Source organism: Populus trichocarpa, chromosome 1, assembly GCF_000002775.5.
Source record: "Populus trichocarpa isolate Nisqually-1 chromosome 1, P.trichocarpa_v4.1, whole genome shotgun sequence".
In the NCBI taxonomy this organism is placed as follows: Eukaryota; Viridiplantae; Streptophyta; class Magnoliopsida; order Malpighiales; family Salicaceae; genus Populus; species Populus trichocarpa.
The window spans coordinates 17,128,881-17,200,969 of NC_037285.2; the positions used below are offsets into that span (position 1 = coordinate 17,128,881).

General features: G+C 33.6%; 2 protein-coding genes, 1 long non-coding RNA gene and 1 pseudogene across 6 annotated transcripts; 2 read left to right on the forward strand and 2 right to left on the reverse strand.

Annotated features, from left to right (window-relative positions):
- Positions 1 to 12,916: 12,916 nt before the first annotated feature.
- Positions 12,917 to 14,048, reverse strand: LOC112326517 (uncharacterized). The gene is made up of 2 exons (XR_002980170.2): positions 13,903 to 14,048; positions 12,917 to 13,145 (listed from the first exon to the last, which is right to left on the reverse strand). It is a non-coding gene; the product is annotated as an uncharacterized LOC112326517 (long non-coding RNA).
- Positions 14,049 to 33,477: 19,429 nt separating this feature from the next.
- LOC7470579 (NADP-dependent malic enzyme) lies at positions 33,478 to 39,784 on the forward strand. The gene is made up of 20 exons (XM_002298205.4): positions 33,478 to 33,740; positions 34,131 to 34,426; positions 35,031 to 35,151; positions 35,258 to 35,332; positions 35,631 to 35,782; positions 35,889 to 35,994; positions 36,090 to 36,155; positions 36,577 to 36,672; positions 36,788 to 36,859; positions 36,952 to 37,035; positions 37,109 to 37,207; positions 37,406 to 37,453; positions 37,576 to 37,629; positions 37,738 to 37,836; positions 37,943 to 38,032; positions 38,111 to 38,188; positions 38,352 to 38,426; positions 38,519 to 38,609; positions 39,153 to 39,281; positions 39,386 to 39,784. Exons 1-20 carry the CDS (start codon positions 33,711 to 33,713, stop codon positions 39,472 to 39,474), a joined length of 1,950 nt encoding a protein of 649 aa, XP_002298241.2. The 5' UTR covers positions 33,478 to 33,710; the 3' UTR covers positions 39,475 to 39,784.
- Positions 39,785 to 43,078: 3,294 nt separating this feature from the next.
- On the forward strand, positions 43,079 to 47,716 carry LOC7470580 (transcription factor MYBS3). 4 transcript variants are annotated; one of them, XM_024593753.2, is made up of 4 exons: positions 43,079 to 43,514; positions 45,632 to 45,840; positions 46,343 to 46,961; positions 47,267 to 47,716. In XM_024593753.2, exons 1-3 carry the CDS (start codon positions 43,193 to 43,195, stop codon positions 46,925 to 46,927), a joined length of 1,116 nt encoding a protein of 371 aa, XP_024449521.1. In that variant the 5' UTR covers positions 43,079 to 43,192; the 3' UTR covers positions 46,928 to 46,961; positions 47,267 to 47,716. The 4 variants fall into 4 exon arrangements, with proteins under 4 accessions (XP_024449521.1, XP_024449522.1, XP_024449523.1 ...); XM_024593754.2 differs by having other exon boundaries at positions 46,343 to 46,903; XM_024593755.2 differs by having other exon boundaries at positions 46,343 to 46,892.
- Positions 47,717 to 53,887: 6,171 nt separating this feature from the next.
- On the reverse strand, positions 53,888 to 54,019 carry LOC127904937 (small nucleolar RNA Z247; annotated as a pseudogene).
- Between the last annotated feature and the right edge of the window lie 18,070 nt (positions 54,020 to 72,089).

The following is a 72,089-nucleotide window of genomic DNA, read 5'->3' on the forward strand; positions in this document are numbered from 1 at the left end:
TATGACCAAAACAGTAATGAAATGTCAAAACTGACAGATTTGAATTTATCTTTTTGTAATGTTTGAATGTCCACCTACAAGCCTTTCTTAAACATGAATTAAATTAATCAAGCCTTGTACTTTATTATATTTCACTACTGTTTTGGTTATAACTAGAGCTATAAAAAGAAGTTAGGAAAACTACGGAGAAAAAGGCAAATTAGCTAGTGTAGAATATTTCTCCTTTAATCTCTTTTTTATAATGTTTTTTGAAACCAAAATTAATACAGAATTAAAATAACCAAAATTACTAAAATTAATTATCTTATAAACTAAAATAATGTGACAATTCAATCAAACTGACAATAAAATAATTCTTTATAGGTAACCAAACCTAGGCTTAGGATCTGAGATACCAACTGGAGCCCCTGTTATTTTATATATACCTCGTTATGTTTTAGTTTTTCAGTTTCCCTAAAAAAATGTGGACAAACTAACGTACTCTCCAATTATAGGAGTTGAGATCATTTCATATTCTATATTCTCAAGAATATGATAAAATATGATTGTGAAATTTTGATAATTGAATGCAAATCAACGGTTGAATTTTATTTGAAAATCTAATACTTTTCTAATAACTAATTTGTGTAACGAATTATTGTTTATATATGAATTCAAATCTTAATAATAGATTAAATTCAATACTAAAGATATTACAAACATGATCTATCATATTGTTACGAATATTATAAAATAAAATAAAAATAGCCTAATATATTTCCCTAAAATCTACAAATAGACAATAGTTGGATTTATATCAACGAGGATAGGGCTTCAACTTTGAATCGCAGATCACCTACTATAAGTAAATTCTGAATAATTAAAGATGATATGTCATTTTAGATAAATTTGGACCATTGATCTTTATACCATTGATTTTGAAATCAATAGTTAGGATTTCATTTCACAAATTGATGGATTGTTAGAATTCTTTTAACTAAAAAAAACCTAAAAGTCTTCAATGTTTTACTGTAACCCTGGATACATTATATTGTTTATTAGAATAATATAATAATATTTTTTATCTTCTCATTAAAATTGACAGAACTTATAATTGGAAGTAAAATCATTTTTTTCAAGATATCTATTGGACATTATAAAATTGATTAGGAATAAATTAGTCTATACATATTTGTTTTTCATAGTAAATGACTTTGTTACCCTTAAAGTCAAAAAAATATATAACTTTAGTTCAAGAGCTTTTTTGTCTTTTCACTATTATTTACACAGTAAAATTATGATAATACCCTTAAAAGCAAAAAACCATTAAACTTGGGGAGCTTTTTCATATTTTTTTAACAGTGAAGTACAAAATTGCCCTTATAATAATATACTCATGATTTCAAGGGTATTTTTTTGCTCTTCCTTCTAGTTTGTTTATTTATTTTTGTGTTAACCTAGGGATTATTTGGCAAATTTAAAAGGTTAAATATTATGAAAAAAAGTTGTGGGACCATCTGTTACCAAAATTAGCCGTATGTGATGGTGTTTGAAGCAGCGTGTTACCCTTTTTATATTGGTATAGTGCATGTGCACAACAAAAATTAGGTTGGGCTCTAGTAAATTTTTTTTTTCTTTTAATCTATCTTTTCTCTTTCCTAACCTAGAAATTGATGCTAGCCATTCCAAAAATTGATTGTGTCCTCCAGTTTCTATATCTATCAATTTTAACTCTTATTTTTTTTATTGCTATTTCTTTTGCTTTTAATGTTTTTTTAAATTTTATTTTATTTTTAATTTCAACCCTAAGCATTTTATTTTATTTTATTTTATTTGTTTATCCAATTTGCTCCTCATTTCTTTATTACTTTTGTTTTAGTGTTTTACCCTTGTTTTGATTTTTTTTTCTTTCAATTTCATCCCTCATCATTTTATTTCATTTATTTTTTATCAAATTTTAGTCATCATTCTTTTTATTGCATTTTTCTTATCCTTTTCTTGATTTATTTTTTTGTCCATTTTATTTTATTTTATGTTTTATCCAATTTTGATCCTCAATCTTTTAATTGCTATTTTTTTTATCATTTTCTTGATTTTTTTATTCAGCCCCTAATTATTTTCTTTCATTTAATTTCTATACTAAATTTAGTCCTCATTGTTTTAATTACTATTTGTTTTGTTTTTTTTTTAATTTTTATGATTGGAAATCACACTTCGTGATTTTTTCATGTCTTCCTTTCTATAAGGTAATCCTGGTCTTATGACCTAGATCATTGGTATAGAATATTAGCCTATTTTAAATTCAGTCTTTTTTAGGTCTTTTTATTAAAAACTGATTTATTTTTTTCAATTTCGTCATTCAATATTGGGTTATTAGACCTTGAGCTTCGCAATTTGTTCCAATTTTATTTTTTGTGAGTTTATCTTGATCTCATGTCATGGATGGTGGGTGGGTTAACCCAAATTGACTTGATTTTTTTTTCAACATTTTTTTTTATGAAATTGATTTCCTTTCTGGTTTCATCATTTGGTATTAAATTATCGATCGTTGAGCCTTGTAATTTTTCTCATTTTCGTTATGTTGGGTTATCTCGAATGTAGGTTACTCAAGTTAACTTGGGTTTTTTTCCAGTGTTTTTTTACTTAATTTAGGTTTTTTTTTGCCAGGTTTTTTGTTTCAAAATCTAAATTTTTTATCTCGATCTATAATGGTGTTATGGGCTAATCATGTTAACTCATGTTTACTCGAGGCTTTTTCTTCGACGTTGTTTTTTTTTTAAATTGATTTTTTCTTCAGTTTTATTCTTTGACATTAGGTTTTTAGACCTTAAGCTTTGTGATTTTTTTTCTGTAGAGTTATCTCAATCTTGTATCCTGAATCGCATATTAATCAAGTTAATCCTGGTTAGCTCGAGATATTATTCTCTGGACATTTTTTTTATGTTAGAAAAAATTTAATCCGATCCATGATATAGTGCAAGCCACCTGTCTACTATTCAACTAAAACTAATAATTATTTTGTTATTGGTGATTAGATTCCTTTTTAAGTTTTTATTAATAATTGGAATTTGTTTAATACAATAGATTATGTTATCGAGGAGAGCCAAAGCCATTAATCATGCTCTTAAGAATCCAATTTACATAAAATTAAAGGGGACTAAAATGCTGTGATTTGTGCGGTGTCTTATAAGAATACTAAGAATGAATTTAGAGGGGGCTGGAAAAAAAATTTCCTTGCAGGGGCTGGGATCCTTGCCAGCCTCCCCTGTCTCCGCCCCTGCCTATAATAGTATGATGAAATGCTCTATAACTAAAATATACCGTACAAATTGAAAAAACAAAATACCAACTAGGTTTAGGTTGTCGGTTGAACTTGGCTTGTAAGATGATTTACTCTTCTTCTTTTTTCCGCCAAAAAAAATAAAAAAGACAATGTACTTGCAACAGCCCATTTCACACTGGATTAGGCTTGGGCTTGGGCTTTATCAAGGTGAATAGAGAAATCAAGTCCACAAGTGAAGACGGTGCCATCATTTAGCATTGGAGTGGGGACCATTGAAAAGTGGGCACAGCTAAGCTAACAGCCGAGTTGGCAGCAAGCGCAGCAGTAATCTGCTCCGTCATTGAAACACAACAAACCAAAGTAAAAGATATGATAATGTCATGTCCATTCGGTCAAAACCGTGTCCTAGCGTCCCCAACACGTGTCAGAGAATCATCATCTCCACGAGGTAGATTTTCTTGTGGTTGGCAAACCCCTTCCACCATCGACTCTCCCTCCCTCCCTCCTATGCATAAATATTTATAATAAACAAATACTTGTAACTTTCTTTCACGTCAAGGTGACCACTTTTGCACGATTGAACTAAACGTGTGCTGCTGATAGAGTTGTTCAGAATATAAAAGATGATCTATGGCATTCAACAACAAATTTACAGACATTTTTTTTTATTTGTTTAGATAGTTTCTAGACCAACTTGCACGCACCTCAACTAATCCTTACAAGTTCTAAAGTTAATGACTAGATAAACCTCCAGTGACTATTAATATTAATAATCAAAGGATTCGAACCTAAAATCACAGGAAAAGTAAATTCTTTAATCTCAAATTTTTACTACTAGACCACATAGTTAAATTTACATGCATTTAATAGAGAGAGAAAGTGTTATAAAAATAATTGTTACCATCAAAACTCAATACTTTCTAGGTACAAACACCGATTAGATGATAATTAATGATGAAGAAACAAGTGAACAAGAACATTTTATGATCTATTTGTATCATTATATTTTTTTTTTAAAGATGTTGACAATAAATTTTAAGAAATAGAAAATAAAGAATTAATTAAAACTAGCTAACTATAATACTTTTTTCTTCTTTAATAAATATAGTATGAGAAACTCCTTTTATTTTTCATTAGTCTTTGCTTATAGGCAAGTCAGTAATATATCCCCATATTTCTAATTGTATATATTATGTTCTTCTATAATATATATATATATATATATATATATATATATTATTTTGGTGGAGTAGAGTTGCAGAAATCATAAACTTCAAAAAAAAAAGAAAAAAAGGCAGACTGAGGTCAGCAGTCCACCTGTGGGGTAAGGGTCAAATGAGACAACCACTATATGGCATATATTAATTTTTTTTAGTTTAACGTGGGTGTCCGGACCATCTTGCACGTACCTCGACTAATATCCAATCCACACAACTGGTCCAATTATTTTCATGTAGACAACTTGGGTCCGATAATGGCAATCAGAAAAATATCAAGGTCCAGCCTTTTCTTGGTAACGAGGTCCGATTCAGATCAATTCTTAAAAATATATATATATAAATTTAATATGTTTATTTATTGCATTATCTTTTCTTTCCTACCAAAATGACATAAAGGAGCTAATTGTCTTTACGTATTCACAAATTTATTTGATATTAATCTTTTTTCTTTCTACTAAAGTATTATTCGAATATAAATTAAATCTCAAAATTTTTTATTTTAATATTTTTATCTCAAACACAGCATCACTCCTTGATTATGTTCTATTCACACGTAGTTGTTAAGTACTGTACATAATCGAAGCACGAAAATAAGTCTCAATCTGCCTTAATTAAAAGACAATTTCAAATCTAAATCCATCTATAATAAGTTTCTGAACATTCTCCTTCTAAGACTATATTTGTTTTTATGTTTTAAAAATATTTTTAAAAAGATTTAAATTTTTTTTATATTTTTCTTTACTTCAAATTAATACTTTTTAATATTTTTAAATTATTTTGATGCACTGATGTCAAAAATAAATTTTAAAAAATAAAAAAAATTTATTTTAATATATTTTAGAGAAAAAAGCACTTTAAAAAGCAACATATTTCCAAACACATTCTAATATAAGTAGGTGAATTAGCGTGAGATTTATTATGACTTCACACTGAAGTTGTTCTTCAAAACAAATTGAAGATTATTTTAGTTTTTCATTGGAAGCACTTAATAATAATGTTCAAGTTAAACAGAAATCTATTAATTGTTACCTCTTCTAACATTAATTTCATCTGAATAATTAATATAACTAAAGGATTTAAAACGATGCAGTATTATGTTAGAGCATCCACATCTATTGTATACTAGCCAACCTCAATATCCCTCCCTTGGCTATAATAGCTACTGGGTATTATTTTTTGCAGAGCATTGTTGCTCCTCAAATGGCTCGTTATTCTATACCAAGGCACAGTAATTGTAGCCCTCTTCAAATCATTAGCAATTGACCGGTTCTTCTTCTTCTTCTTCTTCTTCTTCTTCTTCTTAATAATTAGCAGAGTATTGTGTTGGTTGCTTAACGATGATGGGAGGAGCTTTTGGTTAGAGGACGAAGACTTATGGTGGTTGGGGATGACTGGATGGCAAAGTGTGATGGGTTTTGACTTTGGATTATGTGTTTATTAAAGGGAGAAGGAAGGAGATGGTAGTGGCTGTTAGGTTTGCTTTATGTTTTGCTTTTTGACTGTTAAACATTTTTTTGCTCGTCAAACAATCTTTCACTGTTTTATTAAACGACTATATTTTGTACCATTTAATCCAGATCCTTTTATATATATATATATATATATATATATATATATATATATATATATATATATATATATATATAAAAAGGTATTTTGTTATTGAAATTTACACTTCCATTGATCTCTTTCAATTTTATTATTTATAAAATCTCTCTTTCAACCATATTTGTTCCACTTAAATTTCTTTTTCAACCATATTTGTTCCACTTAAATTTCTTTTTCATAGAATATCAAAGTGATGGCTATTTCACTAATCTAATGCATGAAGAGACTGATTAAGATACATTTTTTTTCTTATAAGAAGACTATGATCTACTCTCAATATACTCCAATTAATCTATTATGCCATCTTAAGATCCATTTAGAAATCCGCATACCGTTGAAAAGATAAAATAATCAAATAACTTTAGAAATATATAGTGTCGCAGAGGGCATCTCAACAAATTAAAGAAGAAAATGAAAAATAGAAGTCACCAAAAGATTATTGAGAAAAAGGTTGGCTATGCCTAATGAAGTCGTCAAAAGATTATCAAGTAAAGGGTTAGTTATACCAAAGAAAAGATGAAAATCACCTTAAAACATCCTTTCTAAGGTAAAAACTACTTTATGTTTGTTTTCATGATAAAAGTACACATGTGCTTTTTTATCTAAACTAATTCATTATTGAAGGTAATAAACTATTAAAACCTAGGATAATGATTAAGAATCTAAGCTTAGTTATAAGACTCAATTATCACCTTTGAAATACAAGCATTGAACCCGCGAGGCTGGTGAATATTGAGTTAGGTTTTGGCTCATATAGTCTGGTTAGTTTTAAAATGAGCTTAAAGGCCTCCACTCATACTCAATGAGCATTGATGGAGTCACGTTAACCAAACTCTAAACTATTCACTATGATATGAAGGAATGTACCCCTAGAGCTGGAAAAATTCCTAACATGCATATTAATACACTCATATTAATCTTCATCAAAACATCATTCATGCATAAAAATGGGTAGATAGCGTCTTACAGAAGAGAAATTTTAATTGACTAGGGTTTTGTGTTTTTTTTTTTTCATTTTTTTTACTCTTTCTTTAATTGGGTAAATTAGCTAAAAGGGTTAATCAATGAATTCTTCTCTTTTTTTATCCTCGATTTATATTATTACATTTAATTAGGAAAGAAAATAAAATTTAATTGAAGATTTTTTTCATTTTTTTCTTTAATGAAAATATTATTTTAAATGTAGAGAACTTCTCCTTTTCCATATCTATTGATTCTTACTGTCGCACCCGACATCGCGGCGGCCCTAAAAATAATTCTAGATTATGGAAAAAGAACAGATTTCTAGCATCTGGTTCTTTTAGGGGAAAATGTCTTGTCTAAGGAGTCGCCACCTAGTATTACGGTCATTAGAAACCCTAACTGGTCATCAGAGATTCTACGGCTCGGGATTGGTTACGTAAAAGGGAAGATATTATCACCCCTTAAACATTCTGCCTGAGGCAGACTGCATTGTTGGTTTTGTCTTAAATTGCTAAACATTTATTCGATTATGCTATGATGATCTGTTTATAATATTCCTGACTCTGGCGCTAGTGAATATTTGAGCTCGAATAATTCCAACTCTGGCGTTGGTAAAAATTCGTAGCTACGAAAAATTACATCAATATTTTTTATTCCATACTCTAGCGCCAGTGAATAAATAAATAAAAATAAATTGATTTTTACGCATGCACATATTTTTTATTTTTCTAGCTAAATAAAATAAAATGCACTGAATAAAAATAATGTAAATTTAAACCGGTATTTTTATTCCTGACTCTGGCGTCAGTGAATAAACCAATAAATTTATATTATTTTTATTTATGCATACACATTTTTTTCTTTTTTTTCCTTTTTTATTTTTTTATTTTTTATTTTTTATTATTTATGTTTTTTAGGGCTGGGCCTAGCTCAGCCCATGTGGGGGCTGGGCTGGACCCAGCCAGCCCGGCCCGGCCCGGTCACTGGCCCAAGCCAGTGACCCGGCTGGGCAACATAAAGCACGCGTGAATTAAATCACGCGTGCATGTGCAGGTAAAGGGAGTGAATTAAAATGAAAAGTGGGGGAAGTGAAGCTTACTTACCTGGTTCTGAAAAAAATCGAAAGCAGTAGCAACGATGGTGCTGGTCACGGTGGCCTTCCTCTGCTTAGGTTCTTCCCTTCTACTTTCCTTTGCTGCCTTGCCCACCGCCTTTTCTGCTTTTTTTTTCTGCGTTCTTCTGTTTTCTCAGTTCTTGAGATGAAGGAATTAAAAAGATGACGATGTCGGTTCTCTCGGGTGATTCTTCCTTTTCTGCTTGTTTTTTTCTTTGTTTTCTTGCTCTGTTTTATTCTGTGTTATGCTTGAATTCTGGGACTAAACCAAAGCTAGGTTTAGTCCTCTGTTTCCTTCCTTTGGTGTTCGTTTTCTCCCCCCTGAGTCTGCTTCATTTCCTCTGTTATGTCTCTGTGCGTTTGGTGTGTTGAGCCTGTGCTCTGGGGAGAGGGGAAATTGGAATCCCCTAAGCTGGAGTTCCGAAGGAGGGCCAGCAATCTCTCCGGCCTGTTTCAGCGTTTCTTCCTTTTTTATTTCTGCTTGTTTATTTCTGGTCCCCCTCTATTCGTGGCTCTCTTTTTTTCCTTTCGTTTTTGTGATTCCCCCCCTCTCTTTTCCTTCTCTCTACTGTCTTTTTTCTCTATCACTCTCTCCAACCAACCCCCTGTTTTTTCGGTGCTCCATCGTTTATATAGAGTTCGGCGGGTGGTAACGGGCGGCAGGCTGAGGGTCGACCACCATTAAGGTGCCCATTACTGAAAACAACGGACGACGATTACTGCTGCAACGTTCGGCGTCCTCCATTACTGCAGAAACGGTCACTGGCTTAAAGGAGAAGAAGATGAACAGCATCCTCAAAACGACGCCGTTTGGAGATAATCAATGGCCATTTTCACTTTGACCCATGAAGTTTCGAAACTTTTATAATTAAACCCCTGGTTTAAACAGTAATCTTCCCTGCATTTCGGCGCCTTTTACAAGTTAGTCCTTGGACTTTAATTTGCTGCAATCGTATCCCCAATTAACCCCAAACTTTGCTATTTCTTCAATTAAGTCCCTGATTTCATTAATTTAATTAAATCCAAAGTCCAATTAAGTCTAAAACTTATCAATTCTCCAATTAAGCCCCTGATTGGATTAATTAAATTAATTCCAAGCTTAATTAAGTCTCAAAACTTATCAATTCTCCAATTAAACCCTTGATTGGATGAATTAAATTAATTTCAAGCTTAATTAAGTCTAAAAATTTATCAATTCTCCAATTAAACCCTTAATTAGATTAATTAAATTAATTTTCAAGCTTAATTAGATTAATTTCAAAGTTTAATTAAACCCCAAAACTTTCAATCATTTTGCCCTTAACCCAAATTTTAATTCATTCTTCATTTATTTGATTTTACTTGTTCTTCCATCATTATTATTATTATTTTTCCATCATCATTTTTTTTTATTTTTTTCCAGTAAATAAAATAATAATAATAATTAAAATAGGTCAAAAATTGGGTTATGACACTTACCATATTTTATTATTTTCCCCTTTATGAGAATCCTAAACATTTATTGGTTTTATTAGTAAGTCAAGTTTTTCATCATTAGGTCGGGCTAAATCTCTTTATTTTCTTCTCTAATTGCAGTCAAATATATTCATTAAGTTCAAAATCTCCTCATTTCCTTCTTAATCAAAATCAAATATTATCATTAAGTTTAATTTTTTTTTATTTTCTTCCTTTATTATATTATTCGATTCTCTAAAATCTGATCGTATTTTTCTTGCTTTCCTTTTTCACTGCCCAATTCCTTTTTTTCTATTTTATTTTATATTTTTACGCTAAAAAATCAGTGGGTCAAAATTGAATTATGATAGTTAACCTCTCTTTACAATATTACTTACGGTACAAAAACATTGAAATATTTATTATCCTTAGATTTTGTATAGTAAGTTTGTAAAGAAAAGAAAAATAACATTGGGGAAAAAGGTTTTTTTTAGAAAACAAAACAAACAATATAAATAAACAGTCTCATCAAGAGATGACTACCTTAATAATTAAATGAATAAAATAAGTCTTATAGAAAGGTGACTGCCCTCAAAATAAATCAAACAAATAAATAGACTCATCGAGAGTAGACTGCTCTCAAACAAAAAAGAACAAAACAAATCTCATCGAGAGGTGACTATTCTCAAAATGAAATCAAAGAATGGTTAACTAAGCTGAGCTTCATTTATTGCCTAAAGGCTCAAGCTGTGTAATAAAAAGACAATCAAACATGTTGATCACGTGGTTAAAACCCATGTGACCCGAAGAGTCAAAAGACCAAGAGAACTCATCTCATAAATTACAAACATCATTCGTCAAGTAATAAAGAGATGGCAAGAAAGGGGGCTTATATTTCCAACCAGGTAAGGATGCATACATATCATTTAATCCTAAATCATTGCATAATGTTTTTGCAAAGATTTTCCAAGAAAAATCCTTAAGAAAGAGTCTAGGACTCCAGCAAAATAGGACCCAACAAGGTTTGAGCCTAGCAAGGCTCTAGTAATTAAAAACCCAACAAGTTTTAACAAAGAAAGAGTCCAGCAAGAATCCAGCAAGGCTCTAGAAATTAAAACCTAACAATGTTTAATAAACAAAGAGTCTAGCAAAACTCCAACAAATTAGGACTCGACAAAGTTCTAAGCCTAGCAAGGCTCCAGTTAATTAAAAACCCAGCAATGTTTAACAAAGAAGAGTCGAGCAAAACTCTAGCAAATTAGGACCCAGCAAGGCTCTAATTGATTAAAAACCCAGCAAGCTTTTGATAAATAAAGAGTCCAACAAGACTCCTGTAAATTTGAACCTGACAAGGTTTTGAGCCCGACAAAGCTCTAGTAATTGAAAACCCAACAAGGTTTTGACAAAGAAAGAATCTGGCAAGACTGGCAAATTAGGACTTAATAAGGTTTTGAGCTCAACAAGGCTCCAGTTGATTATAAAACTCAACAAGGTTTTAAAAAAGATTCTAGGAAGACTTCTACAAATTAGGACCCGACAAGATTTTGAGCCCAACAAGGCTCCATTTCTTTTCTTCACTGCTAACCAACAGAGTTGTTAGACGTTCCACCTCCGTCACCATGAGACCCTGCCACCAAAACTAATACCGAAACCATTACAATCTCCTCTCATTGATAGCCACGGACTCATTATCCTCTCACTATCATCACTGTGAGTTTCTCATGACCACCAACTTATACTCAACAATTCCCCTCCATCAACCAACCTTTCCCTCTCTCAATCGTTAATCGACTTCCTCGCCAGCAGCACCTAACAACGTTGAAGGATGAAACTGAAAAAATATAAGTTTAGAAAAAGAAAACAAAATTAAACAAACTCGAGCAAGTCTCCTAAACCTGAGTTAATATCTCAAATTCACAACCCGTGAAATCCTAGATATAAATAAGCTCACTTCCCAACCAATTAAATCTTGAAGGATGAAATTGAAAAACCATTCAAATTTTATAAATTATTTCAAATAAAATAAATAGTAGCAAAAATAAAAATGATCAAATCTGAAGGAAAAATAAATTGAATGGATACTTTAAAATTTTAAATGATCAGCGTGGAAATTAAGGAGGAAAGATAAAAAAAAAGAAAAAAAAAAGGACTTTAACGTCAAATCAGAGCCTCGTTGGCCACACATGTCGCCTCATCGTGGAGGAGACGCCAAGAGGATTCAAACTCTGTTGTGGAAGATGATTTTTTGTTACCGAATGGCATTGCACGTGTCACATGAAGAGCGCGAATATAAGGCCACCCACGTGCAAACACATGCAACACGGATGTCTAACAATTTTTTAATAATATTTATATTTTTAAATTACCAAATAGCCTTTAAGTGACATGATTATTACAAAAAAAGAAAAAAAACACATAATGAAAAGATAAAAAAAAAAAACCCTTGGATGTCAACTTAATTATTTTTTAAGCGTAATTAAATAAATTACCGTGCTTAAAAAATTAAAAAGACAAAAAATACCCCTTAATTAAGTCATTTTACTTTGCAAAAAATATGATAAGACCGATTTGTCCAAATATATTTAAAAATGACCACTAGGTTAAGTGAAAAAGACCAAATTACCCATGATAACAAGGTTGTTGAGTTTTGTTAGAGGGGCAAAATAGAACATGATTGGCAGTGTGGTAGCGATTGCTTTTCAAATAACTTTTTATGCAGAAATGCATGCTAATGATGTTTTTTTATTTTTTAAAAATCATTTTTGATATCAGCACATCAATACGATCCAAAACATACAAACCATATTAAATTTTAGAAAAAAAATTGAATTTTTTAGGAACGCGGTTTGCACCGTGTTCCCAAACGGTTAGATAGTCATTTCACTGTTCCAATCCACAATGAAATGTGTTTTAGCGCATAATAATAAGCTAATGGCTTTTAGGTTTTTTTTTAATATATATGATATATTTTTTTAGATAGCTTATTAAAATAGCTTTCTAACTCTTTTAACTAAAATCTACCTAAGAAACATAAATTAAGAAGAGGGGGAGCTGTTATGTGATAGGAAAAAAATTACTTTTTTTATTTTCAGTTTTATGCTCTTTTTCCTATTTTTCTTTTTCTGTGAAAAAAAAAAGATCTTCATTTTTTAAAGCTTCAGAATATTTTTTTTTTCAACTCGTAAAACTGGAAAATATATAAGAAAGTCTATTTTTCCTATTCTTTAAAGCTTCAGTTTGATGCTCTTTTTCCTATTTTTCCTTTTTTCTTTCTTTCTAGCTCCCTAATGCTTAGCACCATCGATCTGCGTCCTGTGCTGAAAATACTTTACCTTCTGATCCATTAATCATGTTTCTCTTCAAATAATCAAGAATAGAAGAAGACATCGTTAATTTGTAATGGAAAAGGTATCCAAGTAAACATTAACAAGTTGGCCTCCATCATACTGACAAATGAATCATTCAATCATTTAGCAACTTCTTCATCCTCGAAGGACTCCACCTCCATAGCTTGACACCTTACATACATCCATGGCATTCATCACTAAACAACCAAGAATTATTACATATCAGTAAAAAAGACGTCTTGAATGGATTGTGCTCAGCTACGAGACAATAAATTAGTTTGTGCATGAGAAGACGAAGACGAAGACATAGTTTTAGCCATGCCTTAACACCTTGTGCGTGTGAAAATTAACAACCAACAAAGACAGAGCAACAAGGAGAGTGGTTTGTTGCTCATTTTAGTGATGATGATGATTTACTAGTTGCAGTAAAAGAGTGATGGATCAGAAGAGAAGAAGAGAGTCGAAAAAGTTTAAGCATAAAAGAGATGAAGAATGAGAGTTGGGGAAAAGAAGAGAGTAATAACTTCTCTGTTTATGGAGATCGTCATGTATTTTGCATTAGATCGTATATATAATTGGATTTTAAATTTTAATTTTGCAAAAGTTAAAATAATTTTTATTTATTTATTTTATATATAAAAATTCATCTCACAATAATTTTAGTCAAATATATATATTTTTTAAATCTATTTTTTAAAAACCACACCTATAAATATTTTTTTGAAATCTAATTTTTAAAAATACAAAAGCTTCCACAATACTAAATACACATTTATTAAGGGAGAAAATTTGAAAAACATCTCTTACATGTTTTCTAACTTCAAGCTCTGTAGTAGGAAAATGAAAAAACCTGTTTTGTTTTCCAAATTATAAAAACATCGCATTTGAACAAAAACCTACTTTTTTTGTTTTTTTTGTTCCTCAAGAAAAATGGAGTGGATGTGTGATGCTTACAAGCTAAGTGGAGGTTTTTCTTTTCTTCTTTTTTTCCCGGCTGCTCCCGTCTTCTCCTTCCCTCCCTCCCTCCTCCAAAAACAGCGGCCTTTTAAAGCCTGAGTTGTCAGATATGAAAGCGACATAGCAACGCCCTCCCGCTAACAAGATCCATAACTATGGATGGACACATGCAACTGTGCAAGTGTGCTGCGTTCTTTATATGAATGAACTGGAGGGTTTAAGCTAAGCGTGTGGAGGCCACTCATCTGATATGCCCCACCAGAGAAGCAGCTACGTAACGGTGCCCCTTTGGAGCCACCAAGGCAGGCACCACCGTGTCTTGCCTCCAACCACATTCCAGCCCTTCAAAGTCCACATAACTCTTTCACACAACTTGCAGGCAACTATTCTATCAATAATTTCACACTACTTTTTTTGGTCGACTCTACTTCACATATGCACATCTTAACTTCGTTGGTAAAATCATTTGCTGAAATTATTTTATAATCAAATTTCTTTCCTTTTCCTCCACTGTTCAAAAAGTATTGTAAAACTTGTTTACTCATCAATTAAAATTAAATTCCTTCTTCAAATAACTTTTAAGAACGCGTTCTCGTCTAAGTGAATTAATTCTTTTAGAAAAATAATTTTTACCCCAGACATTTTAGTGATGGCCTAGGCCTTGAAGGCGCTTTAAAAATATATTTTGAATCCAAATATAGTTATATCTTTTATTTATAAAGCATTCATTTCATTCCAAAACAAAAATAAATAATTTTATTTTTAAAATTTAATATTATTTAATGTTTTTATTGTTTTTTTTTTATAAATACTAACTTAAACATACGAAGATCTCCAAATTTATTTTAAAGGGGACTTTTTTTGTAGGTATAGGATTTTTTTCATCAAGACATCAATTTTTTTTTTTTTTTACGGTGAGTGAATGTAATTGAATAAACACTTAATAATCTATAATATAACTATATATATATAAAAAAAACTTATTCTTAAGCATCCATATTTTAGAAAATCATCAATAGTAATAATATTTAAATTAAAAAAAAAAAACAGGGAAGAAGAAAATATATTTAACCATCTTATCTACTTTATAGACATTTTTAGTTAAAAAAACATGTGGGCATGATTTGCACAACTTTCTTTCCCTCAAGCCTGAAAGCCTTCTTTTTTTCTTTTTCTTTTTTCGATGTGGTTAGATATTGTCATTGGTTGATTTATTTCCGTGCTGTAGACGCAGCTTACCGCTGCCATTGTTGCTTGAGTTAAAATTGCTTTTCCTGTGGGTGGTATCTGCCTGTTTGTCCAGAGTATCAAAAATTAGAGAAATAATTGTATATTGTTGTATAAACTAAAGGACCAAATTGTATGGAAGACATGTAAATCTTTAAACATTGCAAGGGCTAAGAGATTATAAATGGTTAAATTTGCAATACAGTGGAGTCTACGTCTCTGTTTGAGCTCCTATTTGACTATTATTTTCCAATTCGGAACCCTTTTTCTCATGTTCAGTCAAGGTGCCGCTATTTTATTTTATCTGGGCAAAAATGTCAGCTCGAAAGTATAGACGAGTATTTCTTCGTGGTTAGACTTGAATTCAAAGAAGAAAAAGGCTCCTCCTTGTCGATGAAAGCTAGCCGCCAGAGAAGCCTCCACAAGGTCTGCCTGGCCTTGGTTTATGTGTTGCCTTCTCAGAAATAGATCCTCTCAGCTTGTCAGTTTCATTAATTCTCTTTTTCTTGTTGTTTACATTTCATTTAAGGGTAAGTTTAGAATATTAAATATTCATGAGGAGCAAAATAGGAGGAATATATATATATTGATAAAGAGAAAAATAACAAGGGATATGAAAGGGAAGTCATCGCCGTATGTTATGTAGTTTGTTAATAAATATGTATGTATATATAGTTTTTTTAGTTGTAATTACATAAAGATAGTTTAACTTTTAAAAATAAAAAAGTGCTAAATTCATTTAAATTCTTAAAAAATGGACTAAATATAGAAAAAAAAAAGAAATAAAGAAAAGAAAGGGCAAACCTTAAAAACACCACCCAACTATATAAGTATTTTCGATTTTGTCCTCAAATAATTTTTGTATCAATTTTATTCTCAAGTTCTTAAAAATTCTCAAGCAGGGACTTTTATCAATTTCTTAAGACTTTCCTTCCAAATTATATTTCTGTTAGAAAAAAAAAATGACATTGTTTTTAAGAAGTTTGACTTACTTGTTAAGTGATTCTAACACGAGCCTTCAATGGAGAATATGACTTGCACTTTGAAGGTAAATAGCTTTCACTGACATTATTATTACTTATTAGTTAGTCCATTTGATTTTTCTCAGTCGTTGGATTCGTCAAATCCCCATAGCCGCAGTCAAAAACAATTTCCTTTTCTCCACAATCAGGAGTCTTATTTAAAGAATAACATACGCGTGAAATCGTCATCAATAAACTATTACTTTGAAAACTGCCAAACTAGTGAAAAAAGTGGTAACCTTCGACTCCATATCATAAATGTTCCTATTAAAAAAAATATCTGAAATGTTCCGCTACTAGATTTAATAGATTTATCGATAAAAATTTATATTAGTATTTATATTAGTAGTCTATCACTATATAAAATTTTCATCAATAATTTATGGACTATCGATGAGTCTGTCGGTAATAAATATACCAATAGATTTATAGATGTACAAAGCGCGTCAAAAAAAAAAATTGACCCGCTTTATTATGTCAGTGAATTAACAGTAGCAGTGATATTTGCAGTAATTCTTTTCCAACTCTCTGAAATATACCAATGGTCTAGTTTCGTCGGTAACTCCATCAATAATAGGGGATGCACATGAACCACTCATCTCCATTACAAATTGGCAGAGTTCTTCATAATCAGTAGTGAATCGTTCATATTTATCATTAAGATGGGTCGTCTGATCTTGTACCCGTTGGTCTACCATCACCGTGAACTCCGGAGTTTGAATGCTCGAAAACTATTGCGAGGATCCAACAATCGAAGTACTACGGGTCATCTGTAAGTTCTCGGTCATAATGTTAGAGAGTATATACACCTGTTTTCTATCGGGCCTACCAGACGATTCTGCCTCCAACCATAAATCTGGATCAATATTCGGATGGGACAAAGGATTGTCCCCGTATCTCTCTTTCAACCAACTGTTATATGTATCCTAAAAAGAAAAAATAAATTCATCAAATTCAAGGAAATAATAACTTAAGAAAAAAAAATTGAAAACCAACATACCATAAAGTGTTGAGCTCGGCTATCAATAAACTGTTGCACCCCTTTTTAGCAGTTATCACTTTGCATATGTGTTTCAACAAAAAGTTTCGTCAGGCTTGACTCGGGTCCAAGAATTGTAGCCTTCAATAAGAAAATGTTGTCGGTTAAATATATTTATAAAAAACAACTAATAAAAAAATGGATGTAATAAAAAAATCTTATCATCCGTTTCGCATGTGAAACGAACAGAACGGAGCTACCAGTGTGCATGGTAATACAACCGTGAACACGCCAGTTCTAGTTATTCGTACTAGACTGTGATCGTCAAGTGAAATGCACGGACATCATGTGTTGAATGTATTCCGCCTATATACCCTCTGAGACGTACGGTGGTCTGAAATCCTTCCAAACCGCTACATCATTTCAGTCTGGAAGCTCTCTTTCTTTCGCATGTTTTTTGGCTTTCTTTTGTGTTTTGTACCAAAAATCATGCAACCTATATGGTATAAATTAATTATCTGTTAGTAAATGAAAAATAAAATTTTAATATTTGGAATAAAAAAAATTATCTTGAATTTGATCTTACCTAATTGCAGCGTGATTCTCCCAAACCCTCCTTGCAACATTATCATCATCTCTCTCCCATTAAAATTTTTCCTTCAAGTAAAAATTTATAAAAGAAAAATTTCAGTAATTTCAATAAACGGTCCAAATTAACATAAAAAAATATTTAAGTTAATACTAACTTTGAACCTTGTAAACCATGCATCGACCTCTAGTTTCTATTCAGGATGTTTGGAAATCTGGCTTCATTGAAACAATGAAATTTTCATCGAAGACTTAAAGGCCGATGTTATTATAGCAACCTCAATGTTGCAAACCTGAAATTGTATTCGTTAAATGATATTAGTTTTTCAAAAATTATTAAACATGTCATTATGAAAGCAAAACAAACATACATTGAAAGGTCATCCTTCCACTAGACCTCGTACTTGTGGGTAAATGGATCTCATTGTGAAGGGACGCCCCCTCGATGTTGCGTCATCACACTTGATGAGCCCGAGTCGTGAGTCAATGCTTGTAACTTAGGTGTCTGTTCTTGGTCGGCACCTAATGACTTGTGGTCGTCAGTATCGTTGCTAGAAGAACTAGCAGTGATCTTGTCTTGTGACGTGCAATAGACTTTCCCTTAGACATCTACACAAATTAACGACTAAAAAAAATTAAACGATTCCTATTTTTTAAAAAATTCGGTAGCATCTCCCTTATATGTGAGACTACCTAAATTTTTAAACCTGCAAATACACAACATATATGCCACAAACCAATTGATTTTATTTAATTTCATGTAACAATTTAGCATAATTCAATTTCATAGAAAATTTTTATTTTCTACGTGATAATACTTTTAATCATAAATTTACAAAAAAAAACAAAAAAAAATTCAAAACTTCAACAAAATAATGTAAAAATTATTTCAATGACAACTAAAATTCATGCCATTTATTAATTCATAAAATGATTAAAAACAAAAATTTAAACAAAAATAATGAAAAAAAAACAAAAATGATGCAAAAAAAAACACAAAAAAAAGATGAAAAAGGAATGAAAAATTCTCAACTTAATGGTGTGCTTTATTTCTGCTCTTAATAAAAAAACAAAAAAAAATACATTGTTAATAAAAAAAAAAGAAGAAAAATAAAGAAAAACAACATACCTTTGGATGAGAAGAGAAAAAAATGCTTGAACTTGGGTGAGAAGGAGAGAAAGAAGAGAAGATAAAAAAAGAGAAACAGGTGTGTGAGAGAAAAAGATGAAGACCTAATCTGTCATGATTCTGGTATTTTATTTTAGTTTTTACCGACAGAATTACCGATGAGCAATTAAATATTAATATTTTTAATATTTTTGTCTGTGATTTCGTCTATAAATTCAAATGGAAATTTTCAACTTACGCGAAAATTTTTAGAAAGCCCTTTCAAATATTACCGATGGCTTTTCATTTCGTTGTTAATTCTGTTATGAAAAAAAAGTGGACTGTCAAAAAATCATTAATTATCACTGCATGAAGAAGTGAACAGTTCTCATGGTCTCTGAAATATACTAACGGATACATTCTGTCGGTATACCTGTATGTAATGAACATCGTGAATAGTGACAGGATGAAAGGACACAGTTCCCATGGTCTGTGGAATATATCTAAGGACACATTTCATTAGTATACCCGTATGTAATGAACATCATGAACAACTTTAGGGTAAAGGGGCACAATTTCCATGTCTCTGAAATATACCGACGGACATATTCCATGTCTCTGAAATATACCGACGGACATATTCTGTCGATATATCCGATGTAATGAACATCGTAAACAGTGTCAGGGTGAAGGGGCACAGTTTTCATGGTCTCTGGAATATACCGACGGACTCATTTTATCGGTATACTCGTATGTAATAAACACCATGAATAGTGTCAGGGTGAAAGGGCACAGTTCTCATGATCTCTAAAATATACCGATGGACACATTTTGTCGGTATACCCGTATGTAATGAACACCGGGAACAGTGCCAAGGTGAAGGGGCACAATTCCAATGGTCTATGGAATATACTGACAGACACATTTCGTTGGTATACCTGTATGTAATGAACACCGTGAACAGTGTTAAAGTGAAGGGGAACATTTTCCATGGTCTTTGGAATATGCCGACGGATATATTTTGTCGGTATACCCGTACGTAATGAACACCTTGAACAGTGTCAGGGTGAAGGGGAACAATTCCAATGGTCTTTGGAATTTACCGACGGATACATTCCGTTGGTATACCCATATGTAATGTATAATCTGTCGGTATTTCCATTGGTGTAAAACAGTTTCTGATGTCAAATTGTATTTGTATTCCTTATTTATCATTCCTGTAAATACTTAAATTCATAGTTGCACAAACAACAAAATAACACTAGTTCACATCATAATAATAAAATAAATATTTCTTTGTGATTCAATAATAAATTAACATCATTGTCATTACATTGAAGTGAATTTTATCCATAAATATTACACTATAGTTTATGGCATTACACATTCATGTTGTGCAAATTAATCAGAATTCTCTTCTTCTTCGTCAATAGACTCATCCTCATCTCCATCATAATCATGTACGTTGATTTCATCGTTATCATCTTCATCGACTTGTGTATGTCCGCTGGAGCTCAAAACATCATTCAACTCCTCAGCATCAACATCAATAAAAATATTCTCAGCAATGCAAGAATTTGAATTTTCTTCTAAGTCATTAGACAGAGCAACTCGATATAGATCAACTAATTGACTAAGTTGAAAGACATCATCTTCCATACTTAATTCATCATTTCCATCTTGAACAACCTCGACACGACCCTTGGGTTTGGTTTATATCACGGATATTCAATAAGCTCTTGAACAATCCTTTCTAAAGGAAGGACTGCATGTGTAATAAACTTGTTGGCATTGCTTGGGGAAAACAAAGACATTGTCAACATTGTGGGACTCTAGCATTTGAATTAATTTCAAACTAACTATGATAGAGATATACTATGATTCCTCTGTCAATGGTTTCATACCAATAGTATTTGAATAAAAATACTATATTATGCTCGCTATGATATTACAATTCAATGACCTCTTCTAACTTCTCATAGTAGTCAACTTCAAACTCATTAGAAGTCGATCCCTTAACAAAAACACCATTGTTATATATCTTTTTGCCCTACCTATATTCTTCAATATAAAACACATGTTCATGGATGAAATACCCATTGTAGCACTTCACTCATGATTAATAAACCTGGTATATGGAATACAACCATAAACAGTTAACGAGAAATGTGTAATGAAATTAAGTATCCTGAGTGATAAGAATAATTAAAAAGTACTTACATGTGTTTTGAACCACATAAAAAATTGTTTATTTTGTAATCGAAAGATTTAGGATTCAGTCAACTATGAGTTTTGCGACATTAAATATTCACGATGTTGTATGCGAGGAATTCAGCAATGTATCATTTATGATATTATAAGAGATAAATTATTTGAAAATAACGACATGTTAAGTAGTATACTTATTGAATAAAAAGCCTTAGTTCATCGCAATTAAATGACACATAATTATATGCTTGTCTGAATTCTATTTCTGATAAATATCTTCCCCTCATATCATTTTTTGGTATGAGATAAATGTTGTGTCTACAATTTTTTGGAGCATATATCTCTAAAGAAGTGATTGATGTTCATGAGTGCATCTCATATCCCATTTGGCAATAAATTCAGGTAAGCTAATGGAATGAATGTTTGCATAAACACGTGGCAGTCATGGCTCTTCATTCCATGCAATCTGCAATCCTCTAAATTCACCAACCTTGATATATTTGAGGCATGTCCATCAGGGAAACACAAACTTTTAAGCTATTGGTAGACAAGTAATTGTGCTCTTGTCTAAGGCGAGACTGGTTTTAAGCTTTACGACCCATGACCCAATAGATACCAACTCCATATTCGTATGATGACAAAACAAAGCTATATCCATTTTAGCCTTGATGTTGTCCTTTGTCTTCCCCTTCACGTCCATAACTATGTTGAAAATGTTCTCAAACACGTTCTTTTCTATATGCATGACATCAAGGTTATGGCAGAGGAGATTGGTCTTCCAATAAGAAAGCTCATAGAATATACTTTGATTTACCTAACTGTGGGTCAAATCAAAACTAGAAAACTTTTGCTTACCGAATTGAAAACCAAACACAATGTCACCGTACTTCGACACCATGTTATACAATTCTTCACCTAAAAGAAATGGCATTACAACATTCCTTTCAACTTTGTCAACAAAGAAGTCCTTTCTAAACTTGTGATTTGTTGGCAAGAACTATCGATGATAGTAAAAAAAAGATGTTTTACCGTCGTTTATTAGTGTGAATGCCTTGTTATTTTTCATAAAGTATGGACATGTTAATTTTCCATGCCTGCTCCAACCAGAAACCATTCCATAAACCTGGAAAATCATTGATAGTCCACATCAAAGTTGTCATCCTTGGAAAATTTTGCTTCCTCGATACATCATAACTCAAAGCCTTGGATGACCACAACTGCTTCAACTCATCAATCAATGGTCAAAGACAAACATCTATATTTCAATCTGGACTATTAGGATTGGGTATGAGCGTAGATAAAAATATGAACTTCGACCTCATACAAATCCTCAGATGTAAGTTGTAAATCATGAGTATCACTGGCTAACAAGAATAAGAAGCAGCAAATGACTCGAATAAATTGAATCTGTCTGTACATAACCCAAGACACAAGTTCTTTGTCTCCAATGAAAACTAAGGATGCATACTATTGAAGTGTTTCCAGGTTTCACCAACCAAAGGGAGCACAATTACTTCATTCATTGCATCATATGATTGGTGTCATGTCATATGCTCAGCAGTCTTTGGTGACATGAATAACTTATGTAGTCTAGGTGTCATTTGAAAGTATCTAAGTTTTCTATGTGTGACAAGAGTTCTTCCTCTGTCAGTCATGAGTTTATAACGAGAATGCCCACATATTCTGTACTCGATCAACTCTGCATTTTTAATGGGGTACAACATGCAAAAGATTGGACACATGTCAATTTTCTGGTATCCTAGACCGAGGGGTTTCATCATGGACTTAGCAGCATATAAGTTTTCTTTCAACTTATTCCCTTCGGGTAAAATGTTTCTCGTCCATTCGACAATTCTGTCATAATTAGCCTCACTCAACCTATTATCTCACTTGATGTTGAACACCTGTGCAATGATCAATAATTTATTGTAATTTGTGCAATCTTCCTATAATGATTTGTCTGAATCTTTCAAAAGATCAAAAAACCCAGCCACATCTGTATTAGGTTCTTCATCTATGATTGGACATTGACTAGCATGACCCTGATTCATTCTCATGACATCTAAATCATATTCATATAACGATTACTATTGTTAACTACAACTCCATCCACATTGCTAGAACTAGAAGTTGACCCAACCATCCTTTCTACCATGGTATCCTGAGGAACGTATGGTTCTCTGTGTGCATACCAACACAGATATTTCTCTATGAACCCTTTTTGTAGAAGATGCATCGTTACAACATCTAGATCGAGAAACTTTTTATTTTTACACCTCTTGCATGGACATCTAATACCCCCTCCAATAATATTTTTCGGATTAGATAGTGCATAATTAATAAAACCTTAAACCTCATTACAATAATCCATCCTTCATAACCCTTTGGGTGAATCTCTATACATTTATGAATGATCATCCATTACTTATATCAAACCAATATAAAATAATGATAACAACATATATTAATTAACTATGTTAACTAAATAATTTGCAAAAATATTGATTTAGCTCAAACTTATTCAATCTAGTTTAATAGTACTCTTAACTCATTATCAATTATCTACATAAATTCAATACATATACTACAAAAAATATGCAAAAAAATCAACATTTTAAAATTGAGGTCAAATTAAAAAAATGATAGATTTGCTTACTTAAAGTGGAGAATCTTTAATAAAATTTAAATCAGAACACGGATGCTAACAATCTGAGTATTGTGGTGGCTGGATTTGTTGTGAGATGTTGAATTGTGTTGAGATTAGGGGGAGGGGATGGCTATTTGTTGCAGGAAAAAAATGCATAAGAAAGAATAGGAAATGAAGAAGGGGAGATGAGAGTCAATTGTCAGGTTATAAATTAAATATTACCGACGATATTACTGACATAATTATTCTATCAGTAACCTTGTCAGTTATTTTATCAGTAAAAATATCATGTTACCATACAATTTGCCTTGTTAAATTTCAATGTAATATCTTTTATTATTTTCTTAGTATATGTCAAGAGAATTTTTATATAGATATTCACATATAAATATAAAAATAAAAAATTTTGTCGGTAACAGAATTTTTATGTAATTTTGTAATAGTGTTAAGAATAAATAGCCCTGCCTTTCCATTTCCAGTGAAATGACAGGTTATTCTATCGGTTGTCATGCTACTGTTCCTCAAATTTGGCTGGATCGAGGGATTGTTTTGGTTGCAATCACATCGCTAATTGCCAGATTAAAAGGAGGGGAGGAGTTCACAAGATTGGGTTTCTTAAATCTTCCCCCACGCTATTGTCCATATATGTATGTGTGTTTTATCATAAGAATACTCCTTTTTGAGGTTATTCCTCCATGTGATTTTTTAAAATATTTTTTCATATTTTTTATTTAAACAAATAAAAAGTTTATATTGTAAGCTTTAATTTAAGAGGTAGATTGTATATTTTTTGTTCAGAAGTAAAATTAGAAATAAAAAAAAAAGACAAGGAAATTGTATCCATGCAAGATCAATCCTTATCAAGACTCTTTAAATTATTTACAATAGTTAAATTATGTGTTGTTTACCCCTTTATTATTTTTCAATTAAACCATTTAATAACAAAATGATGAAATCATGTGTAATATAATTTTGAAATATTTTTTAAGTTAATTATGCATGAAATATAAACTATATTAGATGCACATATCCACAATTTTTTTTGGTTTTTTTTTTTCTTATCATAGTAGTTTTTTTTAAAAATTCATTTAATGTAGCACTAACGCATTCACATGCTTCATTATGCTCTCGGATGTTGCCATGATTGTATGCATGATGGAGCTCTTCTGGGACTTCATTTTCTTGGCCTACAACAAGGATTCGATCAGCTGGTAGGCTATGCAGAAGGCCACCATGGAACACTTCAATTACAACTTTTTATGTTTGCTCCTTGACTTTCCCTTTTCCTCCTGTGTTTTCTCTTTAAATTCCAATATTATTGTATCCATGGTTAGTTCTTCGACAGTTGGGAGAGAATAGATGATAGCACCATTATCCATTCCCAAACTCGAGCCAAAAAGATTATTTTTTTTTTTTAGTAATAAAATATCTTTTCCGCTGTGTTAAACACACTTTTAAACATAAATTTAAGATTTAAATAGCCTCAAGATAAGTCTCTAGACACATTTCTTTTCTCATTAATCTACATGGTGGGATTATGGTGCTAATATTATTGTCTTCGTTTATCAAATACGTCAACTTGTATGGATATTTATTGATATAATACATAAAAAAATAATGAAATTTATTATAAATCAAAATTTTCAAAGATAAAAAACATCATATTTAAGAAAAAATATCTAAAATATCTAATTTTTAGTCATCAAAGTCTTCTTGTTGAAATGTAATCATAACCTTTCATATAGAAATCCTGGAAACCCTAATGATATTAAATAAAAAAACAAAATAGAATAAAAATACAATTCTAGAATTATTACTAATTAATTTTTTAATAAACCACTTTGTAATCATATTTTCCAAGATCTACCCATTATCTGCGTATGAATTCGAATCTAAACTATTTTGAATTGAAAGATGTTGATTTTACGAACATGATCCACCATTATTCTAAGAATACGCAAGGATCTAAATCCATTATTAATCTATGTAAGGGTCACAGAGGATTAACAAAAATAGACACAGAAGGAGGGAGTTAGTTAATAAGTAGGCTTGAATTCAACCCTCAACATGTGTGGATAGTTGGTGAGCACAAAAGGATAGGTTATACTCATTAACATGAGAGGAATGACTGAAATGCCCTTTGCTTTCTTCGAAAATAATACAATCCCTATACCATTTTAATTATGTATTTCTAAAATATTGGCAGTATTTTTTTTGTTGCATTTAGTTGGTGTTGTGGGATGAAAATGATTGATAGAAAAAAGACAGGAAATGTTTTGTTTAAAGTAAGGGGAAGAGAAGCCCTTATTGCTTTTTTTTTTTTTTATGTACGTGTTTGGTTTTAAAAGTTTTTTTTATTAAAAAATATATTAAAATATTCTTTTATTTTTAATATCAACACATTAAAATTATTAAAAAACATTAAAACAAATATTAATTTAATACTTTCACAAGTCAAATACAAAAACAAACAGCCTAATGAAATATTGGAAAAAAGAATTAAAAAGAAGAAACTTTATTGATAGTGTGATCATGAAATACTTGATAGAGATGGGTTGTTCTTTGGGTGGGCAGTATTCTTTGGAGAAGTCTAAACAACATAGGGCGGCCTTGGAAATCTCCTTGGTGAAGAATCTTATGTGGTTTGTGGCAAAAAGACAGTCCCTCTGTGTGCAGTTCTCAAAGAAATACGTGCGATTCTACAGCCACCGGAGGAATCCCAATAAACTTGCTAACGATGCCTTCAAATATACTGGAATATTGATTAATAAGTAATTTTCTACAATCAATTTTCTTTATATAAATTTTAAAATATGTGCATATATCAATACTTACAGGTTTAATTCATCACTTTGTATGATAATTCAGTACAAAAAATTTGTTTACAACTCATTAATTTTCCGTACTGCGTGTATTTGTTACATAAACTTATATATTTAATATCACACTTGCAAAAGTAGTTAGTGCTAAATCTCAAATTGCATTAAATAATTGTACAAATAGGGTATTACATTTCATGTAAAAAAATGAATGGCACGTGATTGATGCTTAGAGTATTTTAATTAATAAGACCAACAAGACCTAGATATGTCATTTTTTCAAGAATTTAGTAACAAGATTCACATAAAATCGACGGTCTGTTTGGAATTGTGGTAGTGGTGGCGGTTCAAAGTGTTTTTCTCTTAGAAAAGCATTGAAATGAAATTTTTTTATTTTTTAAAAATTATTTTTTATATCAGCACATCAAAACGATATGAAAATATAAAAAAAATAAAAAATTTTTAGAACGCGGTTTGCACCACATTCCAAACACACCCTAAATGAGTCTTAAACAATCCTTTAAAAAAAAACTCTAAATACATTAAGAAGTGGTTTGTTCTAGATAATTTCTTGAATTAAAGATTTGCATGTGCTATATCAACTAAAAAATTTTGAGAACGCGGTTTGTACCACATTCCAAACACACACTAAATGAGTCTTAAACAATCCTTTAAAAAAAAACTCTAAATACATTAAGAAGTGGTTTGTTCTAGATAATTTCTTAAATTAAAGATTTGCATGTGCTATATCAACTAAAAATTTTTGAGAACGCGGTTTGTACCACATTCCAAACACACCCTAAATGAGTCTTAAACAATCCTTTAAAAAAAAACTCTAAATACATTAAGAAGTGGTTTGTTCTAGATAATTTCTTAAATTAAAGATTTGCATGTGCTATATCAACTAAAAATTTTTGAGAACGCGGTTTGTACCACATTCCAAACACACACTAAATGAGTCTTAAACAATCCTTTAAAAAAAAACTCTAAATACATTAAGAAGTGGTTTGTTCTAGATAATTTCTTGAATTAAAGATTTGCATGTGCTATATCAACTAAAAGAAATAAAATTAAAGCCAATTATAATTATTGATTATGCTTACACGGTCACCAACTCTCATCATATATATAATAATGTTTTTAACACATCATCATAATTATATAATAGAGAGAATAACAAGAACAGAAAATCCTGCTATACAGATCAAATATCAAACTCTAGTTTGTGATGATTATTACTCCAAGAAAAACTTGTGTGTGTATCTGTGTATTGTTTAACTATTAAAATAAAAGTGAAAATATATATAATTAAATAATACATATACTACGTGGGAAAAAAACTAGTAATGAAAAATGATGGGATAGAGGTTACCAATGGTAGGAGAAACAGTACCTGGTAGGCGATAGCTTTTTTACAAGTAAAAATAAAATCTCAAAAACAATAAGGGATCCTTATTTTTATTTTTATTTTTATTGTAGTCATTTGCTATTAAGATTTAATTCCGTTCCACAATGTGGTGTTATTGTTTGCATGTTACACATAATTATGATTTTGGTAATTATTTTCTATATATGTTTCCAATGATAAAGACACCGATTGAATGAGATTCATAATTTAAAGAAAAAAGTTTAATTTTGAGTTTTAGGAATCAATTGAAATAAGTTGCATGGTTGGTTAGGAGATTTCTTATTTGTTTTATAATTTTACTATCATATTATCACACGCATCTATTTAAATAGCTATAAATCCAGTAATTTGTTAAAGTTGGAGTAAAGGTTTAAGAAATATGTTCTTTAATTATTTATGGTGAAAAACCTATAACAATTATTGATAAACATTGCAATAAAATAGAAATTAGAAAGAACACAAGATTTAACATGGTTCGGTAATGTGTCTACATCCACATGAGTGAGGACCTTTTATTTTTCACTATGTCGAAATAGGGTTATATGGTATGTATTTATAGGAGACCATAAACCGCCCAAAAAATCCTAACTGTCCAAGGAGTATTAATATTTTTTTTTTCTAATACCCTTTTATCATATTACGGAGGCGTTGCCCCAACACCTTAACCTATTAATAGTCCCTGAAACCAAAACAGGAAATAAATCATATAATGATGAATATCGTCGTTCCACTCCACTCTAGCATTTGCCTATAAGCCATAATCTCTACCTTGATGAATATCCACCCCTTAGGGGAAAAGTTGGAAAAACTCCACCTATGATAATAAGTTGGGACTTCTCGCATCCAACATCTAGAAACGTTAATTAAGTTCAAGCAATGTTTGAAACTTAAATATGTTAATAGACTTTGTCAACATGCATGCTACATTCTCAGAAATGTGTACTTTTTTAAGTAATAGTTCACCATAAGAAATCAATTCCTTGATTATATGAAACCTCACATCTATATGCTTGATTCTTGCATGATACACTTGGTTCTTTACCAAGTAAATAACACTCTGACTATCACAATGCAACTAAACTCCATCTTGATGGATACTCAGCTCTTTGAACAAACATGTAAGCCACAAGGCTTTCTTAACAGCCTCGGCCACTTTCATATATTCTGACTTAGTATTTGATAATGCAACTAAAGATTGAACCATAGACTTCCAACAAATAGGCCCCCTTGCTAAAGTAAATACATAGCCTGTGGTAGACCTCCTGTCACCCAAATCTATTACAAAATCTGCATCTACATATCCCACAACTGAAGGATTACCCTGTTGTCTACTAAACATTTTACCATAGTCTGTAGTACCCCTCAAGTATCTAAAGATCCACTTGATTTCATTCCAATGTTATTGTCCCGGATTTTATAGAAACTTTCTCACCATACTGACTACGTGTGTCAAATATAGTCTTGTACAAATTATAACATGCATTAAACACCCCCCTGCACTAGCATAAGAGACCTTTGACATGTCTTTCACTTCATCATCTGTCTTCGAGCATTGTGCAATAGATAATCTGAAGTGATTCGCTAAAGGTGTACTCACTGGTTTTGCATTGTTCATGCTTAACCTTTCCATCACTTTCTCAACATAACTACACTACGATAATCATAATCTCCTGTTAGTTATATCTTTGTGAATCTATATCACAAGAATCTTCTTAACAGCACCCAAATCTTTAATGTCAAATCCTCTACTCAACAAAGTTTTCAACTTGTTGACCTCACCCATACTTTTTACACCAATCAGCATATCATCTACATAAAAGCAATAGAAAATGAAAGAATCATCATCAAGACTCTTTATATAAAAATAACAGTCATACTCATATCTTTTGTAGCCAATCATAATCATGTAGGAGTCAAACCTCTTATGCCACTGCCTTGGAGATTGTTTAAATCCATAAAGTTATTTCCTCAATTTACAGACCAAGTGTTCTTGTCCAGGTTGACTAAACCTTACTGGTTGTACCATGTAAATTTGCTCCTCCAAATCACCATGGAGAAAAGTTGTCTCGACATCCTTCTACTCTAACTGCATATCAAAATATGGTACCTAGCTTAACATTACCCTGATAGAAGTATGTCTGACTATAGGGGAAAATATCTCATCATAGCCAACCTTTTTTTTTTCCTGTTAGTAACCCTTTGCTACTAGACGAGCATTGAATTTCTCACCCTCATTTTCTGATATTGCTTTATTCTTCTTATACACCCATTTGCATCATATCACCCTCTTTCTCTTTGAAAGTTCAACTAACTCTCATGTTTGGTTCTTATACAGAGACTCCATTTCTTCTTCTATAACATCCATCTATTTACTTTTATCTTGACTGTGTAATGCCTCTTAAAAACTAGTAGGATTTTTATTACTAGTAATAAGTGCAAAGGAGACTAAATCTCCAAAACCATACCTAATGGGTAGTTTGATAGTGTGTTTGAGACTACTAAAAGCTATATTGTCATGTTGTTGATCTTCTAAACTAGAATTCTCTGAATTCTCAATGGTTTTTTTTCCTTTATATGAGTATCTAGATCTACTTATACCTTATGGTCATTATTGCTATAATTTTCTGGCCCTTGTTTCTTTTCTTCCTAAGTATGTTGTAACATGGTTTTTTCATTAAAAAAAAAAACCACATCTCTATTGATTACCACCTTTTTTTCCTTTGGTTTCAGAGCTTGAAACCTTACACCCCTTTCTAACACCCCAGAAAAATACATTGTCTAGACTTTGCATTAAGCTTTGACCTCTCATCATTGGAAACAATCACATAGACTGAATATCCAAACACTCTCAAACCAGAGTAGTCTACTGGACTGCATATCCATACCTTTTCTACTACTTTCCCATCTAGTTTTGCCGTAGATGATCTGTTGATAAAGAAACATGTCATATTACAAGCCCTAAATTCAGCCCGAGACACCTTGATTTTTCAGCTATTATTTTGTTCATCCTTTCCACTACACCATTTTATTGTGGTGTCTTGCGTGTTATGAAGTATCTATTGATCTCATATTGCTCATAAAACTCCATGAACTTTGAATCTATATACTCAGTACCATTGTCTAATTTGAGGCATTTGATATTCTTTCTTGTCTGGTTTTCTACTTTTGTTTTCCATACCTTGAACTTGGCAAACGTTTATAACTTATATTGCATGAAGTATACCCAAACCTTTTATGAATAGTCATTAATGAAAAAAATACATATATATCCTTCATGTGATGCTACCCTTATTGGACCCTAAACATTTGTATACAATGGTCAAGAATCCTCGATGTCTTGTGTGTGGCTATCTTGAACTCATCCCTTAATAGATTCTTCTTATAAAGCTCTATCATCCCACACTTACCCATATGACCTAATTGCATATGCCACAAGACTGTTATCTGACTTGAATTCTACTACTGCAGCTCCATCTACAACTATAATACCTAGCAGTCTATATATTTCTTGACAATCTTTGCCCCTTCATGATTGTCATAACACTTTTAATCATCTTCAGTACTCCACCTTTAAACTTGAAGTTGTACCCATTACGATCTAAAGTGCTTAATGAAATCATATTCTTTCTCAAATATGGTATATGTCTAACATCACACAAAGTTCTAATAGCACCATCAAACATTTTAATTTTGATAGTTCATATTCCAATAACTTTACATAGATCATTGTTATCCATCAGAACAAAACCAAAATTGACTAACTTGTAGTTCTCTAACCAATGTTTATTGGGAATCATATGATAAGAACATGTCGAATCCAATATCCAAGAATTTATGGGATGATCCGAACTGGATAAAATAGAAAGCATGTCTCAATTGCCGCTTTCTGAGTCTTCTTCTACTACATTTACAGACTTTAATGAACCCTTTTTGTTCTCTGAATCCCCATTCTTTTTCTCTAGACATTCTCATTTTATATGCCCTGTTTTTCCACACTAACACTATATATCCTTCCTCTTCTTGGTTTTGGAGCAAGCTTCGTTGTTTCTCAATTCATTTCGGGACTTGTTTCTCCTACACTTCTGATTACTCCTTATTATTATCCCTTCACCTTGTGAATTCTCATCACTAGTTTTCTTTCTCAAATTAAAGCTTAATAGGGCACTTATGATCTTTTTCAATATGAGAGTTTCTTTCTCCCACATCGGAGTTATAACCAAATTTTCATACGTAAGAGAAAAGGGTAGGGAATTCAGTAACATTAACGCTTCGTCTTCGTTGTTGAACTTCGCATCAATTCATTTCAAATCACTAATGATTTGATTGAACACATTGACATGCCGATTTAAATCTGTACCCTCTGACATCTTAAGACCAAACAACTTGTGCTTAAGATAAAGTTTGTTTGACAATGACAAGGATATATACCGACTTTCCAGTTTTGCCCAAACTGTCACTGGTGATTCCTCATTCATGACATAATACATCACGTCATCATCCAAACAAAGCCTAATAGTTGCCACAATCCTTGTTTCCAATTCCTGCCAATCTATATTGTTCATGCATCCCGGTTACTTTCCGTATAACACCTTCACCATGCCCTGCTGCACCAACTTCACCCTCTTTTGCTATAATCCAAAATTGTTTGATCCGTCAAACTTGATCATGTTGAATTTTGTAAAAGAAATCCTTGACATCGCAAACAGGCTTCGATACCAATTGTTGTGAAAAACCTGCAACAATTATTGATGAATATTGCAATAGAAGAAAAACTAGAAAGAACATAAGATTTAACTTAATTGAGCAATATGCTTATATCCACATGAGCAATGAATTTTTATTTTTTACTATGTCGAAATAGAATTCACTAAACCGCCTAAGAAAACCTAGCCACCCTAAAAATCTTAACCGTACAAATATTATTAATAATTTTTTCTTATACCCCTCGTTAGTCTTATCTTATTGCTTTAAAGTTTTCTTAAAAGGTAAGGAAATGAGTATTTTAAAATACTAGTTTTAACATTAATTTTTTTAAATGCGATAAATAAGAGGAGTCAATCTATTGTTTGTAGAAATTAAACCCCATTTAAAATTCAATTAACGTAGTAGTTTAAATTACTAAAATTAATTGAAAACATAAATCATTATGAATCTGTTAAACCAAAGTCACAAATAAAAAATGAAATTTGGTTTCCACATGGTGTGCCCATTTCTCCCTTCACCGTCAAAGCTCCTCCTCCTCCATCATCAACACAAGGGGGCTAGGAACGTCACGTGTCAATGCATATAATAAAAGCCATAGCCAACCACCCGCTACCTCTTTTCTTGGATTAAAAAACACCACCTTGTCCGCGTCACTTCTAATCTCAAAGATCACAACCACAAATCCAAACCTAACTGGAAAAAAATAGACCCGCCCACACAGCAGTATGTCAAGGACCCAACTATTAGGACAGACTTGTAATATTAGTACAAAACCAGTTACCTACATGTCATTTTACAAAGAGAGAGAGAAAGTGAAGAGTTCAGACACGTTTTAAAGCCTCCCTCCTTCCTAGCAAATTCTATGATCTCTCTCTCCTGTCTGCTTTGGCATAGCTTGTTACGAGAGAGAGACACACACACCCGCGAGAAAGAAGCTCCTCTCTCTGCCCCATTATTTATATCCTGAAAGACTATCTTCCCTGTGTTTGTTTCTTCTCTTTATTGAAAATCTTTCTAGAGAGAGAGAGAGAGAGAGCTGTTTGTTTACAGAGCGAGAAAGGAAGGACTGTTTCTTCCTACATTTTACTCGTCAACATGATGTCCTTGAATAGAAGCATCTTTCTGGTAAATAATTAAAACCTAACTCTTAATTCTTTTTTTTTTATTATTATTATTATCAATTACCATTTTTGTCACTTTCACAAACACAAACAAGAAATGAAGAAATCAGTTTCCAAATATCAAGATTTGCTCTGCATTTCACCTTGTAAATCACCAGATATCTTGATCTTCTTTTTTCTTTTTTTCTTTCTTTCTTTCTTTCTGTTAATCTCCTTTTTTTGGGTTTTATTTTTATTTTTTGGAATGAACATTTAGTGATAGGATTTAGATGGTAGATTTCCATATTTTGGCTTTCTTTTATTGTTTAATAATTGCTATTTATTTGTTTAGAGGAGATAATTACTACTGTTATTTCGAAAAAAGATTTTTACTTTTTTTTTGTATGTGAAACAGAGTAACGCGGGCATTTCGAGCTCGTCTAGCCCTTTCACAGGGGGGAAGAGAGGATCCGTCCCTTCAGTTCCTTCTTCACTGAGGGTAGTGGCCGTCAATTCCAACAGGGATCGAAACGGGAGCGTTTTGACGGAGACCACGCGCAAGGACGTGAGAGATGGAGCCGCCTCGTCTTCTTCTGTGATTGACGTCGACTCCAAATCCACCGTTGCTCCTGGTGGGCCCCATGACGTTTACGGTGAGGATGCTGCCACCGAGGAGCAGGTTGTCACCCCCTGGTTTGTCTCTGTTGCCAGGTAATTTAATATACTTACTGTTGGTATTAATTAACTAATTACTGATTTTATTTTTCCTGTAATATTTGAACTTTTTTTTTTCCTTCTAAATCTTGGGGATACCGATGTTGTTAGCTTTAAATGCTGTTTTAGTGAACTCCGAGGCATTTGCTTTGCGATCCTTAAAAATAAAAGGACTAAATTGCAGCTATTGGCATAATTTGCAGAGGGATCGTTTAGACATGTTCCGGTCACTTGATCAAAAAGATGTTGTTCTGTCATGTGCAGAAGAAGTGGTTGTGTGGGATTCCTTTGGTGGATCTTTGTTGTTTTTTATGAGATCTTATGCAAGTAAATAGATGATGATGCCCTATGGACCACGAGGGGTGTAATAAACTTGGTCACTGTCTTTTTTTCTTGCCAACTCTCGGTGTAGTTGGACTCTTTTTACTTATTTATGGTTTTATTTTCGTAATAATGGGTTGAACATTGTAATTGTTTTGCTGGTGTGCATTTCTCTAGTAGATGTGGAATATCCAATCCCACTAGGATTTTCACAACCTAATGAGAAAGACATGTTGTTTCCTTTTTCTGACTTTATTTTTCTTTGTTTTTTTTTCTACAGTGGGTATTCTTTGTTGCGAGATCCACACCACAACAAAGGACTTGCTTTCACTGATAAAGAGAGAGCCGCCCACTACTTGCGTGGCCTTCTTCCCCCAGCAGTCGTTTCTCAGGAGCTTCAGGTTCTTTTTTTTCACTCAATTTCCTTTCTACCAATTCTTTTAGCTTTTATGTTGGGTTTTGTCCTATACGAAATGCAATTAACCTTTTCGCCACTCTACTTGCTAGGTGAAGAAACTGATGCATATTATTCGCCAATATCAAGTTCCATTACAGAAGTACATGGCTATGATGGATCTTCAGGTAGCCACACAGTTCCCTCTGATTCCTGGGCTTTAGATTTTGTATTTGGGATCATGATTCAACATTCAGAGGTTTCATTGTGTTATTTTATTGTCTCTAATCAACTGATGTTATTGCAAAATATTCTAGATTAAGAAACATACTTTCTTCTCTAGTATATGCCATTCATTTCTGTAGTGCAACTGTTGCTACGAGCAACTGTAATTAGTTTTGAAGATAATTAGGAGCATAATTCCCATCACAATCTCTACTTTGATTTGGTGGACAAAGTAAAATAAATTCACCACCCTAATTGCAGGAGAGCAATGAAAAATTGTTCTACAAGCTTCTCATTGACAATGTTGAGGAAATGCTCCCTATCGTCTACACTCCAACTGTCGGTGAAGCTTGCCAAAAATATGGGAGCATCTTTGGCCGTCCTCAGGGTCTTTATATTAGTTTGAAAGAAAAGTAAGTTCTGTAGATTCTATGTCTACTTCATCAAATTTCAGTAACTTGCTTTGAATTAATGCTTTCTGAATTCCTGTGATGAAGCTTGTAAAACAATCATTTTCAGGGGTTGCATTCATGAGGTGTTGAGGAACTGGCCTGAGAAAAACATTGAAGTCATTGTTGTCACTGATGGAGAGCGGATTTTGGGCCTAGGGGACCTAGGCTGTCAGGTGAGCTCTATCAGAATGCACTCTCTATACTCACGGTACATGTTTTCATATCCACACACACATGCAGCTGACTCATCGGTGACTAATGTTCATAGGGCATGGGGATTCCAGTAGGGAAACTAGCTTTGTATACAGCACTTGGTGGAGTTCGTCCTTCAGCTGTAAGTACTATCACCAGAGTGCTTTTTTTTTTTTAAGTTTATTTTTGCTTTTCTTGTTCTCTTTCCATTTTAATGCACGTGAATCCAGAAGTCACATGCTCCTCAAATTTACATGATGTGGTTGCCTTTTCCAGCTATGTCTATTATTGCATCTGGGTCTGGCACTTCTAATCTAGCCTTTCCAGCAAAAATTTGCATTTTCCTGAATGTCTTAATTACACAATGCTGTCATAGCACATTTGTTTCCATCATTTATTAAAATAGCCTGATGATGTTGTAGGTATCTATAAATTTTCTTTATTGGTTATTATGCTTAAATTGTAGATGATGTGACAATTGATGCAATGCAACAAATATTGCATTTTGTTGTAGTTTCCCTTTTAGTGAAATTGCAAGTGTCAAATTTGGTCAATTATTGCAGTGTTTGCCTGTAACAATTGATGTGGGGACGAACAATGAGAATTTGTTAAACGATGAGTACTACATAGGGCTCAGGCAAAGAAGGGCAACTGGACAGGTACTTTATATGTTTACTTGACTTGGACAGTCTTCCTTTATGCATGTGAGGTTCATTTACAGATCTTACATAATATTCTGCCATATTGAAGTGGTATTACTATTCATTTTTCTAGGAATATGCTGAACTGCTACATGAATTCATGTCTGCTGTCAAGCAGACTTACGGTGAGAAAGTCCTCATTCAGGTAGTTGATGATAGGCTTAGACATTTATGTTTATTTCTTTGCTTGTATATACATTTTAAGTTTTATTGAAATCCGCTTATTAAACTTTGCAGTTTGAAGACTTTGCAAACCACAATGCTTTTGATCTGCTTGCAAAATATAGCACAACTCATCTTGTTTTCAATGATGATATTCAGGTAATTCTATTTATTTGTGATAATTTGAGCAGTTGGGCTGGCAAGACTCTAATATCTAATTACTTTATTTCAGGGCACAGCATCAGTGGTCCTTGCAGGGCTTGTTGCAGCCCTAAAGGTAGTTGGTGGAACTTTAGCTGACCACACATTCTTATTTCTTGGTGCTGGAGAGGTGAGTTGATACTGGGCTGTACTGAATGATCCTCTTTCTGTTTGCCAATGACTTTGGAAATAACTGGGGAAATTTGTAGGTTACTAAGTAAACAAGGAAAAGGATAAATTGCTTGCCTTCTATTATTTTATATCGTACTCGTATTGCCATTCTCCTCACCCTGCTTGCTCTTCATTTTCTGTTGTTGTCTGATTACAGGCTGGCACTGGAATTGCAGAACTCATAGCCCTTGAGATTTCCAAACAGGTCTCCTAGAGCGTCTTCCTTTTTATGTTGTTCACAATTTTCCCCTTGGATATGATTACTGAAAGCATTGGATGTCAAATAACTCTGGGAAAATTATGAATTATACCTGATTCTTTATGCAGACAAATATGCCAGTGGAAGAGACTCGCAAGAAGGTTTGGCTTGTAGACTCAAAGGTAGCAGTGCAAACCTATTGGCTTCTAGCTGTTTGGAGTTGAATGCTCTTTCCTCATTCCTTTTATTTTATTTCTATCTGTCAAATATTCACACAAATTCCTTTGCAGGGGTTGATTGTTAGTTCCCGCAGGGAATCACTCCAACATTTCAAGAAGCCCTGGGCTCATGAACATGAACCCGTTAAGACACTTCTAGATGCTGTTAATGTATGACTCTCTCCCCCTCCCTCTTCCTCACCATCTGAGCTCCCTTTACCCATCTCACAAGCAAAGATGTCATAGTCTCTTCTTTTTTATTGCCTTGTATCATCAGGACATCAAGCCAACAGTGTTGATTGGAACATCAGGAGTTGGAAAAACATTTACTAAAGAAGTGATTGAAGCCATGGCATCCTTCAATGAGGTAAATTTCTGTCTGCTCATCTAGTTTTGTGTTGGAGAGCATGCTCTAAGTAACCATATTTTATATGACTACGTGCAGAAACCTATAATTCTCTCTCTTTCCAACCCAACTTCACAATCTGAATGTACCGCTGAAGAGGCTTATACATGGAGTCAGGTAATATGAACAGCCAACATGTAATCAATGGGAAATTAACATTATCAAGGCGTTCCTCCCTTGGATAGATTTTTCATATGGTTCTTGTTCGCACTGTTGTCCATTTATATGACTGGCTGTTGAACAATTATGAGTCTAATAGATCTCTGTTTGTTACTTTCAGGGGCGCGCCATTTTTGCTAGTGGAAGTCCATTTGCTCCTTTTGAATATGAGGGTAAAACTTTCATGCCTGGCCAGGTAGGAAGTTCATAGAATTTGGTTTTCTTTAGTTTATTTATTTGATAAATTGAAAAATTGACTTTGGTTTTTACCTTTTTGCTGTCATTCAGGCAAACAATGCATACATTTTCCCTGGATTAGGTCTGGGTCTAATAATGTCTGGTGCAATCCGTGTCCATGACGACATGTTGCTGGCTGCCTGTGAGTGAACTAAAAATTTAAATGTAACCATCATTATGCAATTTTTGTCCTACTTGCCATTACATGAAATAACTAGGTCCCTATTATATCAATATGCAGCACCCTTCATAACTCCCAAATCTTTTTGATATATATAAGTATTTTTTTTTTCATTTCCCGGGATTGATCACAGTATCTTATTGAAATTTGATCACATGATTCTGAGTTGGGAACATTCTGGGAGGAATGATGAGGATGCCACTTAATTACAGCTAATGTTATATAGTTCTTTTACTTTCAGGATTTTTTTTTTGGTAGTAATGTCTTGAAGAACGTTCCACAAATTTTCATGTTGTTGGCTCAAATTCTCAATTATGCCTCCTGGAATTTTCATACTAATCAGGAGAAATTTTTGTTTTTGTTTTGTTATCTGTTATACAATTTGGAACAAGTATATTTTCCTCTTGTAGTTCTTAAGGTCAGTATGTTTAGGTAGATGAATATTAGGAAGAATTAATTCTTAGGTTTTCATTGATAACTGATTGCATCCTTTTCCTGGTACAGCGGAAGCTTTGGCTGCTCAGGTGACCCAGGAGAACTTTGATAAGGGACTTATCTACCCTCCATTCAAAAATATCAGAAAGATTTCAGCAGAGATTGCTGCGAAGGTGGCTGCTAAAGCTTACGAGCTTGGTGAGTCTCTCTTTTTTTGTTACGATTCATTGTTCTGCAATCTGCTCATATGGATCTATTAGATCAAAAAGCATACATACGAACTTCAATATTGCCTTATGTAGGTTTGGCTACTCGCGTTCCTCCGCCAAGGGATCTGGTGAAGCATGCTGAGAGCTGTATGTACAGCCCTGCTTATCGAAGCTACCGTTGAAGTGATGGGAGCTTTTCTAGTTTGGCATCTGAACTTCAAATCAGTCCTAGGCTCAGGAAAAGAAAAGTCCACTTTCAATACAATAATCAGCTGGGCTTCCATTTGTTGTTTGTTCTTTTGTTAATTTTTTTGGGACTTCTTGATCTTCCTAGTGTTGTAACTCTGTTAGGCATTTGGTGGGCAAGAAGAAGCAACGGTAGGTGCTGGTAGTTGGATGAATGCAGTCAGATATAGCATGAAAAAGTTGTTGAAGACTTAAAAAAAAAAAAAAAATTTACTTGAAAATGAAAACTCATATTTAAAGTGTTCATTGGATCGCGTTTAGACGGAAGAAAAAATCTTCAGATATCTCTGGGATTGGATTGCTTGCGTTTGGACGGAATAAAAAATCTTCAGATATCTCTGGGATCCAGCCAATGAACTTGCTCGGAAGTCCCAACCTAATCCTGACAGTATCCGAGGAAAGGGGAGGATGTTTATGATAATTGAAATGTTTTAAAAAATAAAAATAAAAATAAAAAAATTAATTTAAAATAAAAAAATATTGTTTTTTAAATTACTATCGAAATGCAAAAATAAACCAAACTTACATAGAAGAAGTGTTCCATGCCAGCCAAGTTCCATGCTTGATGTGATTATAATTTATTAGGATCACTAATGTGTATTCAGCTGATGTCATCCTTTTATACGAACCCTTTCATGTCTCTTTCGCTTCTTTTCTGTCGTACTCAAAAAAGTAAAATTATCATATTAATTCATGTATTTTTTAAATTTTAACATGGTTTTCAAAAGATATAATAAATTTTAATATATATTTTAATACTTTTTCCAATTATTGTATATCTAATATGTAAATCATAATACTAATAATAAATTTTTCATGGAATTTGATTCAAATATTTTTCTTGTTTTTAAGATTTTTAAATATATTTTGAACTTTTTTTTAACACATTAACAAGTTTTTTAGCTTTCAATTATACATAAAATATGGACATAATATTTTTATATATATTTTTTAACTTGCTTTAACAATAATAAGTATCTTTTATATCAAAAACAATGATTTCAGTTTAAAACATTGCATTCATTAAGATAAACAAGAGAGATATTAATAAAAAAATTAATTTTAGATTTTATAAATATATATTTTGTGATTATTTAAAATGACTTACATTTTTTTAAAAAAAACTATTGTTATATAATTAGATAAAAAAAATTAAAAAGCTACACGCTATATGAAATTAGATATTTTAATATATATTTCTATTTTAGTTTCATAACTCAATCTTTGATTTAAATCAACAAATTTGTTAGCATTTCAATAAATTTATTAGCATTTATTATTGTATATAATTTTTAATTTATTTTATTGAATGCACATATTAGCTTTATTTTAAAATAAAAATTTTATAAAATTGCAAAATAACTATATTTTCGAGTTTAATAATAATAATAAAAAATTTATTGAGATTTAAATATTCCTTTTTACGTTAAAAAGTTTTTAGTCCTCCAGTAGAGAGCAGGGACAAATATATATATAAAAAAATAGAGTAGAGGTTAAGGTATTTTGTTAAGGGGAGTATTCAACAAAAAGCTACTAATCATGTATATTCCGTTGTTGACACATTTCAACTACCTACAAGAGAGTTGAGCGGATGCAATTTTTTAAGTAATTTTTTGTTATTATTTCAAGATAAAAAAAAATAAAAATGAAGAAAACAAGATAGAAAAAAAATGAAGACAAAATTATATTTGGTAATAATATATAAGATAAAATAATTATTTTTATATTATGTTTGGTTAAGGTGGACAAAATAAAATAAAATATGAAAAAATTTATTTTACTTCTGCTACGTAATTTTATCAAACTTATATATTTTAAAAAATAATTAGATATTGTTATTTTTTACTTTATTTTATTGAGTGTTGAAATTAATAATATTATATAGGAAGAATTGACTCGACCTGACCTGGTAAAAAACTCAGGTTAACCCGAGATAAAACACGGGTAAAAAACTTGTTGACTCTTTTGAAAAAACTTTTTGGTTAAAACAAGGTTGCTTTAATTATTTTTAATTTTTTTTGGGCCAGTCAGGTTGACCCTCCTGACATGCGACCTGAACTTTATCTCGAGTCAACTCCCGAGTCGGGATTTAAAACTATGATAATAAGTATTTTTATCCATACATTGACTCGAGTCAACCTGTGTTGACCCTCTCGACCTGTGGCTTAGACCTGATTCTGGTCAACTCCTAATCTGAGTTTTAAAATTATAATAATAACAATTTTTATCCTTGCATTGAGCCGGGTCATCCCGAGTTGACCCTCTCGATCCGTGCTCTAGGATGACTTTTGAATCAAGTTTTAAAATTATGATAATAACAAATTTTATTTTATGTTGACTCGGATAGACCTTCAAGTCGAGTTTAAAACTATGATAATAATCACTTTTATCTTTGTGTTAATCCGGGTCAACGGTGAACCCCACTCATGACCCCGATCTTGTCTCGAGTCGAACTCAAATTGGGTTTAACACTATGATAATAACCACTTTTATTCTAATACTAACTCAAGTTAACCCAGGTCAATCTCACCCGTGACCAGAGCCTCGACCAGTAACCCAAGCTTTGCTCCAGATCAACTTCCAAGTTGGGTTTTAAAACTATGATAAAAATAATTTTATCTTTACACATCTTAGTTGAACAATTTTGAAATTAAATGTTTTTTATAAGGATATTTTAGAAATAATAAATAATAAATATTATCTTAAAAAATATGTACCCTTTATACCTTTTATTTTAAAAATATAAAAATTCATTTTCATTTTTTTTATATTAACTTGGTTTATTTTTTTTTTTCCAGTACCAAAATAGTGACTAAAGGCTAAATGAAAGACATATAACGAACAATCTCATCAAGGATGCCTATAAATATACGTGGTGATCGATGCATCAAGTCCCCCAAGTCCACCCTAATTCCACGTGGCTTTGTAGTCCCTTCACATAAATTGCCAGGTGATTTACTAATATGCCCCCCTCTTTTCTTGTTGATCATCTAGTCTAGAGAGACGGTTACTGAAAATAAAAATATTTACACAACAAAGAAGATCCAATCCAAAAAAAAAAAAAAAAAAAAAAAATTTTTTTTTACACAATCCAAAATAAATTATATCTAGCAAAGAACCTTTGATAATTTCTTTTTATTGATGAAAAAGCCTTTTAAAAAGATTTACTGAAAATATTCTGATTTTAGTTATTTTAACATAATTATAATAATTAATAAGAAAGTTCAAGTGATTTATCGATTTTATTTTTAAAAATATTAAAATGAATTTTCAAAGAATTTATTAAATTATTTTGAATATACACTATTAAAATGGTCAGAAAATTAGTTTAAATCGACCAGCAAACTAATTCAAAGATTATCATCAAATAAAAAAACAATCCATAATAAAACCCTATCAATTATCAACCATTTTCAATGAATCTAAATATTTCTAATTAAAGAAAAAAAAAACATTAACAAGTCATAAGGACAACAATGTCAATTCAACAGTTGCCTCAACGAACGATCCCCCTCTTTCCTTTGATTAATCCCCTCCTAAAATTTCCGAAACACCCTCTCCCTCACACACATCCAAACGAAGAGAGATTGAACTATCCATTCAATTTTATCCAACTCAGTTTTATTAGGTGTTGATTCCGCCGAGACACTCACCATGACTCGGCGGTGTTCGCATTGCAGCAACAACGGCCACAACTCTCGAACCTGTCCCACGCGCTCCTCTCTTGCGTCTTCGTCTTCTTCTCCGTTATCTGGAGTCAAGCTCTTTGGCGTCAGGCTCACCGATGGGTCAATTATTAAAAAGAGTGCCAGCATGGGAAACTTGTCGGCGCACTACCATTCCTCTTCATCAGCCGCCGCGTCACCTAATCCTGACTCTCCTGTATCTGATCGCGTCCATGATGACGGCTATTTGTCCGATGACCCCGCTGCCCATGCTAGCTGCTCTACCAGTCGACGCGGAGACAGGAAAAAAGGTTTCTTTCTTCTTTTTGTTTTTTGTTTCACTGGCTTGAGTGAAATTTGTTGTAAACACACACACACACATACATATATATTTGTGTTTAAGAATGTCGTTTTTATTTTGTTTTGTTTTGTTTTTTTTTTTTAAATTTATCTGATTTTGATGATGCTTGGTAGATACGGTTGCGGGAGAACGTTAGCGATTTGATACTGATGATCATGTAATTAATTATAATATCAACCATTGTATTTTTTCCGTTTCGCCCCCTCTTTTTTGGAAGAATAATTTTGATTTTTCTTGGTTTGTGTGTGCTATTAAGATTAGTTGGTCGTCTAGTCAGGAGTCTTGAACTAATTTGTGGGTTTTTAAGTGTCAATTATGTTTAGTTGCTTGGTTAATTAGCAGTCTCCGAGAAGCCTGGAATCGAAGTGGGATATATATTAGGGAGGCCAAGATAGGGGAACTTGAGGAGATCCCAATCTGGGGCCAGGAGGGTGTGCGTGTTTGAATCACTGATTAAAGAGAGATTGGTTTTGTTTATTTATTTCTCTACCTAGCAGTGCACTTGTAATTCTTTTTAGAAATCATTTGTATAGTTTTGTCCATTTATTTTCTCTCTTTTATTGATCTTGGAGCTTCTTTAAAACTTGAACTATTAGATTAACTTTTCAGGTTTATTGTGCAAGACGAACAACTAGTTGTCTTTGTGTATTTGGTTTAGTTGTCGTGAAATCCTACCGAGATTCTTTCGGGGACCGCATGATCCATTGATTAATTATTTACTCTTTGAAACTTAGACTGTTTGCTTCATTTATATGCTTTGAGAATATGAGACAATTGCATCATTTGAGATTTATATGACCTGTGCTTACAGTGAGTGCGAATTTTATCACTTTCTTTCATCACGAGAAGACCACCAGTTATATATTTATTTTCCTTTCCTCATGTCTGAAGTTTGTCCTGAAATTCTCTAGGTAAAAGCTAATTTTCTAGCTTTGGGTTTTGCTGTAAATTTCTTTATTAGTGGTTCTGTTTTCTTTGGAAGACTTTTCGTTGTTTGTTTTCTAAAACAGTTTGGAAGATGTGTTAGAAACTTAAAAGTTAATCAGAAATTGTAGATGAACTCATTACTCATCTTTTTGGTAATTTGACTTTAAAAATACAATTCTAGTAATAGGCATGTGTTGCGAATGTTGTGACTGTCAAATTATAATGGACAAGTTGAGGTTGCTGCTTTCTTGAAAATTGGAACAATGTTAAGGATGTGTGAAGGATTTGCACCTTCAACCGTTGAAAAAGGTGATCTTAACGTGTTTAAATTTACCAAGTATTTTGCAATAAACAAAGGGATAAATGAACTGCAACTGCAAGACATTGTGCTAAAGAGCCAAGTTATCATGATAATCATGAAATCACAGTTAATCTTATCTTTCTGTCCTTTTTCTCCCGCTGGAGCAATATCTTTTCTATCCAAATAATTTATTTTGGTCTTCAAAGATCCTTGTGCTCTTTGATTTGGAACTTTAGGTAAGTGATGGTAGTATTGGATCAGGAGGTGAAGAGTACTTGGCTTAGACAGCTAGTATTTAACTTCATGATGATTGGGAATAGGGCCCTATTATAAATCATCTACTAATGGTAGTTTGTCAATTATAGTCTATCAAAAGATAAAAAAAAACGCGCTTTATTTTTTTGATGACCATCTGACTTTTGAGCTTTGATATTGGTGGTAGCAGGCCATTAATCAGTCATTGCCCCACTAAATTTGGCCATTCTGAAGATCATAATACTTCACTTTCCCTCAGCTTCTATTTTCAGTAAAAGTAACAGCTGCAATTCCTGAAAAGAAAAAACTAAGACGTAGTTCACCTACTGAGTCATATTTATCTCTTGGCTATGTCACTTCTTGGATGCCTAGAGCTGTGTGTGACTGGTGGTTTCATAAAATTGACTTGTTTTGTAATGTTAGATAATATAATGTGCTACTTCTCTGAGTATTATAGTGGAGGGATGATTTTTCAACAGTAATTTTAGAGAATTATCTACAGGCTGAGATGGCCAAAGTTATCATATTATTAATTTACTATTTACTGGAGCAGCTGGCTTATGTGTTTTGTATTTGTTTTTTAGGTGTCCCGTGGACTGAAGAGGAGCATCGGCTGTTCTTAATAGGTCTACAGAAATTGGGAAAAGGAGATTGGCGTGGAATAGCTCGAAACTTTGTGGTATCTAGGACTCCCACTCAGGTAGCAAGCCATGCTCAGAAATTTTTCATCCGCCAGAGCAATGCCACTCGGAGAAAGAGACGGTCCAGCCTTTTTGATATGGTTCCAGAAATGGTCTGTCTTACTTCCTTTATCTTCATTTTTCATCTTTATAATCACACCTGTATCTATGTGGACAGACTTATATTTGCATGCCAGTGGTATTTGGTTTAAATGTGCTAGCTCTTCGGGGGAGTGGGGTTGGGTGGGGGATGGGGGTTTCCCATATCTTTTTATGCTACATGCATACAGAAGATTAATTACGTTGTAATGCCCAAAGTCAAAAGAAATATGAAATAGATGTGTGAAGTGGTTCCCTTCACTGAAAGTGGTGAGATGCACTGCTTGGTCTGGTATGAATGTGATGCAGCAGAATTTTTAATCAAAATTTTCTTTTCTTGTCCTTATTGCTGTACCCTTGAACTGTTTTTGTGTATTCTGTTGAAAGGAACTTGTGCTGCTTAGCCGTGCCCTGTAGTGTCCCGCCAATTAATGCTGGGGCTAGATGAATTCATTTGTAATATCATTGATGCCTTAAAACTTAAATTTATACCTTATTTTGTTATATTTTTCCCAGGCAACAGATCCACAGCCAGTTCCAGAAGAACAAGAGTTGCCATCTTCTCAGGCAGGAGATGATGATAATGTAGATGCACTACCCTCATTGAATCTCTCTCTCAAGCCAGAATTTGAACCCATGGATACTGAATCTCAAGAACTAGTCAAGGAACGTGATAAAACTGTGATGGGGTTTAGTGAATTCAAACCATCTGTTCCTAGTTCAAGTGAATTTGTCCCAATAGTTTCAGGGTCGAATGAATTCACAGCAGTTCCTGGATTTTTCCCAGCTTACATGCCAGTTCCTTATCCGTATTGGGCTCCAAATACCACACCCTTTGAAGAAGGTAAGGGTGCAGCAACATCACATCACGAGGTCCTAAAGCCAGTTCCAAGCATTCTCAAGGAGCCTTTCAATGTAGATGAACTGGTTGGCATGTCTCATCTCAGTCTAGGAGAGATTGAGAGACGCCACAGGGAGCCTTCACCGCTCTCCCTGAAACTAATTGGGGAGGCACCAAGGCAGTCCGCATTTCATGCAAGTGCTCCAGCCAGTGGATCAGATTTAAGTAATGGCAAGGCTAGTCCCATCCAAGCAGTTTGAATTCATATTTTATGTCATGCTCTTATAACATAGGGTAACCATGATCGGGTTTGATATATGTTATATTATTCTTTCTAATTGTAAACATCTAGAAGTATACATAATTGAATGGGTAGAGTCAACATGTTGCCTATTTACCCTCTAGTCCTTTAACATGTCAGCTTGAGCATAGATTATTCTTACCTTGGCACTGTGCATCTGTTACTGCATGCATTCCAGATTTTCAGTAGGTTGATGAATTTGGAAGCTTCCATTTGACTTGGAGATGTAATAGGGATATTGTTAAATCCCAAAATTCTCAATCATTGAAAACTGAAGTGCGCATTGCTGTGATTTCAGGTGGCACCAAAAGGTTGAACTCTTAGAGCCATCTTTAGTTGATGATCTATGACCTCTCTCTCTCTCTCGGCAAATGTAGCATTTAGGAGGCAAGTCTGATCCAAACCATGATAGCTCCTTTGTGGCAATGCTTGCATCCGTCTTCTCTAGGGCTGTTTGTCCTCGCCGCAGCTGCCTGCCTGCCTGCCTAGGCAACAGCATAAAGACAATGCTTGTGCATTCCTCCGGACATGACGTATAAACCGGTGACGCTGCCACCAAGTATGCCTAAATCCTGTATCTAACAAGAACTGGGTTTCTATCCTTGAGCTACCAAATTGTAAATATAGCTCTCCTTAAAATAACGACGCTGGGTTGTTTTCCACTAGGTACAACCATACAAGCCACTGTAAGTTCTATCTCTGTATTTGCTCATTGGCCCATTAGATTTAATCTCTCAATTTTATCCAATCTGGTTGCCGCTCCCTTCAGGTTATTAATTGCAAGAGGTTACAGGGAATGCATGTGTTCCTTTTCAATTCTGTATGTGTAATTCATTAATAAATCTATTCCAGCACATGTTTAATTTCTATGATAAAATGATAGCAAGATCACGCGCGATATATAAATATATACATGTGTGTGTGCATATACATAAAGGAAACTATCATACTTTGTCATCTCAATCAATGACTCGTATGCTTGAGACAAGTACCTATCCCTTCTGCCTTGATATTCTTCATCATATATTTGGACTTCCTAAGATCAAGTTTCAATCATGCAAAAACAACTTGATCTTCTCTCTCTTTATCATGATGGATTTGATATTAGGGATAAAATTGCTATAAAAATATACTTGAATGGAGAGAGGGAACAATAACCCAATCCAACAAAGAGTCATAAACATGCGCACACACCCTTTGTCTTCATCTAAAGTAGATGTATCCTCTTTATTCATCTTAAATGTTATGATATGATTAATTAATGATTTATTAATCTTTGTAATACATGAATACGATCAATGTATCCAATGTATCTAGTAAGCTTAAACATCAATTTATGAAGTGCATGACTTTGACTAATGTATTTTACAAATTCAATTAATGAAGTATATGCTTTTGATCAATGTACTTTTAGAACACATGAACCAATACCACTAAATTAATTAACTTTAATGTGGTTATGAAAGTCACGTTCAATGAATAATCATATTAAACTTGTTTATGAATCAATTCCTACATGACCATAATGAAAGAAAATAAGCAACACATATCGAAAAAAATAACTAAGATGTATCATGGTAGTTTTGCATCAATTATGTGACATAATTCTTTCCATATATCACAATACCAGTATTTATTCGAATAAGTCCTTACTTGAGAAAATATATATACTATGCATCATGTTCATATTATAAATATTCCCACTAGTATGTCAAAGCATTACATCTTCCCATCATCGTAAAATAACATGCACTAAACCATTTAGGTGGTGGCCCAGTGGTAAGAGCTTGAGACAAAGAGGTTTGCTCTTTCTGTGGTCTCAGGTTCGAGCCCTGTGGTTGCTCATATGATGGCCACTGGAGGCTTACATAGTCGTTAACTTCAGGGCCCGTGGGATTAATCGAGGTGCGCGCAAGCTGGCCCGGACACCCACGTTAAAAAAAAAAAACATGCACTAAGAGATACGAAAAAGGACAAATTAATCATGTTGGTTAAACATAATATATCCAAAATAACTAGAAACCAATAGTCAAACCAAATATAATTTACATGCTTGTTATGCAGTTTAAGCACCAATACTTTAGTTAATGAGAAATCATCATCTTAGTACTGATGTGCTCCATAGACACTCTTTTATCTCACATCATTTCTCCGACAACAAGATATCTTAACTCTATATGCTTTGAATTGCTTGAACAATTATTGTTTTTGAAGAAGAAAACAACAACTGAGTTGTCACATATTACTTTGATGGGCTTAGAAATAAAATAAACTATTCGAAGTCCTAAAAACAATTCCTCAACCAAATTGCTCGAGAGATAGCTTCATAACATGTCACAAGTTCATCTTCCATGGTAGAAGAGGCAGTGAGATTCTATTTCATTCTTTTTCATAAAATAACACCTTCACATAGTAAAAATATGTAACTTGATGTTGATTTTAACAAGTCAACTCATCCATGAGGTTTGAATATGAGTTTCCAGTGATTCCAAATGAATCACTAAGTCTATAGGTGAGCTGATGATATTTTATTCATTAAATTAATTGCGCACCACGTTCTTTGTAATTTTCAATGTTTCATTATAGGATTGCTTTGATATCTAGCCAACATTCCAACAACAAAACTAGGATCAAAATGAGTATGTGTTTGAGCATACAATAATCATCTAACAACAGAAGCATGTGAAATATTTTCCATTTGTTTTTCCTCAACTGCCTTTATAAGGTTTCGATTTATGGTGAGTTTATCACTTTTCATGATAATGGCTAAAATTGGCGAACAACTTTTCATGTTAAATCTTTCAAGAACTTTGTTAATATAGGTCTTTTGAGAAAAATCGAGAATTCTCTTAGATCTATGAAAGATGAAAGAATGAAGAGAGAAAGAGTGAAAGAAGAATTACAGAAATGTGTTTTTCTTTTATTAATTGAATACTGTTACATCAAGGTCTTATATCAATTACAATCTCTGATTCAAAAATCCTATAATTAAGGAAGCAATAAATGATAAGATATACACTCAATTCTTAGACTATCTGTTGCGGATATGATTTCCATTATCTTCAGTATCAGTAATCTCTTGTGCAGATATGATCAGAGATCATGATTATCTTCAGTTTCAGTGATCCCTGATCATGATCTCTTCAGTATCAGGGATCCCTGATCATGGTGGCAATCCCTGATCATGCTTATCTTCAGTATCACTATTATCCTCAATGGATATGATATTATCTCCAGTATCAATAATCACTGATCATGATTATCTTTAGTATCAGTAGTAATCTCTTGGGCAGATATGATCAGAGATCACGATTATCTTCAGTGTCAGTGATCCCTGATCATGATCTCTTCAGTATCAGGGATCCCTGATCATGGTGGCAATCCCTGATCATGTTTATCTTCAGTAGATTGGATAATACCTTCAACATGCCCCCGCAATCTGAACGGGAGGTTACGAACGTTGAGATTGGAGCACAGAAGATTGAACCGCGCAGCAGAGAGCGGTTTTGTAAGAAGATCGGCTAGCTGATCACGACTGGACAAAAAATTAACAGTCAATTTTTTTTTAGAAACAAGATCTCTGACGAAGTGGAAATCAATCTCAATGTGTTTTGTGCGTGCATGGAACACTGGATTGGAAGAGAGATACGTGGCACCAATATTATCACACCAAAGAGTGGGACTTTGAGATAAGTGTAGACCAAGTTCTGCAACTAAGAATTGTAACCATTGGAGTTCAGCTGCTGTGTCTGCAAGAGCCTTGTATTCAGCCTCGGTACTGCTTCGAGCAACTGTGGCCTGTTGTTTACTGCGCCAGGAGATTAAATTGGAGCCAAAAAACACACAGTAGGCACCAACAGATCGACGATCATCGGTGTCTCCTGCCCAATCTGCATCAGAAAAAGCCTGAAATGTGAAGGAGCTGTTGCAAGACAATAGTAAACAGTAGGAGATGGAGTGTTTGAGATAACGCAGGATTCTCTTGACACATATCCAGTGGGACTGTTTTGGTTGATGCATGAATTTGCTAACGCGATGAACAGCGAAAGCAATATCAGGCCGAGTGAATGAGAGGTAATGAAGGCCGCCAACAATGCTTCTGTACAGGGTAGGATCATCAAAGTGTTCAGCATCAGTGGCTGTCAATGCCACAGACGTGGACATGGGAGTGGAACACGGCTTGGCACCATCCATTTTGGATTTTGTAAGCAGATCAGCAATGTATCTGCGTTGAGTGAGATAGAGTCCTGTAGCATCACGTATAGCTTCAATGCCTAAGAAAAAACTGAGAGGGCCAAGATCAGTTATAGAAAACTTCTTATGCAGCCGCTGAATGATATCTGTGATAATGGCAGCATTAGAACCCGTGATGATAATGTCATCAACATAAATGAGAATGTAAATGATGTTAGACTTGTCCGTGTGGACAAAGAGTGACAAGTCTGCCTTGCTGCCAACAAAGCCAAATTCTATCAACACAGCAGCAAGTCGGGAAAACCACTGGCGGGGCGCCTGTTTTAGGCCATATAAGGAGCGTTTGAGCTTACAGAGATGATCAGGAAACTGAGGATGTGTGAAGCCTGGTGGTTGATCCATGTAAACCACTTCTGTCAGATTGCCGTGAAGGAACGCATTCTGGACATCCAGCTGACGAACTGTCCAATTATTGCAGACTGCAATTGATAAAACAAGCCGGATAGTTGCAGGTTTTACAACCGGACTGTATGTTTCATGAAAGTCCACCCCTTGCTGCTGATGGTACCCCTTAGCAACCAGTCGGGCCTTATATCTTTCAATGGAGCCATCGGCTTTCCTTTTAATTTTAAAAATCCAGCGACAACCAATGACATTAAGATGGCGTGATGGAGGGACCAGTTCCCAGGTTTGATTGCGGAGTAAGGCATCAAATTCAGAATTCATTGCTTGTCGCCAATGACATGATTTGGAGGCTTCAGTAAATGAAGTAGGTTCTTGGCAGGAGGTAGAAGCAGAAACAAGCAGTGCTCGAGGCAGAGGATACAAGGTGTGTCCATCAGGGGCTCTTTTGGGTTTGGAAATGAGATTTTTGGATCTTGTAACCATCGGGTGAGTATTTGGAATAGGTGGGATTGTGTTTGGGATCGTGGCTGTGGGATTGGAAACTGGTATGAGAGGGGAGGCGGGGGCAGTAGTTGGCTCCGGAGTTGAAGACGATGCTGGCAGAGTAGAATCAATATGTGGTGATGGTGAAGGTGCACATGTACCTGCAGGTGTTAGTGACAAAGAAGAAACAGTATTTGAAAAAGGAACGACTGTGAAGGGTGTGTCTGGAGAGATAGAAGAGTGATGATCAGGACTTTTATATGGAAAATGGTTTTCATCAAAAACGACATGACGGGATACATAAACTTTACCTGTTGCAAGATCAAGACATTTATAACCATGATGGTCCAAGCTATAACCAATGAAAATACAGTTTTTCGATCTGAAATCAATTTTGTGTTTGTTATATGGTCGAAGATAAGGCCAACATGCACAACCAAAAACTTTAAGGAAATGATAGTCGGGTGTATGACGATAAACAATTTCGTATGGAGATTTGTGATTAAGAATAGGAGTAGGGAGACGATTGATAATATAAGTTGCCGTGAGAAAAGCATCTTCCCAAAATTGTTGCGGAAGTTTAGAATGTGAAAGTAAGGACAAACCAACCTCAACAATTTGTCTATGACGACGTTCAACTGCACCCATTTGTTGATGAGTGTAGGGACATGCTTTACGATGATGAATTCCAATTTGAGTTAGAAGTGTAGACATGCGGCGATATTCGCCTCCCCAATCAGATTGAATATTTTTTATGGTTCGATTAAATTGTCGTTCAACAGAAGTTTTAAAGAGCAGAAATACTTTTTCAACATCAGATTTAAGCTTAAGAGGAAACAACCATAGAAATTTTGTGCAATCATCTAAAAAACATACATAGTATCGAGCACCACTATTGGACAAGATAGGTGCTGGTCCCCAAACATCAGTATGCACGATGTCTAAAGGATGAATAGATCTATGATTGCTGGTTTTGAAAGACAATTGACTGCTTTTAGCTAGTTGACAATCTGAACAAACTGGAAGTCTTTTATTTGCAACAGGTAACGTAAATGCAGAAATTGATTTATGAAGAACTGGAAAGGATGCATGACCAAGCCTGTTGTGCCATACTTGGTAGGAAGCTTGTACAGCAGTGAGTGCATGAGGAGGGAGTGTTTCTGACAGGCTGGAGAATGAATACAGACCGTCTTTAAAAGTGCCGCGATGAAGGATTTTCCCCGAGTAGTCCTTAATGAGAAAAAAATGATCATGAAATTCAAAAAACACAAGATTATCACTGCAAAACTGTTGAACAGAAATTAGATTTTTTTGAATTTCAGGGACAAGAAGTATTTGTTTTAGTACAAATGGTGTTTCAAATGGAGTTAAAATAGAAGAACCAATTTGAGAAATTTGCAAACCTGCACCATCTCCAACAAGGACTCGATCTGAGCCAGTATAGTCTTCACTCCGTAGGTTCAAATTGGCCATGTTATTGGTGAGATGGTGTGTAGCACCTGTATCAGGGTGCCAATCTGGTGGAGAAACAGCACCGGTTGTAGCCATCAGACCATGCAGATTGCTGGTTTTGACAGCATTATCACGGTAGGTAACATCAAAACGATGATAGCATTTTTTTGCGGAATGACCCGGTTTATCACAGACCTGACATATCATAGGATCTCTATGAAATGTGTTCCTTCCAGATGAACCATTATAGAAGGAGCCTTCTCTGTAATTCCTGCCTCTGCCTCTGTATGAATTGCGTCCCCTGTAGGAAGAAGAAGAGGGCTGACGAGCAGCAACATGAACAGAGGGCTGGACAATGGGTGAATTGTTGTGCAGCAGACGAGATTCTGTGGTGAGTAAGAGAGCATATACTTCCTCTAAAGTGACAGGATCGGTGCGAGCTGTGATGGTAGTAACAAAGGGGTCATAATCATGGCCAAGACCTGACAGTAGATAGGAGATGATTTCATCACAGTGAAGAGCATGGCCGGCGATAGCAAGCTCATCTGTCATGCGTTTGATCTGCATAAAAAAATCATGTGCTGATTGTGCACCTTTACGAGTGTTAACAAGTTCAGTGCGGAGTTGAATAACCCGAGCACGTGATTGAGAGGAGAAGGATTTGGCTAGAGCACACCAAATTGCAGCAGAGGTAGTATGAGAAACTACTTGAAGGAGGATGTTTTCTGAAATTGTAGAGAAGAGAATAGCAACGATGATGGCATCTTGTCTCTGCCAATGTTCATAGAGAGGGTTGGAGGTGATAGTAGAGGTTGCGGTGACGGAAATTTCTTTGGGTGGGATGGGAGTGGTTCCATCAAGATATCCAAGAAGACCTTGCCCACGGAAAAAGGGAATTAATTGAGCTTTCCAGACATGGTAGTTATCTTTTGAGAGTTTTGTAACATTTATAGCTGGAGGAGAAACAAGTGGAGGAATTCCATTAACAGTAGCATCTAAGGTGTTTAGTGAAGAGGAGGCCATTTGTGTGACGTGAGTCAAAGGCTCTGATACCATGAAAGATGAAAGAATGAAGAGAGAAAGAGTGAAAGAAGAATTACAGAAATGTGTTTTTCTTTTATTAATTGAATACTGTTACATCAAGGTCTTATATCAATTACAATCTCTGATTCAAAAATCCTATAATTAAGGAAGCAATAAATGATAAGATATACACTCAATTCTTAGACTATCTGTTGCGGATATGATTTCCATTATCTTCAGTATCAGTAATCTCTTGTGCAGATATGATCAGAGATCATGATTATCTTCAGTTTCAGTGATCCCTGATCATGATCTCTTCAGTATCAGGGATCCCTGATCATGGTGGCAATCCCTGATCATGCTTATCTTCAGTATCACTATTATCCTCAATGGATATGATATTATCTCCAGTATCAATAATCACTGATCATGATTATCTTTAGTATCAGTAGTAATCTCTTGGGCAGATATGATCAGAGATCACGATTATCTTCAGTGTCAGTGATCCCTGATCATGATCTCTTCAGTATCAGGGATCCCTGATCATGGTGGCAATCCCTGATCATGTTTATCTTCAGTAGATTGGATAATACCTTCAACAATCTATCACAATAAATTTTGATGTCTAAAACAAAAGAGGCATCTTCGATATCTTTTATCTCAAAGTTCTTAAAAAGAAAAGCTTTAGTATCAGTCAATAGACCTAGATTATTACTAGTAAATGATATATCATTTATATATAGAATAAAAAAATATAAACTTGCTCCCACTAATTTTAAGATATATGCACCCATCGATATCATTTCCTTTAAATTCAAAGAAAATAATGGTATCATGAAACTTAAGATACCATTGACGGGAAGCTTGTTTAAATTCATATAAGGATTTTTTAATCTAGAAACTAATCTTTTCCTTGCTCCTTGAGACCTTCAAGTTGTTTCATTTAAATCTCTTCTTATTTATATTTAAAAATGTTGCTTTCACATCTAATTGATATAGGTCTTAATCATAATGAGCCACTAAGCCATAAAAACTCTAAAGAAATCTTTCTTTGACATCGAAGAAAATATCTCGTTATAATTGATTTTTTATTTTGAGTGAATCTTTTAGTAACTTTTCGAGCTTTATATTGAACAATTTCACCTTTAGATTTTGTTGAGCGGTAAAAAGCCACTTATGTTGAATTGAAACAACTCGATAAAGTAATGCAAACAATTTCCAAACTTGGTTTTTATATATAAATGTCATTTCATCAATCAATTTTGTTGATTCATTACTTTTTATGGCTTACATACACATCATAAGATCACTTTTAATCATAATAAGAACCCCTTGTAATTAAACAATCTAAAATAACATGATTTTTTTTCTTATAGATTTACATAAATTTTCTACAATGACTACATCTTCTAGCTCATTAGGTGTACTTTCCTTGATGGTATTAATAATAGTATCGTGAGTTTTTAATTGATTTTTTACTGCATCAACTTGATCAAACATGAGAAAATCAATTTTACTTTTTTTAAAGCAAGTCAACCTTTTCTTTTTATCATGACTTCCACTATCATTTTGTTTTTCCGACAAACTTGGCAATACTTGTTTCTACTATTACAGTGTAATGAATATGATAATAAAATCTTTTAAACCTTTATGGATAACCAATAAATAAATAACCTATGATCCAATTTTCTTTTATATATGGGTTATAAAACTTTGGTTTAACATGACAATCTTAAATATATTAATGATTTAAACTTGGTTTCCTACCTACCTATAACTTTTAAAAAAGTAGGTATACTTTTATTAGAAACCTTGTTTAAAACATACAAGGTTGTTTTGATACTCCACAGTAACTCAAGTAAATAGTATCACTAATTATACACCTTATCATATCTAATAGAGTTTGGTTATACCTTTTAGCTACACATTCCTACCATAATATCCTAGGCATTGTACCTTTTAGCTACAACATCCTACCATAGCATTATATGCATTGTATATTGTGTGCTACAATACCTTTTTTTGTTTTTGTTCTTGTGTAAAGGTCCTAAATTACAACCAATTTCATTATAATGTTCATAATACTCACCACTCCTTTTAGATATTACAACTTTAATTTTTTGATTTAGTTGATTTTTAAATTTCTTTAAATTTCTTAAAGATATTTAAAGTATCAAATTGTTTCTTAAATAGGTAAATATAACCTTAGAGATAATTAACAAAGGTAATGAAGTACCTTTCTCCACATATGCAAGGAGTCAATGGTCCACATATATTTGCGTGTATTTGTAACAGACTCAATTTATTTATTTTTCCCGGGGTTTACAGTATTACTTCTAAAAATTCTTGACTTTGCATAATACCTTTTTTGTAAATATATTTTGATTTCCTTTAATACAATTATACACTTGTTAAAATTCATGAAGTCAAGATCTTATAATACACCATAGTTTATTAGCCCTTTTAGCATTTCTTTGGAAATATAGCTTAACCATATATGCCATGCCATAACATAGAAAAGGCTTTATTTTGATGGGATCGTTCAATGCCAATATTAGTGTTATATGTAGTGCAAGCAAGGATTGAGAAAAATAAATATTAATGTTATATGTAGTGTAAGCAAGGATTGGAAAAAAGAAATGTTAAGGTTCAACTTGTACAATCCAGCATATAGAATCTCGAAACCAATGAAAATATCATTTTGTATAGCTCAACAATTTATCTTTCAAAATAAAAAGTATAGCCTTCAACATTAAGATGGGAAATATAAATTAAATTTTGAGAGACTTTAGCTATGTAAAATGTATAAGACAAGTCTAAAATATATTTGGAATCAATAATAAGATGTTAGGTTTTAATAGCTATAACCAAGGTTGTTAAAATCGTGTTTTGACTCGTAAAATCGTTCGATTTTACGAGTCAAAACATGCTTTGCGTGCTGAATCGTTTGAAAAAATAAAAAATGGGTGAAATCGTTAAAATCGGGTGAAATCGTGAAAAATCACGATTTCAGAGCCGATTTCACGATTTTAACAAAACACATGCATTGAAGCAAAATGTTCCCCCCTATGCTTCAGCTGTCTGGCGCCTATTGGCTGTGCAAATGCACAATCATGCGGTTTTCACTCGCTGCAGAACATGTGGATTTTGTCTGCATACCATAAAGAAGTGGAGGTCAGAAATCGAGGGCTGCAGAGATTAAAGTCAAGGCAATAATATTAAATTCCAATTTAATTCAGATTTTTTCCCCATATCTTTTACTTTTCTTTGTTATGTTATTTTGGCTATTCATTCACCTTAAATTACTTATGTTTTTTAATGGTATGATAGCAAGTAGAAAAGATTTTATAAATATAAATTAGATATAAAAATAGTAACGAGATAATTTAAAAAATTATATTTATTATGATGGGTTGATTCACGAAACTCATAATTAGAAGCTTAACCCGTGTCAGATTTTAATTTATACAAATAAAAACATTGATTTTAATAAATTTGATTATTTCGACTATATTTTTAATCATTTATTTAACCCGATCAAATTTGATCAAAACTCAATTAAGTTAAATCAAATAATTTTTTTAAAAAATAAAATTTTGTTGTTTCAATCAAATAATTAAAAAATAATAACCCCAGCTCCTAAAATATACTCAAGCAACATAAATCATTGACTTACACAATTAAATAAACATTTCCCATCCCATAAGATGCTTGAACTATGTATGAATTTTTATTTGAAGCATGTATTTTAAGGTGCTTGAACTATGTATGAATTATGAATTTTTATTTGAAACATGTATTACCAGGTGCTTGAACTATGTATGAATTTTTATTTGAAGCATGAATTTTTTGTTAATGTATTTTAAAATTCCTTATGATTTTACGATCTGTTTTTACGATCCGAGTTTGTATTGCATTTTCCGTGCCGTGTCAAAATCACGATTTTAACAACCTTGGCTATAACTAATGATTTATACCTCGTAATAATTGTATTTTCTTATTCATTTAGAGGGAGGGTTGTAAGAAATCCTTGCATGGATTTAGAAACATGAGTTTTGGCACTAACGTCCAACAACCAAACATTAGAAGGAACATCAGTAAGATTTGTCTCAAACATGATTAAAAGAAATTACCTTATTTTTTTTATATAAATTCTTTCTTCTATGAAAATATTTCTTGATGTGCCTTTTAGTTTTACAAAATTACCAATATTTATGTTACTTGATGTAGCTAGTCCATTTTCTTTACACGATGGTCGACTCTTGTTTCTTTTAGCCTTAATGGACTTGTTCTTATTATTCTCTTGAGGTACCATATAGACTTTTGCAAACCTTCTCTCTTAAATATTTCTTCTTATTGAACACATAGAGAGTTCATCGATGATCCACGTGTCCTTTTTATATGTTATAATGTATCTTTAATAAACAAAATTGAGAAGGAAGATAGATAAAAATAAATTGAATTATAAATGATTCCGAGATGATCATACTCATAAAATTAAATTGTTCAATCAAATTGTTCATTTTCATTATATGCTCTATCACACCATTAAACCCATCATGTCTCTTAGTAATCAGAGTTACCATGAAGATACCTGAATAATGCCTTATCAGAAGCCTTGATGTTGTCCTTTGTCTTCCCCTTCAAGTCTATGATGGTGTTGAAAATATTCTCAAACACGTTCTTCTCTATATACATGACGTCAAGGTTATAGCGAAGGGGATTAGTCTTCCAATAAGGAAGCTCCCAAAAAATACTTTGCTTTACCCAGTTGTGGGTCAAACCAAAATCAGGAAACTTCTGCTTACCAGATTGGAAACCAAACACAATGTCATCGTACTCTGATACAACGTCATGCAATTCTTCACTAGAGAGATACGGGGGTGCAACATCCTTTTCAACTCTGCCAACAAAGAAATTCTTTATGTTCTTTCTGTACCTGTGATTCGTTGGCAAGAAACGACTGTGACAGTAAAAAAAAAAGCTTTACCTCTGTTTGTTAACGTGAATGCCTTGTTTTTTTCCATGCAATATGGACATGCTAGTTTTTCATGCGTGCTCCAAGCAAAAACCATTCCATAAGCTAGAAAATCATTGATAGTCCACATCAAAGCCTCCCTCATAAGAAAATTCTGTTTTCTCGATATATCATAAGTCAAAGCTTTGGAGGACGACAACTGCGTCAACTTATCAATCAACGGTCGAAGACAAACATTTATATTTCGGCCCGAACTGCTCAGATTGGATATCACCATAAATAAAAACATGAACTCCGGCCTCAAACACATCCCCGGTGGCAAGTTGTAAACTGTAAGTATGACTGGCCACCAAGAATAAGGAGAAGCAAATGACCTGAATGGGTTGAATCCGTCTGTACGCAACCCAAGACGCACGTTCCTTGATTCAAATGAAAAGTGAGGATGCACACTGTTAAATTGTTTCCATGCTTCACCATCAAAAGGATGCACCATCACTCCATCAACCACATCATGTGATTGATGCCATGTCATGTGCTCAACAGTCCTTGGTGACATGAATAACCCCTATAATCTAGGTGTGATTGAGAAGTATCTAAGTTTTTTATATGCCATGAGAGTCTTTCACATGCCAGTTCTGGGTTTGTAACGGGAATGCTCACATGTCATGAACTCGGTTAGCTCAATATTTTCAAGGTAGTACAACATGCAGAAGTTAAGGCACATGTCAATTTTGTGGTATCCTAAACCGAGGGGTTTTATCATGGACTTAGCAGTATAGAAGTTCTCTTTCGGCTTGTTCTCTTCAGGTAAAATACTTATTGCCTATTCGATAATTCTGTCATAACCGGCCTCACTCAACCCCCAATCCGACTTGATGGTGAATACCTATGCAACGACCGATAATTTACTATGATTCGTGAAACCATCCCATAATGGTTCATCATAATCTTTCAACAGATCAAAAAACCTGGCCGCGTCTAATTAGATTCTTCTTCTATAATTGGACATTGACTGACATTACCTTGATTCATTCTCATTGCATCCATAACCATATTCCTGTAAGGATTACTGTTGTTATTTACAACTCTATGCACGTTGCTAGCACTAGAAGTTGACCCAACCATCCTTTCTACCATGCTCTCATTATGAAAAAATAGTTCTCCGTGTGCATACCAACACAGGTAATCCTCTATGAACTTATTATTTAGAAGATGCATCGCTACAACATCTGGATGCATATACTTTTTATTTTTACACTTTCTGCAAGGACACCTAATACCGCCTCCACTAAAATTTCTTAGAATAGATGTTGCAAAATTAATAAAAACCTGAACCCCATTACAATAATCCATCATCCGCAATCCTTGGGGTGAATCTCGATACATCCATGAACGATCATCCATGACTTCTATTGAACCTCTATAAAATAATGATGACAACATATATTAATTAACTATGTTAAGTAAATAAATTTGCAAAAATATTGGTTTAACTCGAGATTATCCAACAAACTAATTAAAACTTCTCTTAAATATCCATTATCAATTATCAACATCCATACAAATTTATACATATAAATTTACAGAAATTACAACTCCACAATATCATTGATAAAAATTAAAACGGACCCGTTAAACAAGCTATTATTTATCTCATCACAACACATCTAATTCGGTAATTCGACATAAGTTTCAATAATTTACAAACAAATATAATTTTACAAAATCTAAAACAAACCATAACAAGTACAAAATTATACATTCATACTACAAGTTTGTTTGAGAAATAACAATAAAACATGTACATACACTAACAAAATACATATACTAAAAAAACATTAAATAATAATAAAATTGACATTTTAATGTTAAAATTAAAAAAGATAGATTTACTTACAAAAACTGATAAAATCCACAATAAATCAAAACACGAATGTTGTGATTACAAAAGTTAAAGAAGAATGACTTGTGTTGAGTTAGGGGGTGGTTGTTTGCAGTTGGTGGTTGGGGCAGTTTGTTTAGATGCAGGGGTGAGGGAAGAAAAAGAAGAAATAGGGGAGGAGAGGGGAGGCAACGTGTGATTTATTAACTTTTACTGATGGAATCACCGACAGAAATATTCCATCGGTGATTCCATTGGCAATTCTAACGGTGAATGGGTCATGTCATTGTACGAAGATCTTGGTTTGAATCACTCGGTAATTCTGTGGGTAAAATCGCCAGTAAAAACTTCCAGGTCATTGAATTGCTTTTTTTTTTTCTTTTAAAATTCTATATATTCCGTTTGTAATTCAGTCGGTATATACCGACAACATTATTCCGTCGGTATATAGCGACAGAATTACCGACGGATTTACATCCGTCGGTAAATATCACCGCAAATTACCGACATAAAAATTCCATCGGTAATTCTGTTGGTCTTAGTTGAATTTCTGGTAGTGCATGTAATAGTAAAATATCTCACTTAAAGATTTTGAAAAGAAAATGACAAACAAAAAATCAAAAGCAAAACAATATTTTAGGATGGAGGATTATCAAACATGCCATATGTTAGAATTTTATATGGTTAGTGAGTACATTTAATACTAAATTAAATATAAGATTCATATTTAGAGTCAAAATTTTATTGAAAATTTCAATACTACATTTAATATAAGTATTTTAAAATGAAACATTGATATCTTTAAAACAAGTAATAGGTAATTGAGAATCTGATATGAAAAAATAATAAAAACATCAAGTTATTAAAAGCAAAAATATCAGATATTTATGTATATAAATAATGAGTAATTAATTATTTAATTAACATAATTAATTCCTGCATCATTTTTAATCCCAAGACTCCTATATAAATAGTTTGGGGGTTGTTCAAAACATAGAACAACTAAGTATTCTGCTTTTTTTTTTTCCTGTATTATTCCACGATCTTTTTCAACTCATCCTGCTTTCTAAATTCTAGAGCATGAGGTTCTGGTGTTGTAGAGAGGATTTGAGTCTGTTTTTCTAAGTTTGTAGAACGTAATCGGCAGTGCAACCTTTGAAGGAGGTGATATGCTTAAAAATTATTTGACCAAATGATGTACAATTTAACTTTAAGAACAAAGAAAGTTGAGAATAATTGGGAGGCTTAACCTATTGGTTAGCCAACCTTCTCTCTCTCTCTCTCTCTATATATATATATATATATATATGTGTGTGTGTGTGTGTGTGTGTGTGTGTGTGTGTGTGTGTAAGGCAATATACAATAGTAATGGTGGAGGTTACAACACAAGAGTATGACTATAATATTTCCTATATAGTATACCTATAATATTTATAATATGCCCCCTCAAGCTGATGGTGGAGGATCGACTTGAAGTTTGAATCGAAAAGCAGTAAATGGAGCAGTAGGAAGCGACTTAGTAAGAACATCAACAAGTTGATCGTGAGAGGAGATAAAGAGAATCTAAATCTCTTTCTTCACAACTCGGTCTCGTACAAAATGATAGTCAACCTTAACGTGTTTAGTATAAGCATGAAAGATAGGATTTGCAGATACATAAGAAGCACCGAGATTATCACACCAAATAGAAGGAGCAGAAGCAGAATGAATATGGAAATCTCTCAATAGATACTAAAGCCAAATAACCTCAGCAGTGACATCTGCTAAGATTTTATACTCAGCTTCGGTGGAGGAGCGAGCAACTATGCGTTACTTGCTTGATTTCAATGAAATCAACGTCTGATCAAAGAAGACAAGATAACCACCCGTAGACTTGCGATCATCGGTACTACTTGTCCAATCTATATTTGTAAAGCCATGTAGATCAAAGGAGAAACCGCGAGTGATATGCAAACCATATGTGGTCGTACCCCGTAGATAACATAGAATGCATTTAATGGCACCCCAATGAGAATCTGTAGGAGTATGCATAAACTGACAGACTCGGTTGACTGCAAAGCAGATATGTGGTTTCATAAAAGTGAGATAGTGAAGAGCACCCACAATCTGACAAAATTGTATAGGATTAGAAAATAAAAGATATGACATTATGGTGACTTTGGAAGTAGAGATAGGCGTATCAATCGGTTTGTAGGAAGTCATACCAGCCCGAGTGAGGATGTCAAGGATATACTTATGTTGTTGTAACATCAGACCCATAGTAGTGGATTGAACCTCAATGCCCAAAAAATAGTGAACAACGCTTAAGTTACGAAGCTTGAACTCTGAATTGAGTAACTGTATTAGGCGATGAAGTATAGTAGAGTTGCTACCCGTAAGCAGAATACCATCAACATAAACCAGAAGATAGAAGATATCAACACCAACAGACAAGATAAATAAGGAGGTGTCAATCTTGGAAGCATGAAAACTAACAGAAAGCAGAATGTCACTCAAACTAGTGTACCATGTCCGTGGGGTCTGTTTTAAACCATATAGAGATTTATGCAATCGACACATATGAGAGGGAAGAGCAGAATCAATAAAACCTGGAGGTTGTTTCATCTAGACCTCTTTAACAAGAACACCATTAATGAAGGCATTATGATAGAGAAGACTAATCTGACGGTCGCCGGCTTAACAACTGGACTGAAAGTTTCAGAATAATCAATGTCTTCTTGCTGAGTAAAGCCTCTAGCAACCAAGCGTGCCTTATATAGCTCAATACTATCATCCATACGACGCTTTGTCCTATACACCTACCGACTAGCAACAACATTCATCGAAGAATGAAAGGGAACCAAAGACCAGGTGTTATTGGAGTGTAGGGCCTGAATTTCATCGCGCATAGCACCATGCCACGCCTCATACCTGTCAGCATCAGAGAAGGCAATGGGCTCAGAGGTAGGAGAAGACATTACCCGAGAGATAGGTGCAGCAGAGGAGGCTGCAGATGCTGTGAGAAGTGCAGTTTTCGGCAGCTGTAGGCGAAGAACCATCGAATGCTGACGGGCAGCAGATCGATGGGGAGAAGTCTCTGAACTGGGAAGCTGCTAAAACGGATAAGAGAAGAAATCAACAAAGAGTTGTAGATCTGCAGAGGGATCTGCCAAAGAGCTAGAGTTCGCAGCTGCAGATGAAGGAGAGCCTGCTGTAGAATTTATGCTGGCGGTAGTAACAGACCTGAAAAGATGCAATTCTGAAGAAGGAGAACCTGTGCCTGCATAATGATCATCATAAAAACATGCAGATGGTGACATAACGGCAGGGCTATGGGACGGTGATATGGTGGTAGATAAGGATGGGGAACGGAGTGGCTGTGTCTATGGGGTAGGAAGTGCGACAGAACCGCTGGGAGGGGTGATTGGCGGGTCTGCTGGGTGAAAAACATGGGAGGTAATCAAGGCGGGCAAGTGTGTAGGTTGGGTGGAGGTGGATGTGGGTGGAGCTATGTGTTCAAAATTAGCAAGCAGAAACACATTATCATGAAAACGAACATGACAGGAGATGTATATATGTTGAGACGCTAAATCAAGACAACGATAACCAAGATGAGAGGAACTATACCCTATGAACACACATGGAGATGAACGGAAATCTAACTTATGAGCATGATATGGATGCAAAAAAGAAAAACAGAGACACCTAAAAGTACGTAGAAAATCATAATCAGGAGTATGATTAAACAAACATTCAAAAGGAGATTGATTTTGGAGGACAAGAGTGGGCATACGATTGATGAGATATACTGATGATTCAAACGCATAATTCCAAAATCGTAACGGGGCACTACATTGTCCTAGAAGGGTAAGACCTGTTTCAACAATATGACGATGGCGAAGCTCAACGCTGCCATTTTGCTCATGTGTATGAGGAAAAATTAACCTGTGATGAATACCAATAGTTTGAAAAAAACTGTTTGACTTGAGATATTCACCACCCCAATCAGTTTGAACAGATTTAATTTTGTGGGAAAACTGACGCTCAACAAGCAGTTGGAAACGTTGAAATATAGAAAACACATGATTTAGCAATAAGAGGATAATAACATATATATTTTGTATGCGCATCGATAAAGATAACAAAGTAACGAAAACCATCAAAGGAAAACATAGGAGTAGGACCCCAAACATCACTGAATATTAAATCAAGTGGAGTAGAAGTTTTATGACCTGTAGGTCGGAAAGACAAACGCGAAGACTTGCCAAGTAGACAAGCTAGACATTGAACAAGAGAGTGCCTAGAAGTACACATTATTTTATTATTAGAAACTAACAAATTGAAAATACATGAAGTAGGATGACCCAATTGACGATGCCACAGATCAGCAGTGGCAGAGACGCAAGGAGACCAATAAGCTTGAGGAATGGTGGTGGCAGAAGACTCAGAGAGAACATAGAGACCATCATTGCTCTGACTGGAAAAGAGCATTGCTTTGGTGGTGAGATCCTTTACATAAAACATAGAGGCGTGGAATTCAAAATAAACATTATTATCATGATAAAATTTCTGAACAGATAGCAATGGTTTGGTAATATGAGTAACATGAAGAAGGTTAGATAATGTAAAGGTGCGTTTAGGGGAACGTAACATGGTATGTCGAATATGGGATACGAATAGACCCTTACCGTTACCAACATGCAAGTGATCATTACCAAGATAAGTTGCAGAATCGGTCAGAGTTGCAAGATCAGGCGTAACATGTTGGTTCACACCGGTGTCTGGGAATCAAGTAGGGGCAGAAACCGGACCAATAGCAAGATAAACAGAGGGCTAGTGACCACTGCTATGAAACTGAGCACATTATGGGGCTGTGTGGCCAAAGGAGAAGCATAGCTGACACTTGACGTTTTGCTCAAAAGACAGGTGAGGAGACCACTTCCCACCAGTAACAGGCTGTTTGGGCTGCTGCCAATAACCCTGCTTCCAGTCCGTGGGAGCAGAGGAATAAGAGCCACGAAAATCAGACCTGTCATGGCTGTTGTACCTGTTGCTGTTGGAGTGCCAGTTGCTGCGGGAATGACCTCTGTTACCACCAAAATTGGAGCTGTGCTATTGCTGGGCAAGATGAACAGAGGGCAGCAGAGATGGTGTGGGCAGCAGAGGTGGATTTCCAGCCAAGGATGAAAGAGAAGTCTTATATAGAAACTCATGAGTAAGAAGATGGTGGTGAAGGTCCGCGTATGACAACAGTTATGCCTTGGTCACGAGAATAGTTACCGAGTATTTAAACTCACCACGAAGACCACAAAATATATAGAGGTTGAAGTCTTCAAGAGAGAGGGAAGCCAATTCATCAAATAATGACTTGGCATGCTGCATATATGTAGTAACCGAAGCATCTCCTTGCCGAAGATCTTGAAAAGACCCATGGAGTTGCATATGTGAGAATTTGACTGAGAAAAGAACGCTTTCTTAAGAGTGTGCCAAACATAAGAAGAAGTTTGACAATCTACCACAAGATGCAGGACGTCCATGGAGGGAGAGGAGAGTAACGCGCTTAAAATAAGCTGATCTTGTTGCTTCCAACAGAGAAAAAGAGGGGTTGATTGTCGAAAAAGAGTCATCAGAACAGTCAGAAACATGAGAGGGAGGACACGACACTAAGCTATGAATAAAGTGGAAAACACTTTGACCAAGAAGATATGACTTCATCTCCATTCGCTAATAAAGATAGTTGGTGATCGTAAGCTTCAATGAGACCACTTGATGAGTGTTGGACAACACAATGATAGAAGGAGTTCTTGTCCCCATGATGTGAAGAGGTATGACAGAAACATGGGAGAAGGAACCATGGTTCTGCTCTGCAGGTTGGGGCTGCTGCTGGTGGAGAAAGAACCAGCGGCAACAGCTTCTAAGGGGCTGGCTGTCTAGGTTGCACCGCTAGTTTGGTAGGGGGAGAAGCTGGCAGCAGCAGCAGAGTCCTTTTAGGAGAGGGAGAGAGGAGGCCGGCTGCAGGGGGGAGAGAAAGAGAAGAGTTCTGACGGCAGAAAACTCTAATACCAAGTTGAGAATAATTGAGAGACTTAACCTTTTGGATAGCCAACATTCTTTATATTTATGTATAGGGCAATATACAATAGTAATTGTGGAGGTTATAACATAAGAATATGACTACAATATTTTCTATATAGCATACCTATAATATTTCCTATATAAATACATTCTATAATAAAGAATTTAATAATTGACAATATTTTTTTTTTAAAAATTCATTATTTCATTTGAAATTCATGGACAGTAGAATTTTTTCGGTGCTTATTTATTAATAAATAAATGTATGTAGTTTGGTTAAACCCAAGATAATTCTACAATGTTTTTTTTTTGTTTTAGTTCTGAATTTTTACTTTACACCAAACAACTTTTTGGGTTCATTTAATTTAACATATACAATTCTATGCAATGTCTATGCATATATAATTTAATTTATTGTATTTATAAGTTTATCATTATTCTACTCATTATAAGTTTATGCAATTTATCTTAATCATATCAATTGATGTAAACAATTGCAGTTACTCCAACACCATAAATGGTGAGAAACTTCTGTTCCCAAACTTCCTTATGCATGCATCACTCAGCATGCATGTTCAATTTCCAGTGCATACTTGAAAATGGGATTAACGCCTCATTTGATATTATTATGATCTAATCGTGTGTTGGAAAATTTTAAACATTTTTCAGCTTCAAATTAATTTATTTTTGATATTTTTATATTATTTTGAGGTGCTGATATCAAAATAAAATTTTAAAAATAAAAAAAATATTATTTTGATAATTTTTAAATGAAAAACACTTTAAAAAGCAATATGTACCTCCCTCCTAAATAGTCACTAAGATATCTACAATTATATTTTGTTCCACTTTAGATCCTAAATCAGAGCACTTGACAACATCTTATGCATGGTTCTCTTTTTGGAATAAAGTTTATGATTGTTACTTTTCCTTTTTTCTTGTTCTTGTTCTGTGATTACTAACATAGTGGCTTTATATTATCATTTGGTTTACATTTTTGTACCGGCTTTGCTGCAAGGATAGCTCCCCCCATTCAGTTTATTTGAATAATTGTTGGCGGAGTGAACAAAAGCTGCTTATAGTGGGCATGCTGCTTTCAATAATGTCTGCCGATCGAGCAATGAGATTCTTATGAAGATGAGCAGAATTGATGCTGTAAGGATAGTATCTGTGAAAAGGTTGTGAGAAAGCAACCTTAAAGATAACTTCTGTATGATTGCATCAATGCCCACAAGTTTTGGACTATTCTCATGCGCACATTCTCATGCGCACATTCTTATGAGCAAAAGCGATATTTTTTCCAGAAAGTGAGGTTAGCAGCAAATTCCTTGATGTGTCAAATCCTTAACAAACAAAGATATAGTTAAGTATGCGCGCGCGAATGTATCTATGAAACATCCAAGTTCTTTTTTTAATTGCAAGGGACTTAATATACCCGGCCTGAGAGTTGACCTCATTAAGGGATCAGGTTCTAAATCCTAGATCAACTTGAAGAAAAAGTATTTTTTGATATTTTAATATTTTAAATTAATTTTTTTTAAATATTACATATAAAAATAATGGGCTGTAAAAATATATTAGTAACGGTATCTCATTTTAAAAAGTTAAAAAATAATTGATGTGAATGTGGGTTATAAAAAAATAAAGTATAGTATACTTATCTCACCTCGAAAACATAAGAAACAATCCATGTGAAAGTAACCTATAAAAAAAATGTAAAATGTAATATAATTATCTCACATCAAAAAATTAAAAAACAATCAATGTGAATATAGTCTATATATAATTATTTCACATCAAAATATTAAGAAATAATGCTAGTGGATGTAGGTTATAAAAATAAATATGAGGCATAAAGTATAGTATAATTATTCCACGTTAAAAAGTTAAGAAATAATCCATGTAAATACAGATGTATTATCATCTCACATCGAAAAGTTAAGAAACGATTGATTTATGTTGATGTAGACCACAAAATAAAATAAAATATGTGAGGATAAGTATTCATGAATTAATTTTATATTTTTTGGGTTTATCATAAAAATAAAAATAAAATACAAAAAATATCAAGTCTCATCCGAGTTTCAGGCTGACCCGGCGGGTCGCCCAAGTTTTTATGATTTAAAACCCGATCAAGACCCCGGCTTGTCCGGATACCGAGTCAACCTGGTGTGCCGGTTTTCATAACTTGCTTAGCCCATTTGAAGTTCGTTTTTGTGTGCCTTTTTGAGATGACTTTTAGTCCTGTAATGAAATGGTTCGATACTTGAAAAGAAAGGAACAATGCAACAATACTGTAAAATTGATCCTTTGCGTGGAACCAACTCTTTTGCTGTCATTATTTCAATTGTCCGTAGAGCAAGCATCATCTTCTTAAATCCATACGTGGTCTATTGAGGAAAGAAGGGGCTAAAACAGTTGCGATATAGAAGTTGGCACACCTTATTTTAACATAGTGGAAGTTGAGGTTTATAATGTCATATCTGACTTTATCTTCCTTATTCTTTGAGCCTTTTTTCTCCTTTCTTTCCAGAGGTATATCTATACAATAAATTCTATGGTCTCATATACTGTACTGATAATTTAACATTGAAGAGAACAGTGTAATGTAAAAAATCTCCTTTGTCATCAGGCGGGCAATCGTGCTAGTATGTGGATGTATAAGAAGACATGCAACTGTTCACACATCTAACGTACTTCTAGCCGGGAGAATCAGCTTTTGTAATGACATGACTTCCCGAAACATGATTGTCACTTTGTCTTCGTTTGGATACATATCTAGCACCAGTAGTGTAATATCACGCCAGTTTTTTTTTTTTTGTTCCTTTTCCTTTCTCTTGGGAGCCACTAGGTAATTTATGATTCTGGGTTTGATGGAGTAACAATTTTATCTTTGAGGTGACAAAATTTAAAGTTGAAAGGGATTTCAGTCCTTCCACTGCCTGTCTAAATATTAGAGTAGTTTTTTTTTTTTTTTTTTTTATTATTATAAAAAAGTTCAAACTCATTTTTTTTATAAAAAAAATCCACTAATACCAATTAAGCTGTAATTCATTAGCATTACCACGTTAACATAGTTGTTGTTGATAGCATAACAACTCAACTCAACTACCTAATAATTTTCTACCACTGATCCAATTTCTGTCTTCTAGAAATTTTATGCTTCTAAAAAGTAGATGACATTGATCAGTGCTAGAATAATGTGCACATCGTACTACTGTTTCACTCTTTTGGTTGGGAAAAGTAGCAACCAAAATACTATATGTCAGAAGTGATTTGCTGATGCATTTTTATATGATAGAGTAAAAAAAGAAAAGAAAAACTCAAGTACTTGCTCGCTAGCTGGGATAGATTAATGTCCAGAGTGGATTCTTATCAACATAGAAGACATGATAGGAAAAGAGAATCGCAATTTTTATATATGCCAGAAAATAACACAAAATCTTATTCTGATCCCACTCCACCCACCCACCCACGTATCAGCTTTTTTTAAACTCTTTTAACAAAGGAGCTGATGTGACCACACATTTGCAAAAGAAATTGCGTTGTGATACTGTGAAACTTCTGCTTTCACATGGCCGTGGCAGAAGAATAATGGGTAGAATCTCTTCCTAAACACATCTTTCCCTTTTAACATATTGCTAAATTTGCAGGTAGCTAAAGATAGTGTAAGACATGACACGGATCAATGCCTGCAAGGTATAGTGTCTAATGTCAATTATTGCTGGGATTTTTTTCTATTCTTGTAGTAATTGGTTGTTTTTCCTCTTTTGGTGATCACTTAAGATTCTTCAGTTGTTGATGCGTGCTCTTTCTTATTATTCTCCACTCGCTGTATCTTGTTTATCACTAGAAAATTTTAGTTAATTTACAGGATCAATTTTTTTAAAAAAATCATGTACGAGAAAGAAAGAGAAAAAACATCAATAACCTACGGCAAGAAGGAAAAAAAAAGAAAAGAAATATATATATTATTCGTCAAAGTAAACAGTAAAGAGTAATTACTAGGGTATAAATATTTACTCCATAAACACTATAAAATTAGCATGACTATTTACATAAATGTATAAATAAATTTACAAATTGATCGAAAATGAATTGTAATGAATATTAGATAGATTCCATGTAGCTTAACATTCATGCATCGAGTTGATGAGCGACGTTTCAATTAGGGAGCCGCTTCTATTTATAGACATTGACAATATTCGAGACATTTGTTTTTCAAAAATAGGATCTCGCCCACAATCAGTCAGGTAGTCGAGAGCTAGCATTAGTTAGAAACAGGAAAATCATATTTACACTATAGATTGAAATTCAACCTCTTGCAAATATAAAGAGCTCACTTGCTAACACTAGCTCACAACCCATTGATCATTTTTGGAAACAATTTATTTCTTGGTAAACATTTTTTTATTTGTTTTAAATTAAAACATCTAATGGGAATTATTCTAGACCATATATAACTGGATTCCATATATAGATAACCAATTAAACTAAGATTACATTTTTAATGTTTCTCGAAAGTATTTTGTTAAAACAACGAGCCTCGAGCTACATGGAGGTAGTCTTCCTCCATTTCTAAAGTCATCCCATTATCTTCTATAGAGTTTGAATCTAACAAATGAAAATCTCGCCATCTTAACGGCTGAA

What these genes read in the sequence shown, in the direction of transcription:
- LOC7470580 (XM_024593752.2), top strand. Translation starts at nt 43,193, where the DNA reads ATGACTCGGCGGTGTTCGCATTGCAGCAACAACGGCCACAACTCTCGA. An exon ending in ACGCGGAGACAGGAAAAAAG is followed by an intron (nt 43,515 to 45,631) that starts GTTTCTTTCTTC and finishes TTTGTTTTTTAG; the next exon opens with GTGTCCCGTGGACTGAAGAG. An exon ending in TTGATATGGTTCCAGAAATG is followed by an intron (nt 45,841 to 46,342) that starts GTCTGTCTTACT and finishes TATTTTTCCCAG; the next exon opens with GCAACAGATCCACAGCCAGT.
- LOC7470579 (XM_002298205.4), top strand. Translation starts at nt 33,711, where the DNA reads ATGATGTCCTTGAATAGAAGCATCTTTCTG. An exon ending in TTTTCAATGATGATATTCAG is followed by an intron (nt 37,036 to 37,108) that starts GTAATTCTATTT and finishes ACTTTATTTCAG; the next exon opens with GGCACAGCATCAGTGGTCCT. An exon ending in CCCTTGAGATTTCCAAACAG is followed by an intron (nt 37,454 to 37,575) that starts GTCTCCTAGAGC and finishes TTCTTTATGCAG; the next exon opens with ACAAATATGCCAGTGGAAGA.